This window comes from Ischnura elegans, chromosome 2, assembly GCF_921293095.1.
Source record: "Ischnura elegans chromosome 2, ioIscEleg1.1, whole genome shotgun sequence".
Lineage (NCBI taxonomy): Eukaryota > Metazoa > Arthropoda > Insecta > Odonata > Coenagrionidae > Ischnura > Ischnura elegans.
In genome coordinates, this window is record NC_060247.1 from 121432973 (window position 1) to 121505061 (window position 72089).

General features: G+C 37.2%; 2 protein-coding genes across 2 annotated transcripts; both read left to right on the forward strand.

The window, feature by feature from the left end:
• The first annotated feature begins 2511 nt into the window (after positions 1-2511).
• LOC124174133 lies at positions 2512-18862 on the forward strand. Its single transcript, XM_046553254.1, has 6 exons — positions 2512-2639; positions 4606-4697; positions 11960-12075; positions 13925-14076; positions 16176-16326; positions 18583-18862. Exons 1-6 carry the CDS (start codon positions 2609-2611, stop codon positions 18704-18706), a joined length of 666 nt encoding a protein of 221 aa, XP_046409210.1. The 5' UTR covers positions 2512-2608; the 3' UTR covers positions 18707-18862.
• Positions 18863-24086: 5224 nt separating this feature from the next.
• LOC124174132 lies at positions 24087-57944 on the forward strand. Its single transcript, XM_046553253.1, has 6 exons — positions 24087-24233; positions 31066-31157; positions 43407-43522; positions 44702-44853; positions 49943-50093; positions 57668-57944. Exons 1-6 carry the CDS (start codon positions 24203-24205, stop codon positions 57789-57791), a joined length of 666 nt encoding a protein of 221 aa, XP_046409209.1. The 5' UTR covers positions 24087-24202; the 3' UTR covers positions 57792-57944.
• The last annotated feature ends 14145 nt before the right edge of the window (positions 57945-72089 follow it).

Sequence of the window (72089 nt, forward strand, 5' to 3'; positions counted from 1 at the left end):
TAAATAATATACTTAGCTTTAATTGAGTGAAATTTCTCAATAGTGATAATGGAAGTGAGCATAAACTTTTGCTATTTTCCGCTGTTTTATCCACCTGACTTTGACCTATGTTTCAACGGATAACGGATACCTTGAGAATAATAATATAATTAATTGTTCTTGCACATTATTTATTAAGAACATATATTGGTTACACATACAAAAGGGTTCATAAAACACAAAATTACAAAAATGTTAATTGTAAAATATAGGCGTAGGTGGAAACATTACTTGCAGTGAAAAATGATATAGGAATATAAAAGAGAAGTATCAAAGAAGTTATACTCTTTCAAGGGTTTGTATTTGTCGAAAAAATCTTTGCTTGAAAACAGACAAAGAGACAGAATCTTTAACGTCCTTTGAAACACTGTTCCATAACCGTGCTCCGACAGTAGTGAAGAATTTAGGAAGGAAGCAATGGTAGTTCTGTGTTAGTGGATGATGAGAAAATCAGAAGCCATTCTAATCAAAATGTTGGACTTATTATTTCTGACAGATAAAACTGCTTCAGGTAGCGAGGCTGTTCATTTTTGACAAGAGGGTATAGGTATATACTCTTTACTATAGCTCAGTAACTGAGGAGTTGCGGCTCCATAGTTATGAGCAAAAAATGCTTAGAAATGTCTCCCCCACAATCTCCTGAAGTATTGCTGATTCCTCCGCAAGCACCCTGTGTAACACATTTAGGAAGATAGATCGTCATGAGAAATAATCACTCGAATGCACAGAAATACAAAACGGGATATTTGCAGGTCAAGTCGGCTACTTGCCACAAGATCAACAATTTCAAAATATTGTGATTGAAATTTTAATTTGTCATTATTATTCTGGGACTGTAGATTCCACGAAAGATAAAAAATAATCCCAAATATAATGAATCAATAAAAATAATTGAAATTGCATTATAAAAAATACGATCATAATTGATAAATAAGAATCGAATCCGTACAATCAATATATTTCAAAAACCTATGCAATTTTACATAGTTAATCATGAGGTGAAGTTTTTGGATTTCAGGTCTTCGAACAAGCAAAGAGCCTTACATCCACCAGTAAATACATCGTAACTAGTACTTGAAACTATAAATATCTTTGTCAATCAAATACTTTTTCATTACCTTTCAACGATAATTTGGATCTCAACTCCGGCCGATTGAGGAAAATTATCTAAGTTCCGCATGGTCAGTTACTAAGTAAATACATAAGATAGATTTTCAGCTAGTAAATGATCTATTAAGTCCTAACGGACAATAAATAATTATTTTGAAATGCTCGTTATATATAAATTTTTATTCATCGCAAGATTGTTGACCTGCTTGCTTCTACTTCACGCTTAGCGCTACTGACGAAGCAATCATTGCTTTTCTGGAAATCAGCCGCCATTAAGGAGACGACCAAAAGTAAACTGTTGTATTGTGTCAATTTGTGCTTAGAGGAACTTCTACAAATCTCGACGATTATTTCTAATTTCATTTCTTGCACTCAAGTCTTTACTCTCATGGCGAATGAATGGTGTACCGCGCAATGACGTCATAAGGGGTTTCAGGTCACGTGACCCCAAGCGATATTCCAGAACTTTTAATTAGCTTTTAATGAAGTTTATGGAGCACTAGGAGAGTTTTGTCTTATAAATATATTTGGACTTGAGAGAATATTGTCTATTCAACGACACTTAGCTTCATGATGAACAAATTTCATGCTCGTTCCCGAGTGTTTCATAGTCTTAGACACATCGGAACAACACCAAAGATGTAACTTATAAAGCCGGGCTCGAATCCCAGGAGATTGTAATGGTACTTTTTGAAATCATTTCCCACGGGAGTAATTCATTACGTTCAGTTGTTCTTCAACACCGTGTAAAATAAATCGTGATTCATTTACGGAGAATTAACGAAATATCTACTTATATCACTCGTCAAATTTGTTTGAATATGTGTATACCGCACTTTCCATTTTTTTAATGTTTCTTGAGTTTGCATTAGAACTTGTGCAGCCCTGTTAAAGCTCCAATAAACGAGCAGAAATTTGGTCGAAAGGTAACAAGTAAATATTCGTATTTGATAAGCACTTAATAAATTAATAATCCTCTTTTGCTTCCGCCTCTTCAAATTCACCAGTAGTTTTCTTTGGCTCATTGATCACGGTCATTTTTCGTATGCACATTTGACCCCCAAAAGTCTAATTTTTTCTACTTCGTCCTTCTATTATCCACTAACCTTGTCAATGGACGTTCCCATAACAATTAATAGTGGCCACGAAAGCCAGAATCAATGTTATTTTACGAATTAATTTTCTTCTATTTTAATACCATTTTTAATTTTTTTTAATAAGCGAGCCTTTAATGGCTGTCGAACCATAATCTTTTGACTTTCAATGGCAAAGGTCTTCGCGTCACGTTCCAGAGAATGATACGAGCAAATAAAATCGAAAGTCCCCATCGCGGATCATTTTTGTGGACTTCCTGGTCGCGAAAAGAGCTAATCTATAGACTGTGCCACATAAAAAGTGCGATAGTTTCCCCAAGTTGAAACTGCACGGGCCCCAAGAAAAGGCGATACGCGCCGGGAAAATGGCTTCACATAGACTACTCATAATAATCGGTAAGTGTTTGGATGCATAAAATATTTAAAAGTGCAGAAGTAATTATACCTATCCACACAATATCAGTTTTTCTTCCGTTTTCTATCGCGCATTACTTGGTCGATTACATAATTTTCATTCATTTTTAGTAAAGATTCCTACATAAACATTTAATATTAAATTAATCGCATGCTATAAAAATAATCTACTAGTCGTCATTTTATACTATAAATTTGGCTGTACAATCTTTAAAAAAAAACTAGTTTAACAGGGTAAGATCATGTAACCTTACACGATAAAATAATATCGAAGTACACCCAATCCAATAGAGACGAGTAAGTGCATAGAAAATCACTGCACTCGGATTAATCAATCATCTTCGTTGTGCGTATTTTGGGACCTGATTTTGTCATTTTATTGATGAATGGTGGATGCATTAAAGCACGTATGGCACCTCCCAATTTATTGGCCAATCTATTGGATATTGGATTGTGGTGCGACTGACGAACACCAATTTCTAATCCAATATCCTTTTCACAATATTGGATACAATGTCTTGCCCAATTTGGAATTTAGAACAGGCTCTATTTTTTCTTGAGGTCAATCACCAATCAGAAGTCAGTTTTGTTGACTCCTAGTGGCCAAAACAAGAAGCCCTTTGCAGAACATCAGTTTTGGCTGATCAGTCTGACATTTTTTTTTTCGAAAATTCGCTGGAAGTTTCTGAAATTTGGACGAAAGAAGTTGTTTCGCCATTGATTGAAGCGTGCAAATCACACATCTAGTGGTCATCGCCGAGTTTTAAAAAATTAGCATCGATTTTCCAATAATGTCCATGAATCGTTCCGAATGGAGTGATGGCTAACATGTGGATGTAAATCTAACTTCAAGATGGCCGCAGGCAAAATATCATTGAAGGCGAATATTTAGCTTAACAGTAGGCATAAGCATAGCATAACCTTTAAGCATAAGAAAAATCTACGATGAAAATTTCAAACCACATATTTCCAGTTTACATTAATTTAAGATAACATTGTGTTTAAAACCGCAAATCGGCGTAGACGTTGTCTTAATTACGTTTAGGAAAACATTATTGCGGAAATTTTCCGAGTAAACAATGATTTTAACTTCAATACACCTTTGCTTACAATTTTGATGAACATATCGGGCAATTCTCTCTTTTGCGAATCATAAAACGGTAATGAAATTTTATTATTAAAAATGGCAGTTGCAAGAATCCACATTTATTTCATGCGAACGAAGCTTTTCGTTTCACAGTGCCATCATCTAGTGTAAGACACTATAGCATAGAAGAATATCACATTTACTCTCCTTTGATTGAGAGGTTGGAGAGGATTTGATAAGCTTGAGGACATTAAATAAATGTAGAAAAGTGCAACTAGGTATCTTTTATTTGAATACGCCGAACTTTCACAGAACCTGCCTTATACCTCGCCTGAATCGGTTAAAACCTTATTATGTTTTTAGTGGCATATTACCATAGTACTGAAGTCATAAACGAGGCGATGACTGCTAAGTGGCTACTCCATAAGAGGTAGTCCTTGATTGTCTTATAAGATTGTTGTCCAACATCATCAAGTTAACTTGATTATTGGCTCTTCCGGGCACGCCCTTAGCAATTATTTGTTTTTAAAACCTTGCCCAGGAAAAGTTGGTTGGCTGACTGAAGTGGGAAATGATTTCTTTTAAAGATAATAAAATATTTTTTCTATGACTGGTATTGAATGCATTGTTTTAATTATAATTGATTATATCTGAGCAGAAAAAATAGGTAGTTTTTTTATCTTAAAGTTTACTGTAGAGCATTATAAATATACATTCATTCATTCTTCCTCCGAAAATTACAAAATCAAGTGCATTAAAACTTTGTTCTTAGGTGGCTCCGTCATAGAACATTTATAAATGTATCATTTATATTGGATATTGGAGTCGAGATAAAGTATAATTATAATTTTGTGTTCACAGGTACACTCCTAGCAGTCTCTATTCTTGCCTTTTCTGATCCAATACATTCTTCGTACGAAAGCAGATTTTTGGAATGCAAAAGTAAGGCTACTGTAAGTATTGACTCAGCAGTCGGTCACCTGCTTGCACCTATTGGGGTGAAATAACAATGCTATGGCCAGTCACCATGGTGCGGTTGGTGAATGCATTAAAACAGAAAAAAAACATTTTTCAAATCGAAAGATATGTTCCAATAGCGAAAAGCGTCGGATTATTCGAAAAATGGCGACATTCACGGATATTTCGAAAATTTGAAAGTTGTTCGCCGGAATTTTTTTCAAACAATCATTGCTACCTGTACAAGTTAAAAAAAACTATTCCGACTACGGTGGTGTCTTGATGACGACAAATACCTCCAACATATATGGAAGAGGAAATATTTCTAAATTTTATATACAACCCTAAAACAAGCGTGTAAGAAAGTATCGAATTTGAAACTTGAAGGAAAAAATTCTCGAGTTTTCCACCGGGTGGGGTTTTGGGCAAATCCTGAAGGCGGTGGCAGACTCAGCCATTGAAACGTCGGGAGCAATTACCAAAACCACACCCTGTGGGAAACCCGGGAAATTTTCCTCCAAATTATACGTCGGGAAAAACTAAAATTCTTCAATTTGAAAATGTTATATAGGTTTTTAATTCAATAATCCACGGCAGTTCTTCAAACTATAGCGAATTCGAACACACAATTTTGATGTTTTTTCGCACCATCCTAGAGGGAATTAACAATTAAAATTTCCAAGTGTGGTAACAGCTACCTTTTTAAGTTTAATCGAAATGATTAAACTACCATAGTTGGGAATGGAAACAAAAAAATTAACTGATAAATCAAAAGCTAATCCCGGGAAAAAGCAACTAAGGTTTAAAGTTACCTTTCTAAAATAAAGTGACTGATTAAACTCAAATCAAAAAATGTAGATTTTACGTTAAAAGTTAATACTAAAAATTAAATTTCAGCAGTAGTGGGGGTCGGAAAAAATTACCATTTCACCTAGCGTAAATTGGATACCCAAGGATGACCCATAGCCTCCTTAACCCCCCATAAATCCGCCACTGCTATTGATTACATTAAACAATAATCATATGGTAAACTTAAATTTTTTTGTTTTCTAAATTAACTCAAGTTTAGCTGGGCTTAATAGTATATAGATAGCGAGAAGTGTCGTATTATTAAAAAATGGGGAATTTCACAATATGTATTTCGAAAATGTTTAAAGTTATCTTCCGAAATTTTTTCATAAAATCGTTGCTACTTGTACTAGATAAAAAAATAAAATAACAATTCCGACTACGATGGTGTCTTTCGATGGCGCCAATCACCTCCAAAATAAATGGAAGAGGAAATATTTTTTTAATTTTCTATACCACCCTATAAGAAGCGCGAGAGAAATTACCCAATTTGAAACTTGAAGGAAATTTTCCCGGGTTAGCCACCGGGTGCGGTTTTGAGTAATTGTTCCCAACGTTTCAACGTCTGAGTCTGCCGTCGTCTTCAGGGGGATATTCTTTGCGGTATTCAACCCCTGAAGACGTTGGCAGACTCAGCCGTTGAAACTTTGGAAGCAATTACCAAAACCACACCCGGTGGCTAACCCGGGAAATTTTCCTTCAAACAATAAGTCAGGAAAATATAAAATTCTACAATTTAAAACTGTTTTATAGGCTTTTAATTCAATCGTCCATAGCAGCTTTTCCAAAGTACAGCGAATCCGAAACGCAATTTTGATATTTTTCCACGTCATCCCAGAGGCTATTAACAGTTCAACTTTCCAAGTGTAGTGACAGCTACCTTTTTAAGTTCAATCAAAATGAGTAAACTACCATAGTTGGGAATGGAAACAAAAAAATTACTGAGAAATCAAAAGCTAATCCCGGGAAAAACCAACTAAGGTTTAAAGTTACCTTTCAAAAATAAAGTGACTGATTAAACTCAAATCGAAAAATGTGACTTTTACGTTAAAAGTTAATACTCTTGTTCATTTTAATTAATTATCATAAAGTAAACTTTAATTTTAATGTTTTTCAAAGCCACTCAAGTTTAAAGTTACTTCTTTAAAAAATAGTGAATGATTAAAGTTAAATCGAAAAATGTATCTTACACGTTGAGAATTATTTTATTGATTACTAGAAATAATAACCATAGAACTTCAAAACTTTTTTTTGTTCTTGCAATCACGATAAATTAAATACAAACAACAAAAAAAGAGTAGATTAAGTGTCGTTTTTCTTCGTGTTCCTAAACATTTACTGTCATTCAAGTTAACTTCGCTGACAACGCGACGAGACATCTCCGAGTGCGCGAACTCGTGCGTTCAACAAAACATCACTCTTGAATACATTGATTGCCGTTTCCTCATTACCAAGTTTCCGGTGACCTATTTCTCATGCACAACGCTTTGATATGGATTACACGATGTCGCCTGGGAGGTAGTCTTGCCAACGCGGACACCTTATTTGAGTAATCTCGTGTATTCTCGTCTGAGGGTGCTCTCCGAAACTTCGGCGGCCAATCCACTGAACGACATTGAGAGCAGTCAGAGCACAGTGAGTCCCGTCTCACTCATTGAGAATGGTGGGTACCCCACAGAAACGTCCGTCAAACATTTTTTGAGTGTCTTTTTTTCTGAGTTCCTATCTGTACGGAGTGTAAGGAGAGGAGGAGGAACGATGAAGTGCTGGACATGGTGGGTGAGGAGAGGCAGCTTTTAGATGAGATACGGAGGAGACAGAAGGTATGGATGGAGCGAGTACTTAGCGAGGATAGGATGCTGAAAACAGTGTTAGAGGGTAGAATGTAAGGTAAAAGAGGGAGAGGAAGGAAAACAACAGGATTTTTAGATAGAATGAAGGGTAGTAGTTCTTATTGTGAATTGAGGAGGGAAGTGCAAAATGGAAGGGGAGGCTCCCGGAATTCTACTTATAGCACTCCATGGAAACCTACCTTAATCGGTAGAAAACTTAAATAATAATGATGCGTAGTCGTCTTGTTATTTATTTATTTTAACTAAGTGTCACCGAAAGAAGCGTTTTCTTCAAGACCATACTCTTTCATACATTCACACGACGGCTTAAGCGCAAACATGCAAATAAAATCATAGAGTAGGAAAGAAAGGAACAGGAGCATATAATAGAAAAAGGACGAGGATAACGGTGCTGTGGTAAACGGTAAATGGCAGGAATAAGGGGGTATATGCGGCCTAACTGGGACTCGCGAACCCAGAACCTCCCGGTCGCCAGCTGGGTGCTCTACCAGTTGCGCTTACAGGACGCTTAGATTTACCATTATTTCGGCGGGGGTGCCATTTCCAAAAGCTTATGATGATGTTCAAGTCTCGAATCCACGACATTAGTCTGAAGCTTTGTTTGATCAGACATTGGGATTTTTTTTGTTGCAATTTTGTCGAATTTTGCGAAATAACTTCAATAGTTTTGACTGTGGTGCTGGGTGTAAGTTTAAAGAAGAGGTGTCGAATCTTGATCTTGACTCAAGGTCATCTAATACACTAATCGGGGTAAAAAAGAAGCTGACCTATACATAAGAAAATGCGCTCTATGTCAATCACTGCGGTGAGCGGTGATATATTTTTTCGATTCTGATTCTAACTCCAATTCTTTCGAATTGACAATAACCCCGACTCTTGTTCATGCTAACTGGAGGGATATTGATTTCGCAGTAGCATCGATGCCAATAAAATGTAGTCATTTAATGCAATAAAATAACAACGACAATTAAGTGACCTAAAAATTATATTTATAAAAATAGAGAATTAGTCTTGTAGTAATATATATCCTCCGCTTTAACATAATAATAAACACTTTGACTGCTTCAGACAAAAAATTGTTGACTTAATAACGCACAATGGCTCAGGTGTGTGGCGGCCATTATGCCCCAAGCTTATGTAATGGTGCGGCCCGCCACCTCGAAAGTCGCGGGTCGCACGTTTTGAATTGCGTGTGGGTTCTTGCCCTTGGTGTCGGGAAGCGAATAATCACACACAAGTATTTTCAGTTTTTAACCCAAAGTTTATTTCCATTATAAATCCCAGTTACCCAATCAATTCAATGAATATGCATAAAGTAATGATGAATTTGTGCGTCTAGAATAGCCAAAATTTAAGATATTACCGAAAGTCTCGGGAAGGAGAGGAGCTGCTGGTGATGGCACCTGTGGATAGCGAGGCGCTTAGGTCTCACGGGCCTTAAGGCCCGCGCTTCAGCTCCAACTGACGGCTACATTGCTGACTGACCACTGACAAGTGACCAGTGACTGAGTATGAGTTACTGAGTGCATGAGAGCCAATGGCATCTCCACCGTGCCATTATATAGGGAAGTGGAACCAGGATGTTTTCATCAAAGAGGAAGGAGAAAGGTAGGGGAAGAGGAAGGTTAGGCGTTCTTGAAAGTGAAAAGGTGAAAATCCCGAGGCATAGTTTGTCAATGACGTCATACAACAACATATTTATGCAGATTTCGGAAATGGAAATCTTCCATTTCCGGATCACTACAATTATTCTCTTTTTTTAATATTTATCTTCCTGGAATCGATGGAATCGTATTCGATTTTAGGCGATCGATTCATCCCTACTCTAGGCTTATTCGTTACATTTTTGCACAATTACCCTACCATGTTGCACTCTTAGGTAACATTTTATTTTCTCCTTTGTCTGTCAGACGATTTTCGTGCCCATAATCAAACAGGTCAGCATTATCAAAAAATCAACTGTTTTAATTAACTAAATTTCGTTTCTCCGATATTTTTCAGTGCTAACATCAAGTTTCACTGTCAGTCCAAAACTTGTTTTTGGAATGCTGTGATTTTACTTCTTATCACACCCATGCCAGAAGAAGAGAAGGATTTGAAGAAGATTATGATAAATATAGATAGGACAAGAGACTGATACGAGCAAATAATAAATACGAAGAAAATTGAGATACCGATATCCAGTGGAGGGGATGAGGTCAAGAGCGACGTCAAACTAGGGAAATAAAAACGCATAGAGATAATAGAATCATGCTATCTAGAACGCTTAATAGCTCACGATGGAAGAAGAAAAAAACAATCGTCAGCAGAGAAACTTACGCGAAAGACATTCTAAAATTAGAAGACAGATCTTCATCATCATCTCTATTCAACAATCCAAAGATTGGTTTAACGCAGCTCTCCACTCAATGGTCCTGTCAGCTAATCCTCTTACACCTACGTATTTCTTCTCGTCCACATCCTTATTTACTTCTTCCAAATATTTTATTCAAGGTCTTCTTTCACCGCTCTTACCATGTACTAGTCCCTCGACGATTGTAACGACGATATATACGTTGAAATGAGGAAAGTATTCACTAGAACTCACATCGATATTCATTTTACTGAATTAATATATTAAATTCATAGGTATAGTTAGAAATAGGCTGCAGCCTAGTGTCAACATGAGATTCAATGTAAGTAAATTAAAATCCTACCTAGCTAAGAGCAAAGTGAAGGAAAAGAAAATAAACCAACAAAACATTTAAAAAAATACTCTAATACGTGTACCATATTCTTACCATAAGAAAGTTGAACTAAATTTCAACGCTACCTAATGAACCACCAATGGCATCAACCAAGACTCCAGGAAGACTTACTTTAAAAAAATTTAATATTTGCGGGGAAGATCTTCAAAAAATCTTCAGATAGGTGATTCCTTTCTTTTATTCCCCTATGCAGGAGGGATTCCTTCATAATGTTCGCTTTCTGCTGTTTGAACTTAATTTGAATTTGTGATCGTCCCTTCCGACATGGCAGGGTTACTTCACCTTTTGACCAATTTCCTTCCAAGACCTCTCTTTTATAAACGCTTTGTTGACCCAACATATCTATACTATGAAAGCCACTTCTGACCACTGACTGAATAATGTGAATGTTTCGGGTGAATAACAAGAGGACGGAACAACCTTATAGGCCACATCTTGAGACATGATGGCCTGATGAAGACAATCGTCGAAGGACAAGTGAAAGCCAAGAACGGAAAAGGAAGACCTCGAACAATATATATGGAACAAGTGAAGAAGGATGTGAAAGAGAATAAATACGTAGGTGTGAAAAGATTAGCTGATAGGAGAAGTGAGTGGAGAGCTGCGTAAGACCAATCCCAGGATTGTTGACCAGTGACGATGATGATGAAGAGATACGACATAACTTCATAGAATCCTTTTATTTGCGCAAGTTAACTAATTAATTGCGTAATAGGGTAGTTTCCTTCACCAAAGAAAACGAAAGGCATTGATTGCGATTCGTTATCCACCATTAGTGTATTCATAATATACATATTATTTAGTTTTAGAAATCCCGCTTCAGACGAATGGCAATGGTCAATTTTAACCGCATTTGAAAAAGGCCAGATTGGCGCCCATGCGATTCCACTCCACGTGACGTCACATGGACCTAGTTTCTATACGAGTAGATAAGAGTTTTACATTGTATGAGATTACCAATGCATGCAAGAGGCACATAGCGAAACATCTCATAATAATCACCCATTAAAATTATCTAAGTTCGGAAAGTTTCCTTCGTTTGATAGGGTAAAAATAACCCTCATATGTATAAGCAAGCGCTGCCAGCTAGCAGGGTACTCTGCTACCTGCTGGCAGCATGCGTCGTATCAGCGCTCAAAAGCCTTGCCCTAAGATCACCTCACAGGGCGACAGCTGGAACCAGAAATACATCACACGAACTTTTCCCATTATTCCTACTTAGCCGTCGCGTTTACGCGCGCTTGAAAATTTTCACTTTTCATTCGATAAATGCGATATAGATGCGATGTGCGCAAATAAATACGACATAGATGCGATGACTGGATTTTTATGATATTTTTGCGCAAATTTGCCTTTTCGACGGCAAAATTCGTACATTTTGTGCCGAGCGCAGTTTAAGTGCTCCGCCGACACTCACCGCTTAGAGCATGTGAGCGACTGTCCAGCTGCTAGTTGGCTGGGACTCTACGTGGCCGCAAATTACAAGTGGGAGCGGGCCAGCTACACCTCCGCCACTATACGTCTTATTCCCTAATTTATTATTGTTCTACGACATAGTTATTTAAAATATTCTGTATTTTGTCATATAACCGTGTTTCATTACATTTTATCGTCATCTACCTCAATATGAAAATAAAAAAATAGACGCTGCAAAATGCGATAAACTGTTATTGAAAATGCGATGAAATAAAAATGAAAGTGCAATTTTCACGTATCTCTGGACATGAGTCATAATTTTAAGTAGTGCTATTTACTTCGTTTACTTCCTATTACTTGTGATACGGGTTGAATAATTTTTGTTTGTTTCAGGAAGTGAAAAACAATTTTGAAAGCTGCTATGAAAGAGACTTTGACGATGAGGCAGTCAATGAAACCATCAGAATATTTGGCAATAGCAATTGCAACAGTTGCACGCATTTATGCAGGTAGGATGCATGCTTTATTTTATTGGAATGCTATTTTTAACCCTCCGTCATACCGCGTTACATTTTAGAACGCAATTCGTCGTCTTTGCGGCGTCTCACACACAACATTTTGGAATGGTTATATAAAATACATGCCAGTTGAAATAACTGGTTTAGCTAAAATAAATCATTCATATAATATTTAATTTCATGCATGGGCATCAAAAATATATGCATAATAATAATGGGGATATTCATATTTTAAAAAAATACTTAATGCTCGTTTTTTTACGGCAATGAATGCTTAATTCATGTGATGCATTGATTACAATCATAAATGTGTCGAAAAAAGTTGCGTACCACAAATTTAAAGCTTTAAATAGTTGTAAATGATGTTTGTTTAAATTATTAAACGCTTTTAAAAACTTTGCAATGAATAATGCGAAGGAATAAGCATGAAACGCATTATACCTCAAGTTGTCGCGTGGCTTCTACCAGACGCCAAAAGCAGGAAATATTTGTATTAATTCCAGAAATTCGACTAAACATAAAATGATATTGATGACTAATTCAAACGCATAAAATAATAAGACACAACGAAGGACAGTTTCCTAACTTAGAAAAAAAAAACGATGCGGGTAAAGAAAAATAAATAAATTGGCGTCTGGTAGACGTCACGCGACTAACGAATGGTCAAAATTGTTGCCACAAACCTTCAAATACTTATATGGAATGAATAGATTGATCCTGTGTTTAAAAATAGCATAAGTTTATTCTTAACCATTTTAAATAGTCTTTCCATGAGCATTCATTCCCCTGCTTTCTTATGAGGAACTATGATAAAGTTATTGACCACAGTTGTACTTCATTAATGATGGTGTTGAGTTATTGACGGTCGGTAATAAATTAGATGTATATAGAATATAATTCCTTAGATAATAAATTAGTTGTACTTAGTCCAGAGGATTCTCAAATAAAACAGCAAAGAGTTTTCCGTAAAAGTTGATGATTTTTTATCTAAATGACAAAACCGCAATAACTCATCCCCAGCATTTCTCGGGAGGCTATATTGCATTGAAAAACCATAATATTTAATTTAAATAGATATGATGACATTTTCATTGTAGCATGCATAAATATTGTTCTAAGTTTCAAATTTGCCATAAGATTTAATTTCCTGACTATGGACTGCATGGTACCAAGCTAATCTCACTTGCTATCCGTTAATTTCCCCTGACATAATATAAGATAAGATAATTAGTAGTCTCCCGCTAACAAATATTACATTAGCACATTAACATATACAATTCTTTGAAACCCCCCATGAGGGCTTCATAACTAGTAAAAGAGATTATTTTAAAAGAAAAACATTATGCTTAAAGAAAATAAATAGATTTTTCCCTTCCTAGAAGAGAGACAGTTTTCGACTGCTTTGTTTAATTTAAAATATTCAGCTCTTAAAGAAGATGCATTCGAAATAAAATTTCTAACTCGGGCTCATTTCCCGGCTCATGTGAGTCAATTGTTTCGAATTGATTTACCTACATCCGTTTGTTATATTCATAATTGTGCAAAACTCTCTATCATCATCCCCTAAATAAATAATTATTCCTTCTTGAATCCCATCCACATTAACTACGTCTTAAGTTCAAATAATATATATCTAAGCCCGCTTTCGCGATATTTTTTATAATTTATCTCTTGAAAAACTTTCGACTGTGTAACCGAATTAGACTAAATAATTTCACACGCCTAATTAACAAAGGTTCAGCTGTCTTGAAGAAAATGTTTTGTTTGAGATTCAGTTCAGTAAAAATGCAACTTCTAATTTATGAATGCATTTGTAATAATAATTCCTTATTATTTTTAGAAAGAAGGCTGAGGTGAGCAAATGCTTTGGAAAAATGACGGAGGAAATGGCAACATTATCAAATAAAGCTGCGGTGATGATGCCTTTCGTGAGAAACATCTTTGATGGAACTTATTCAGCAGTTTGCGAAAATGACGCAGAAATAATGCGAGGTAATGTATTTATTTGTTCCTCTTAACTTTATTTTGATTTATAAGTTGACTCTGTGTTTCAATCTATTGTAAGCAAGTACGTCTTCATAATGAATCAACATCCTAAAATCATAATGCTACAAGAGCACACAAACGTTTTCCCTATAATCAAACACTGTGAGTAATCAGCATTATCAACGTTTAGGGCATAAACAAAATGACGAAATAAATGACTGCTATTGTTGGGATGAGGGAAGCGAATGTGGGTGGGGACAAGGGTGATGATGAGGAATAAGGAATGAGGACTGCACTTGGCAAACACACACGCTAGCCAATTACCAATTAGTCCACATGTACGAACACAAGAGCACGGTGAAAGACCAACAAGGTCACAAAAGAGGACATTTTCGGAAGGGAAAGAAATGGCGTATCACTCATGGTTGAAGGAACCTTTGAAGGTTAACCCGGTAACGCCTGAGTTGATAATTTTATCCGATTATTATCCAAATCTTATATTTTAAAATCAATTGAATTCTGAGTAATTTGGTGCAAATATTTTAAGTACAAATATTTATAGACATACTTTAGCACAAATAAATAAGCACAAATACAAATAGTTTAAGCACAAATAGTTTTGGAGATACAGTTTGGCACCGCTACCGATACCGCAATGGGACAACAAATAGAATTTCAATAAATATTTTGAAATTCACATTTTAATGCCAAAAGCGTTGGTAAATATTTAGTATTTTCACAAAATGCATACATTTTCATACAATATTAAGCTAAAATAACAAGGAAAACGTTTTGTGTCATTATAAATATGACTGCCAATTAAAAACTGTCAAAAACCCAATTAAACTATGATAAACAACAAAAAAGGTCCGTTTACTATTGCACTACCAGAATGTAGCATACGGTACCGCTAGGTGCTAGAATTTTTTATCTGGGGATTACAAATTTCAAACATTTCCATCTAATCCAAATTCACTCCTAAATTTTAGAAATGCAAAATAAACGGCTTATGGTCATTGCGATGACCGTATTCTGAGAGTTTCTAAGCAAAAATGGAGGTACACTCTATGTTTTATACAAAATAGTAATGCTTGTTTGAGAAATCTGCAAGCCTGAAGTCCGTATTTGTATACCCAGTCCAAGGAAATGTTTTCCCACGCCAATTAATATGAATTTCATCGACGATCGCGCGGCTATCATTGAAATGTACGACAGGACCGAAAGGGGTAAATATACTAATTGAGTGGGCAGAGGGGTCTCAGCCCCCCTCCTAAATGAAGATCCACAAAGGTTCGTCACTGATTCACACCATTACCCCCGGAGGGCGGCAGTTAATCTAACTTCCCATCCCGTCGGCCTGGGTTCCATTGCCGGCGTTGGCACTGGAATTGCAGAAGTTGAAGTCGTTGACTGATGTCTGCCTTTAAGAAGGAAGTTTTCCATCTTGTTTCTGATTAAGTATTATTAAAATTGATCAGCTTGAATATCCCGTCGTATTAATAAACCGAAGAAAATCAAGAAGTATACCGGGACTAGCCACTGTGATAACTTTAAGGGAGACCCCCGCAATGCACAAATTTTGCGAAATTTCCACAGAGAAAAAGCACTTGACCGGAAATCGGGGGATCCGGGTTTAAATCCCGGGCAAGGGTTATTTTTTTCTCTGTGGATTTGAAGTCTAGTTGGAGTGGAGACTTGGGATTTTAACCTCCTATCCTGTTGGCTATGGTTCGAATGCCGGCGTTGGCACTGAAATTTCAGAGACAATGCAATACCTGCTTGAGTGTTGTGTAGGGGGCACTTCATGAACATCGCTCCCGTCCGTCGGATCGGACGTTATGCCATTGTCCCCTTGGCGCCTTTCGCAAAGGGCAGGCTAATGCCGACACCGAGTTTCTCTGCGCACTTACTTTCCTAACCTTCCCTCATTGCGCAAATGGCCATAGTTTTTGGCACTCCTCCTCCAAATACCACATCAACTGAGTATTTTTTGCCATGAATATCATAAACAGTCACAGGGCAAGCAGGATGTGTATTGCATAATATGCAATACACATCCTGATAATTTATTCATCTTTCTCTCATTCTATGTCTACTGCCTCCAGCTATTATGAACCCTGAAAGCCGAATCTGCATGGAAGATCAAGTCCAGGAATGTCTGCGGAACATGGAGGCATTACATGATATTGACAAGCTATTCTTTTGCGATCATACGAATCCTGACAATGACAAGTTGACTTCGGAATTATTTTGCCAGTAAGTACCAACTAATAGGGTGGTTTCCTATTATTTTTTTGCCTAAATCGAAAGATTATTACTCCTGGAGTACGCATTTCACGGTTTTAGATTTTTAAATGACGATATCTATTTTTCGCGATTAAATGAGAAGTGAAAATTTTCAAGCACACGAAAACGCGATGGCTAAGTATAAGTGATGGGAAAAGCCCGAGTGACGCCATTCTGGTCCCCGCTTCCGCCGTGTGAGATGACCTTGGGGCGAGGCTTTGAGTGCTGATACGATGCAGGCTGCTAGCAGGTAGCGCTTGGCTTAAATAAGGATTATTAATACCTTATCAAACGAAGGAAACTTTCCGACCATTGACAGTTTTAATAGGTGATTATTAAGGAACGTTTCCATGAGCTTTGTGCCTCATGCATACATTGGTAATCTCAGACGATGTAATACACCTATCTACTCTAATAGAAACTAGGTCCCTGTGACGTCACGTGGATAATCATCGTATGGGCGCCAATCTGGCCTTTTTCAAATGCAGTTAAAATTGACTATTAACATTCATCTAAACTGGTAATTCTAAACCCAAATAATTTGTATATTATGAATATACAAATGGTGGGTAACGAATCGCAATTAATGCCTTTCGTTTTCTTTGATGAAGGAAACTACCCTATTGAAATAATTTTTATATTCTAATACAACTCCATCATTAGTTACAAAGATGGTTGCAAGGGTACAAATAATACATCTAGAAATTTACTATTACACACCTTACGTTGAGTACACGTTGAGCTATGATGTATATAACCACTTAACTTTCCCCATTTTCCATTTCCAAGGACTAGAAGTTTGATACAGATTTGATATAGAAGAAGAGAATGCTACGACTATCGACAGAGTTACAAACATTTCTAATGATCTTTGGTTATCAAATTTCAAAAACTAGTGCATCTAGTATTTTATTGAAAATCGTCGATGCTATGATTACACATTTTACTACACGTAATTACCCGAAAGGACACGAAGATACAGCGTCGCCACTTTCCCTGCCTATTATTGCCTCTAAGTGAATGAGTTTATCTAGAAATATATATGTTAATTTAGATAGCGTCATGATTTTATTCAATTTATGTATTAAAAATGCAGTACCTTATCTTGAGTCAAATGTATCGATTTTTTATGCATAAATGCATCTTTTACAAAATGAAAAAGTATGGTTACTGGTTACTTCCGATTCGAACCTTCCCAGAACTTCGCCGACACTTCTTCTATAATTAAAATCACCGGGTTAAGAGCAGTGCAGCCATAATATGGCAATTAGTTTGAGAATGTGCCTTAAAAACTGAAGAATAGGGTAGTTTCCTTCATCAAAGAAAACGAAAGGCATTGATTGCGATTCGTTACCCACCATTACTGTATCCATAATATACAAATTATTTCGTTTTAGAAAAACCTGTTTACACGAATGGCAATGGTCCATTTTTATCCTCATTTGAAAAGGGCCAGATTGGCGCTCATGCGATGCCACTCCACGTGACGTCACAAGGACCTATTTTTTACGAGAAGATAGGAGTTATACATCGTCTGAGGTTACCAATGCATGCATGAGTCACAGAGCTCAGGGAAACATGTCTTAATAATCACTTATTAAAACTGGCTAAGGTCGGAAAGTTTTCTTCATTTGATAAGGTAGTAATAATCCTTATTTAAGCCAAGCGCTACCAGCCAGCAGGGTACTCAGCTACCCGCTAGCAGCCTGCGTCATATCAGCGCTCAACTCGCCTCAAGGTCACCTCACAGGGCGGCAGCGGGAATCAGAAATACAGCACACGGAGAGATTTCCCGGCATTCATACTCACGCGTCGCGTTTTCGCGCGCTTGAAATTTTTCACTTTTCATTTGATCGCGAAAAATACATATCGTCATTTAAAAATCTAAAAGCGTGAAATACGTACTCCAGGAGTAATAATCTTTCGATTTAGGCAATAAAAAAATTATAGGAAACCACCCTATTGCTCATAATTGCATAACATAATTCGCAACACAATTAGAATGGTCAATTGCTGATAAATATTTACCTTAAGCTCCTCCCTTCCTCTATCCTTCGGTTTAATTTTAATCAATAAGTATGCATTAAATAAAATGCGTCATTTAAAAAAATTTCGTTTGCAGTATAAGCCTCCCTTCAGCCGTGATGTAGTCCTTGTTTTAATAAATTTATTATTACATTAAAAGAAATGAGAAACATTAAAATCGTTTTTTTTTTTCTATTCCAGGACTACTCTCAGCACTTTGGAATGCATTAAAGCAAGAAGTGGGAACTGCCCAGATTTTCACAGAACTACAATCAGCCTTGAGAACAAATTGAGAAATTCTTATTCCTGTTCAAAATATTATTGAGTGGCTACAATAGATTATAGTAGTATAGCTGATATGTTAACTAATCTTTCTATATGTATTTTAAACAATTGAACACGTAAGTGGGTTCTCTCAGAAGACAAGGATTGATCACTACGGGAATTGATTAAAATATATCAAGTAATCGCGTTGAATACATGTTTCCTCTACCACTTATTGTACAGTATAAGAATTTCATTGGAGAACAATTGTTATTTCGCCTATAGCTTTGGCTAGAGATGTGTACCAACTTAAGAACATGATGACGGTGGTGCGCCAAACATTAGGTTTCAAGCGGAGAAAAAGGATTACAAGGAAAGGGTGGAATGAGATAGCTGTCACAGCAGAGATAGAGAAAGATTTTTTAAAAAGGCTAGATTGGCGCCCATGCGATGCCACTCTACATGACGTCACAGGGATCTACATGGTCTAGATGAGTAGTCAGGAGTTTTAAATCGTCCAAGATCACCATTGCATGCACGAGGCACTGAACTCAGGCAAACATCTCTTAATAATCACTTCTAAAATTGCCCACGGTCGGAAAGTGTCCTTCGTGTGATAGGGTATTAATATTCCTTAATTATGGCAATCGCTACCTGCTAGCAGCCCGCATCGCATCGGTGCTCTTAGCCTCGCACCCAGGTTGCCTCATACGGCGGCAGCTGGAATAGGGTGGTTTCCTATTATTTTTTTGCCTAAATCGAAAGACTATAACTCCTAGAGTACGAATTTCACACTTTTAGATTTTTAATTGACGATATCTATTTTTCGCGATTAAACGAAAAGTGAAAATTTTCAAGCGCGCGAAAACGCGACGGCTAAGTAGGAATGATGGGAAAAGACCGTGTGAAGTCGTTCTGGTTCCCGCTTCCGCCCTGTGAGGTGACCTTGGGGCAAGGCATTGAGCGCTGACACGAGGCAGGCTGCTAGCAGGTAGCAGAGTACCCTGCTAGAAGGTAGTGCTTGGCTTAAATAAGTATTATTAATACCCTATTAAACTAAGAAAAATTTCCGAACTGAGGTATTTTTAATGTGTGATTATTAAGAGATGCTTCCCTGAGCTCTGTGCCTCATGCATGCATTATTAATCTCAGACGATGTAAAACTCCTATCTACTTGCATTGAAACTAGGTCCCTGTGACGTCACGTGGAGCGGAATCGTTTTGGCGCCAATCTGGCCTTTTTCAAATGAGGTTAAAATTGACTGTTGTCATTCGTCTAAACTGGGATTTATAAAACCAAATAATTTGTATATTATGAATAGACTAATGGTGGGTAAGGAATCCCAATCATTGCATTTCCTTTTCTTTGATGAAGGAAACTACCCTATTGCATATTGTGACGGTATGTGGCTTACATGAGTACCGCCGTCTCGGTTGCTTCCACATCCAGACCTTCCGGCTGGGATGCACCGCACACTTACTTCCCCGCTCTCCTCCTCCCGATACTTCGAAAATGCCGATTCTCTGTTCCCTAGATCTGCCATAGCGGCATGTGAAAATTACTCCTAAGAACAAAATACCCCTAAAAAAAAACAATGATAACCTTTACGAAAGCGTTCGTTGCCGTGCGTTGGGCGCCATTTATCTGTGACGGTACGCGTTGAGTGCGACTTATATGGGAAATGAAAATACACAACCCAGGTAACTTTTCATCGGAAAATTATTTATTGGTACGACGCGTTTCAACGCTGAGGCGTCATTCTCAAGTACACTGTTTATTATATCGACAATCCAATAAATACCCAAATTCTGGCAAGGGGGGGGGAGGGAGAAGGGAACCACTGCACTTAACCTTCACAATTTAGTTTAGTCAAACATTTTGCCGGTCGCGGGTCGCGGGTTCCAGTCCCGCCTGGGTAGGCCCTGTCCAGGGCATGGTTGTTCGTGTACGTTTAATTGTTAAATCTGTTGAATGCCCCGATGTAAAATGGCCAATATGAGCTGTATTCGGTGGTTTGAAAATAAAATTAAAAAAATAAAAATTAAAAAAAAAACCCTCTCCAAGCTGACCCTTTAGGCCTGCTTACACGATACATTAACACGTACGAGTTAATGTGCGTTTGCGTGAATGATTTTTGTGGACCGGAACGGAACATGCACGAATGCATGAACCAAATTAGAACAGGTTCTATTTTCTGTGCATGCATTCGCACAAGTTGGGTGGTTACACGGTGCATTTTGGCGTTCATTCTCGCGTTCATACATTTAGACATTAACCCGTACGTGTTAATGTACCGTGTAAACAGGCCTTTTTACCCGGCCGAGGAACCTTACCTGCCTCTCGTAGCGTCACGCATCCCAACCATTCCCTCACCAACCCTCCCACTCCACCCCAAATTTCCCCCCTGTATAACCCTTCTCCACCCCCCCCTTGCCAGAATTAGGGTATTTATTGGATTGTCGGTATAATAAACAGTGTACTTGAGAATGACGCCTCAGCGTCGAAACGCGTCGTACCAATAAATAATTTTCCAGTGAAAAGTTAGCTGGGTTGTGTATTTTCATTTCAACATGGATTTTCACAAAGTAAAAGCCGAATCGATTGAATTCGACATGAAAGATAAGTGGTAGTTCTGTGTTGGGGGGCAACAGAAATTCAGAAGACATTCTAATCAAAATGTTGGGCTTATTATTTCTGACAGAAAAAATTGCTTCAGGTTGCGAGACTGTTCATTTTTGAAAAGAGAGTAGAGGTATATACCAAGCAAGTATTTTTTCTTGGTTTCTGCCTTCAACCATGCAATCCAGGTGAATTTTGATCATCCTTGTTTATGTTAAAAATAAACCTAACGCATTATAACGGTTATCAGTTGAAACATTGGTTTATGGGATTAAAGTTTGCCGAATTACGGTTGTATTTATTGTTTGAAAATTATAAAAATAAGTGTGTTATTCTATTGTATCATCATCATCACTGGTCCTAAGATTGGTTTGACACAGTCTCCACTCAATTCTCCTATAAGCTTATCTTTTCACACCAACGTGTTTCTTCTCTTTCACATCCTTCTTTACCTGTTCCATAAATTTCACTCGAGATCTCCGAACGCAGGTTTTCGCAGCGAGGGGCATCGTTGATAATGGCTTCCGGGTGCAGCTGCGTGTTGCGATTTGTCGTGCAAGCTTTCGCGACCGTTACAGGGCGCATCATCAGGCGATGAATGAAAATACGGAATAGGTTTTCAATTAATATACTCGTCCACTCGTATAGGAGGGCGGCGCTAATACTCCACCACTACTCCGGTGGATGGGGGAGGTGGACGAGTATATTAATTGAAAACCTAATCCGTATTTTCATTCATCGTCTGATGATGCGCCCTGTAGCTTGCACGACAAAGCGCAACACGCAGCTGCACCCGGAAGCCATTATCAACGATTCGAGATCTTCCTTTTCCGTTTTTGTCATCTACTTGTTCCCCGATGAATGTCTTTGTCAGGCCATCATGTCTCAAGATGTAGCCTATTAGGTTGTTCCACCTTCTTATTGAGGTTTTTACGAAGCTTCTATATAAAATATTATACATCTTCTTCTGATAAACAGAGGTATATCAAAATATTAAGTGTGGTTCTCGAGCATATCGAACTATCATCATCATCATCATCACTGGTCAACAATCCTAGGATTGGTTTGACGCAGCTCTCCACTCAATTCTCCTATCAGCTAATATTTTCACACCTACGTATTTCTTCTCTTTCACATCCTTCTTTACTTGTTCCATATCTTTTGTTCGAGGTCTTCCTTTTCCGTTCTTGCCTTCCACTTGTCCCTCGACGATTGTCTTCATCAGGCCTTCATGTCTCAATATGTGGCCTATAAGGTTGTTCCGTCTTCTTGTTAAGGTTTTTACGAAGCTTCTCCTCTCTCCTACTCTTCTTAGGACTTCCTCGTTACTAACTCGGTCGATCCATTTGATCCTCATCATTCTTCTATAGAACCACATTTCGAAGGCCTCAATCCTTGCTTTCTCCGCTGCTGGCATTTTCCATACCTCACTTCCATACAGGAGTACACTTTCATGCTTCAATCTTCTACTTGGCTGCAGGAAAATCTGCGATCATAATTGTCTGAAACAATCTCATATTGTGTGAGATCGCGCAATCGTATTATTGATGCTAGCTTATAGCTCTCATTGAATTAAGCTCAAAAATTGTTTAAGACAGATAAAACCGTACATTTTCGTCCAAATTTCATTGCTTAATGTCCTTACAAATCCATAGTATTAAGAATACTGTGGAAAAGGCTGGGTGCAAAAGAAAAAAACCATTGCTTTGGTGACTGCAAAGTGCATAAAATGTGTGCGTTGCCATAGTTCAGTAACTAAGGAGTTGCGGCTCCATAGTTATGAACAAAAAAGGCTTAGAAATGTCTCCCCCAAAATTTCCTGAAGTATTGCCGATTCCTCCGCCAGCACCATGTGTAACACTCTTGGGAAGAGTGTTACACATGGTGCTGGCCGCCGTAAGGAAATCGACCAAAAGTAAATTGCCGTAATAAGGTCGACGATTATTTTTACTTTGATATCTTGCACCCAAGACTTTACTATCTTGGCGAATGAATGGTGTACCGTGCGATGACGTCAAAAGGCGTTTCAGGTCACGTGACCCCAAGCGATATTCCAGAACTTTTAATTAGCATTTAATCACGTTTGTGGACCACTAGGAGAGTTTTGTCTTATATATATTTGGACTCGAGAGAAAATTGCCTATTCAACGAGACTTAGCAGCATGATGAACAAATTTCATGCTTGTTTCCCTATGGTGAATAGTCTTAAAAATATCAGAACAACACCGAAGATGTAACAGATAAAATCCGGGTTCGAATCCCAGGACACTGTAATGGTACTTTTTGAAATCATTTCCTACGGGAGTAATTCATTACGCTCAGTTGTTCTTCACCACTGTGTTTCATTAATCGTTATTTATTTACGGATAATTGACAAAATATTTACTCATATCACTCGTTAAATATCTTTGAATATAGGTATTCAACATTTATGCATTGATAATCCTCTTTTTCCTTGCGACTCTTCAAATTCACCAGTAGTTTTCTTTGACTCATTGATCACGGTCATTTCTCGTATATACGTTTGACCCCCAAAGTCCAATTTATTTCTACTTCGTCCTTCTATTATCCACTAACCTTGTCAATGGACGTTCCAATACCAATTAATAGTGTCCACTAAAGCCAGAATCAATGTTATTTTACAAATTAATTTTCTTCCATTTTAATACCATTTTTAACTTTATTTTTTTTAACAAGCGAACTTTTTTATGGCTGCCTAACCATACTCTTTTGACTTTAAATGGCAAAGGTCTTCGCGTCACGTTCTAGGGGAATGATAAGAGGAAATAAAATCGAAATTTCCCATTGAACAACATTTCTGTGGACTTCCTCGTCGCGAGAGGAGCTCATCTTTAGACTGTGCCGCTTAAAAATTCCCACAGTTTCCCCAAGTTAAAATTGCACGGATCCCGTGAAAAGGTGATAATCGCCGGGAAAATGGCTTCACATAGGCTACTCATAATATCTGGTAAGTTTTTGGATGCATAAAATATTTAAAAGTGCAGAAGATAGAATTAATTTTCTTAACACGACTTACAGTTTATTCACTTTCTTTGTTCGTCCTCTTAATCTTCTCACTTCCGTGTTCTTTGTCTTTCCTCCAAAATCAAGAGCAACCCATTATTATTTATTTCCATGACAACTTTTATATTTGATATTATTGAGGGTTTTCTATTCCATTCATAACATACGTACCATCATTTGCAAAAGTCTTGCAACAAATCGAGCGGCGCCACTTTCGCTCCATTGTCGATTTCTGGCCACAATTAAATTTGAATGCTCACTATCTGGGTATGAATCTTCATGGTAGCTCGGGAACGACTCACGAACGGGTCATCGTGGCACGGGCGGGAGACGTAGGAAATCATTACGATCCTCGGTTGAGTAAACGAGCGTTGATCATGCGTCGATGTTGTTGCGTCGTCGCGGCGTTTGAGATTATTTTTATTCTCGTAGTTGACTACTTACCCGTTAAAAGAGTGGGTACCTATGAGGAATGGTTTCCAATGGTAAACCACATAAGGCCGGCTGGGGGCACGATTTCGCCATTAGGAACACGGAAATCAACTCGCTCGGGATTCAACGTCATTCAGGAGACTTTATATTAAGTTATTGAAATATTTATTCAATATAGTAGAATTGTTAAATGAAAAAAAGTTAACTGGCAATTTTCCGGAAAAAAACACGGTTCCTTCGACTCCATTATCATTACCTACTTGATTGACATAAAATAGTACTTTACGTAGGTTGAAGCTGATAAAGACAGTTTCATAAGCTTTTTTCTTCATTAATCATCTATTTATGTTAATTCGATAAATTTATTTACACCAATGGAAATGTTTCCTCGGAAAAAAATAGAATTTTGATAGCCAAAAAAAATTGCTAGGCCTCATCGTTGCTGGCAGAATGTGTCTTTATTTTTACTGTTTATATATCTAGGAGAGGCTTAAATTTTAAGATAGCACTAACATATTTAGTGATCACATCGCATTAATCTTCTATTTTGTTATAATAAATTAGTTATTGTTCCGATTTTAATATTTAGGTCATTATTTTATTATTAAGGACAGACAACTTAAAGAGTGACTTAATAGTACGACTTTTCCCTATCCATGTATGCCTCCATTGGTAAGCTTTCCTATAACAACGACGGGCAGAAATTAAATTGAAAGTCAATCTCAATCAATATCGTCGCCAACCAATATAATATACTCCCCTTTTTTAATTCCAGACTATCAATTAGGGAGGTAAAATATTTTGCGCAGAATTTAGCCGCTCCCTCAGCTCTTAACGCTGAATCGGGTGCTCCCGGGCAGTAGTTTTGGTCAGCTAATAGGTCCTGCACTTCGTCTTGCCCTACATCTTTATCGCGACTTTAACAGCCAGGGACGAGGAAGCAATTTACTTGGGGTAAAACTTGCAGGCCGTAAGTGATTCTCACAAACTTCCAAAAAAAAGTGTAAATAGGGCCAATTTGTAGCTCTATCATATACATGTTGATGCCATAATTTGCTTGAAGAAAGTACGCACTAGAAGAATAGTTGATAAATTCCTCAAGATAAGCCTTTCCTATATTTAAAAATAAGCGCCGGGTTGCGTGCAGGATTAAGGATTACAATTACATAGGTTATTCCAAGGATTGTACCTAGTAGATCAGCTGGACTTACATTCTGTCCCTTTCCATCAAAAGTCCTGCATTAAAAAAGCACTGATTATAGAATATTGAGACCTAAAGTTTAAAAGTAAAATTCTTCACTTAATTTATATCTTTTTCTATCGAGGGATTTTTTTCCTGGAAATTTTCGAAGAAAAGTTTCCGTCACTGCTCATTTACGAAACGGAAAAGGGTGAAGTTATTCTGAAAAACTTTACCGGAAAAATTAACTTTGTAGGAAATGGCGACAAGTTGATGACAATTAGTCAGCATACTACATAGACGGACGGCATAATCGCTGCAAAATTTACAAAATATCACTCAAAATTTTCTTTTTAATCAGCTAAAATTGATCTATTTAAAACATTACGTATATGGAACCTTATATTACTACGATAGTTCTCATCCCAAAGGTTAATTAATAATGATGAGCAGTTACGGACCTGTAAAGGAAACCTTATAACACTGGGAATCACATTCGCCAGTGATTCTGATTGGAGTTCCCTTAAGGGAAACGCAATGATTCGTCCTATCGCGCTAACAACGCAGGATTCCCGTCGCACGATCGTTTAAATTAGAAACTGTTGTAAAAAATGCTCAAATTCAACATTTGGTACCCTCTTAACATATATTTAAAAAAATAAAATAAAATACGGCTGTGAGGAGGATAAAAAAAATTTAGGCATGGGAGGGATTCGAACGCTGCTCTTCCCGTTACAAGCCATGTATTCTTCCAGTGCGCTATTCAGACTTCAATTATTGAAGGAGATAATTTTGATAATTTACTGTGATTGTAACCCTGAGCTGCTTTCATGTGCTTCTCAATTGAACGAGTTTTGATCAAAATAATCACTTTCTCAGTATTTTAGTCTTTTATTCGTTTATATGATTATGACTTGAGCACGGAGGCTTTCGCATACTTTATCTACATCTACATCTACATCTACACAATACCCCGCGAGCCGCCTAAAAGGTGTGTGGCAGGGGGTGTTAGGACACCAGCCGTTTACAACTAAAAAAAATGAAGTGTTCTAACGAGGTTGGGACTAGCGTTTATTAAAGTCCTTTATGGTTCGGGGGAAAAACGAATTTACATATCTATCCGTTCGGCAAAGCATCTCTCTTAATTTATCTATCGGTTCTATCGGACCTGGAAATACAGTGTGCCTCTAATATTATGTTCTCTGTGTCGCTCTTAAAGATATCCATTCTCAATTGTTCAAGCAATCTAAGCCTAGCGTGCAGTCTCTATTCTCCAGCGGCTCCCAGCCCAATTCGCTTAACATCTGGGTAACACTGTCAGTACGCCTGTAGCAGTTTTTGACGAAACGCGCAGCCTTCCTTTGTATTTTTTTCAGTTCGTGGATTAAGTCTTTCTGCACCGGATCCCATATGCTCGCTGCATATTCAAGATGCGGTCGGACGAGAGCGAAATAGCATCTTTCTTTTACTTTCTCATCCGAAAATCTTCCCACAATACGCTTGACGAATCCTAATTTCTTAATGGCTATGCCGCAAATATTCTTTATATGTGTTCCCCACGTGAGATTCGAGGTTATCGTAACTCCCAGGTACTTCACTTCGTCTGTTGCCTTTATGTTAATACCATCCACTGCATAAACATGGTTAGAGTTGGACGAATTCCGCAAGAAATGTACCGCCATGCATTTGCTCAGATTAAGTTCAAGTCCTCACCCTTGGCTCCACAAATGAACGTTGTTTAAGTCAGATGATAGATAGAATAGAAGATAGAATTTCATAGTCAGAGTGATCACTAATTTCGCGATAAATGACAGCGTCGTCAGCAAATAAATGTATTTTACTACTAATGCGGGAGCAGAGATCATTAATGTATATAATGAACAACAGGGGGCCGATTACGCTTCCTTGTGGAACACCTGATGTAACTTTTAGAACATCAGAGCTAATTCCGTCAAGAACTACTTTTTGTTTACGATCTCTGAGAAAGACGCGTATCCAGTTTAAAACTGTTTCGTTTAATCCGCATGACTGTAATTTGTATAAAAGTTTAAAAAGTTTTATGTTTCGGCTGGTTAGTATAGGAATATTATGATGTTTTTTTCTCAAGTCGCCTGCGACTCCGGTATCATGGTATCGTCCTTATAAGTTATTATTATTTGTTATTATGTTTCTAACTCAGTATTTGTATTTCTAATGAAGCAAGCGTATGAATTCATTTCAAACAGACATTCTGTTAGGACTTGCTTACGTCAATCTTTCTCCACTTGAAAGGTTTTATGAAATGAGCTGCTGTTCCACTGATTTCAATGTTGCCTTAAACATAAAACGTATTGCCAACAAACACATTTCCTAATACCATATAACCTACTTAATTCAAGTAGAGAAGTTAATTAATGATGCTAAGTAAGTATCCTAATTTATCCCCAATTCATCAGAGCATTATTTAAAAGATTGCAGCTAAATATGATAACTTAATCATCAACGATATAGCAGCTTAGAATAAGGATACGCATTCACACTTATTTAGCAGCGAAACATATTATCAAGCAATACCTGTTGAAATCCGAAAATCATTGAAAAAGAGACTTTTAGCAGGAATTAAGCTTTCCTCGTCATACCTTGAATACGTGAAAAGGAATACATCTTTACCGATTGACGGACGTCGGAGAACTCTGTTGTTATTTACGCAACGATTAATGCCCATCAGCTTCACTAATTTCATATTTTTCGGGTTTGCTCAGATATTTATATGATGAAACATTTGGAATATCAAAGCTGCCTTGTATCTTCTGTCGTATATATTGTATTAAGAACATCATCTCGAGTCAATAGATGTAAACAAAAGTCCGCCATGTTCACAGTGAGCGACTCGTGATTTCCAGCTCTCTGGAAAGAGCTAAGATTACTCCAAAAGAGCCAAGCTACAAACTTAAAATCTCTCCGAGGAATTACCCTCGATCTTTTCTCCTACATAAAATGCTACAAGGTGTTTGGGGGAATATCATGGACATTAATTTCACCTAAATGGAAGCGATCAAATCTCGAGACTGGATAGGATGAAAAAATACCTCACCCACCCAATGACCCGTTCTCCATACATTGAACCATGAAGACTAGTGTTGAATTGCTGTATACACCCTAAAACCATACAGTTTCCGAGCACAATCTTTGTGGAGCGAAAGTGGCGCCGCTTGATTTTTTGCAAGACTTTTGCAAATGATAGTACATACGTCACTATCCACACAATATCAGTTTTTCTTCCGTTTTCTATCGCGCATTACTTGGTAGATTACATAATTTGCATTCATTTTTAGTAAAGATTCCTACATAAATAGATAATATTAAATTAATCGCATGCAATAAAAATAATCTAACAGTCATCATCAAAATTTGGCTATACAATCTTAAAATAAAACTAGTTTAACAGGGTAAGATTATCTAACCTTGTACGATAAAATAATATCGAAGTACACCAAATCCAATAGGGACAAATAAGTGCACAGAAAATCAGTGCATACGGATTAATCAATCAGCTTCGTTGTGGGTATTTTGGGACCTGATTTTGTCATTTTATGAATGAATGGTGGATGCATTAAAGCACGTATGGCACTTCCCAATTTAATGGCCAATCTATTGGATATTGAATTGCGGTCCGGGTGACACGCAACAATTTCTAGTCCAATATCCTTTTCACAATATCGGACACAATGTCTTGCCCAATTTTTAATTTAAAACATACTCTACTTTCTCTCGGTCAATCTCCAAAAAAGAAGTCAGTTATGTTGACTCCTAGTGGCCAATAATAGAAGCTCTTTGCAAAAAAATCAGGTTTGACTGTAAAAAATTGTTTTTTTTTCGAAAATTCGGATGGAGTTTCTAAAATGTGGACGAAAGAAGTCGTTTCACTATTGATTGTAGCGTAAAAATCACACGAATGCTTATACAACGTAAAATCATCAAAATACAACGGCGGCAACAAATATTTACACGTGTCGCACGGTATGTAACGACCAATATTTTTAAAAATATTGCACGCCGATTTATTGGAAAATAAATTGGAAAGTGTCATCATACGGGCTTCAGTGGTAGGATCGCCAGACTTCATCTCCTTCTCCAAGTCTTGAAGGTGAGCTGGTGTTTCTTTAAGCCAGCCCACCCTGATCATCCTCCATTCGAGCTGTCATTTAAGTGCTGCTGGTAATCTTCTTATTTTTCTTTCAAGCGAGCATATTGTCATAATTTCATCTCAGGTTTTTTCGACAGTAAATTGAGTATGTGAAGACACTTACAAAAATTAGCATCGTTAAGCTGTGTGAACCACTTAGACGTGGATGACTGGATAGATATTTAGTGATGTTGGTAACATATGTCTTTTCCGAAGGCGCCAACTACAATGCTGACTTGATTTCGACTTCCAATGATGACGAAGGACAACGATCCCATGTGATAAGATGCGAACAACCTCCGAAAGAAGAGACATCTATCGGCTATCGCCGTGGCCGCATGAAAAATATTATTGAAAATGTAAACAAAGGGGAATATTTAACTGGAGGAATATAAAAAAAACATATATTTTTTAAAATATTAACCGAAAATGCATTCAAAAATACTTGCTACGGTAGTAGTAATACGTTTGCGCATAGGCAAAATCTTCGATGGAAATTCCTCGGCACATATTTCCAGTTTACATTAATTTAATATAACATTATGTTTTAAACCACAATTCGACGTAGATTTTCTCTTAATTACGTTTAGGGAAACATTTTTGCCGAACTTTTCCGAATAAAAATGATTTTAACTTCACTACACCTTTGGGCTTACAATTTTGATGTACATATCCTGTTTCTCATGGCAGTTCTTGTATATTTCACCGCCGTTCACGCGGCAGGGTTAGAAATATTACAAATTGAGAACAATTTTGTATGACTGATATTGAATACTTTGTTTTAACTACAATTGATTAGATCTGAGAAAAGAAATTGGTCATTTCTTTTTTTTTTTTTTTGACTTGACAGGTTGCCTTAGAACATTTATAAATATTCATTTATACATTCTTCCTCCGAAAATTAAAAAATCCTCCGCTCCGCCACAGAGCATTAATAAATATTATTTATATTGGATGTAGAAGGCGAGATAAAGTATAATTATAATTTTATGTTCACAGGTACACTCCTAGCAGTCTCCATTCTTTCCTTTTCTGATCCAATACCTTCGCCGTACGAAAGTAGATTTTTGGAATGCGAGAGAAAGGCTCGGGTAAGTATAGACTCTGCAGTCGGTCATCTGCCTGCGCCTATAAGGGCGGTGCAACAATGTCATTCCCAGTCACCATGGCGTGGTTGATGAATGCATTTAAACAGAAAAACACTTTTTTCGAATAGAATGATATGTTCCGACTCGCTTTTGCACGCTTGGGTGGCTGTGTCCCCCAACTTCCCACTGTCCCTATCTGGGATTTTTCTTCCTCATAGAAAAATCTCCCCGGGATGGTGGTAGAAAAATTGCGCACGCATGGTTTCGCTAGGTAGGGCCTCCTCTGCTTCCATAGCATTGGAGTGTTTTAACCCTATTCCACTCCCTTCCAACACTTTCCTTTCCCTGGAGGCGTCGGCGGGCTCCGATCGCGACGGCGCCTCCCTCCTTTTTCCTTCCTCTCCTGCCCCTCCCCGGGTGTCCTGGCGTATAAGCCTCGGGCTTGGTTCCGGGCCCCGGTGCACCACCGCGGTGGTTGTAACCTAGAAGAGCTCCCCTTGAACTCTCATTAGATTCTGTGTCCCCCAACCCCCCCCCCCCCACCCAGAAAAAAGTCTGCGGCTTATTATGGTCCCTATGGAAGGTATTATACTTTTTGTCTGCCATATATGTTACTTAAGAATCGTTTACTTTTAAGTTGGCTAAATTAAATATAAGCAATCTTTCCACTTTCACGTAAAACGAGCCCATGATACGTGGGCTAAGATATGAAAATAAATATTTAAAGAAGATAAACGTTTTTCTGAGGGACTAAAAAAAATAAAATAAATTTCTTCGAGTCTGAGAGAGTCTCTATATTAGCCAATTCTAATACTAAAAAACGTTTAGAGCATGTTCCATTGTAACACTCAATTCATACTTAATATCTTAACATAACGAATTTACGAAATACAATGAACTACAGTTAACTACATTTAAATTGATAATGCATTACATGAAGCGAGTAAACACTGCAAAAACTATAGTTAGAAACACCAGTTTCTGATCAAACTCATCGTAATTTGGATTCATATGGAGCAATGAATATTCCTGTTACTTTACCAAATAAGTTTGATAAATGTAGTTTGATAAATACTATCAACATTGCACCCATTAGTTCGATGAAACAGCATCAAGATCAAACGCATAATAAACCCGATGTAGCGTGAGCCGATGATATATTTTCCACCCAGAAAACCATTTTTCTGATTGAAAATCATAATATTAGGAGCAAAATGTAGGTTTCCTCGAAATAAATACAAAAATATTGGAGAAGAAATGTGCCTTCATAGGGTATTGAACACGGCCCCCCCACGCATAATAACAGACTCTACCGACCAGGCCAATCGGTTGCCAAAATAAATATTAAAAACACGTTAATTAATTATTTTTCAGATTACTCAACCAAATTCTTGAAATATGAATAAGGGGTAACAGCAGTTTCCCTACTTAAGCTTAATAGAGGATAAATTAATATAATTGCGTAGGAACTGATTATTAACATCTACTGTGAATGCGCAAAGTGGAGATCCTTAGCAGGAATTGGGGCTAGTATGACGAATTTTATTGAAAGATTATTTATCATCATCGCGAATGATACCACTTTAGGAATACCTCTCTTTAAAAGTTTAATGAGTAGGGATACACAAACATCTCCTAACATCTTTAAAATCCAATATAATGCGCAATCAAATCATCTGGTGAGTAGCAGATGACAACTTTAGATGAAAAAGACGTTTTAAATGATTTCGATCATTTTTACAGCTAAATAACTCAGTCACTCAATGAAAAGTGATTTTCGTAAGACAAATAATTAAATAAGAAAACCTATAATTGCACTTATCCTCCATAATCTATTATTCACTGCCCTTCATTTTTTACTTAGTAAATTTCCTACCTTATCTTCATTATATTTTCGTTTCAATTCCTTTACCTTCTATTTATTTTTTTTTACTTAGCTTAATTTTAAATGAATTGACGGATATATAATGGAAAATTCAGTGTTTTCATAATTTTCCTGGGGTTTTAGACAATTTTAGAGGAGGACTCTTTGTCGTATCTCGTCTCGTTCACCTCATACATTTGTATGAGTGAGTGAGTGAATGAGTGGTCGTAGCTGGGCTTAATAGCATATAGATAGCGAGAAGTGTCGTGTTATTAAAAAATGGCGAATTCACGGATATTTCGAAAAATTTGAAAGTTTTCCTCCCAATTTTTTTCCTAAAATCGTTGCTACTTGTACTAGTTAAAAAATATAAAATAACAATTCCGACTTCGATGGTGTCTTTCGATGGTGCCAATCACCTCCAAAATAAATGGAAGAGGAAATATTTCTTAATTTTCTATACAACCCTAAAACAAGCGTGTAATAAATTACCCAATTTGAAACCTGAAGGAAATTTTCCCGGGTTTGCCACCGGGTGTGGTTTTGGGTAATTGTTCCCAACGCTTCAACGGCTGAGTCTTGCCATCGTCCGCAGGGGTTGAATACCGCAAAGAATATTCCCCTGTTGAAACGCTGGAAGCAAATACCAAAACTACACCCGGTGGCTAACCCGGGAAAATTTCCTTCAAACTATAAGTCGGAAAAAAATAAAATTCTACAATTCAAAACTGTTTTATAGGCTTTTAATTCAATCGTCCATAGCAGCTTTTCCAAAGTACAGCGAATCCGAAACGCAATTTTGATATTTTTCCGCGTCATCCCAGAGGCTATTAACAGTTCAACTTTCCAAGTGTAGTGACAGCTACCTTTTTAAGTTTAATCAAAATGAGTAAACCACCATAGTTGGGAATAGAAACAAAAATTAACTGATAAATCAAAAGCTAATCCCGGGAAAAAGCAACTTAAGTTTAAAATTACCTTACTAAAATAAAGTGACTGACTAAACTCAAATCGAAAAATGTAAATTTTACGTTAAAAGTTAATACTAAAAATTAAATTTCAGCTGTAGTGGGGGTCGGAAAAAATTACCATTCTACCCAGCGTAAATTGGATACCCAAGGATGGCCTAGAGTCTCCTTAACCCCCCGCCATAAATCCGCCATTGCTATTGATTATTTGAAGCAATAATCATATAGTAAACTTAAATTTTTTTGTTTTCAAAATTAACTCAAGTTTAGAGTTACTTCTCTAAAAAAAATAGGTACTGATTAAAGTTAAATCGAAAAATGTAACTTACACGCCGAAAGTTATTTTATTGATTACTTTAAATAATAATCATAGCTTAAACTTTTAAAAATTTTGTTTTCGCTATTACGATAAATTAGATGCAAACTTCATGGCAGATTGGGTGCCGGGTTTCTTCGTGTTTCGAAATTTTTACTGTCACTCAAGTCAACCTCGCTGATAGCGCGACGTGACTTCTCCGAGTGCATGAACTCGTACGTTCAATAAAAACATCACTATGAATACATTGATTGCCGTTTCGTCATTACCAAGTTTTCGGTGACCGATTTCTTATGTCATAACGCTTTAATATGGATGTAGTGATGTCGCCGGGGAGGTAGTCTTTCCCAGTGGCGCAGCGAGGGGGGGGTTTTGGGGGATAAACACCCCCCCCAGAGCTCACAGAAATTTTTAAGTTAAATCTATTTTACTTAATTGTATTATTATTGCTTATAGAATAGTGTGTGGATTAATAAAAATATCCCTAATAAGACCGTAAAAAAAAGCGGGAGGTGCGGAGGCCTTCCCGGCGGAATAGAATGGTGGGTCACCCCACCGAAACGTCTGCCAAACATTTTTTTAGTGTCTCTTTTTCTGAGTTCCTATGTGTAGTCGTCTTGTTATTTATTTATTCCATCCAAGTGTCACCGCGAGAAGCGTTTTCCTCAAGGACATACTCATTCATTCATTACACGACGACAAATATACAAATTAATTCATAGAGTAGAAAGAAAGGGAAGAATGTAAATTAAAAGAGGAAGAGGAAGGAAAAGAATAGGATTTTTAATAGAATGAAGGGGAGTAGTTCTTCTTGTGAATTGTAGAGGGAAGTGCATAATGTAAGGGGTGGCTCCCGGAATTCTTCTTAATAAAATCCATGGAAACCTACCTTAACCGGTGAATAGTTTAATAACAATAATAGTGTGCAGTCGTCTTGTTATTTATTTATTTCATCTAAGTGCTACCGCAAGATGCGTTATCTTCAAGACCATACTCCTTCATACATTCACTCGACGGCTTAAGCGCAAACATTCGAATAAAATCATACAGTTGGAAAGAAAAGAGAAGCATACAATAGAAAACAGACTTAGGACAACGGTGCTTTGGTAGATGGAAAAAGCAAAATATCAGAGGGTAAATTGGGGCCTAACTGGGGATCCAACCCAGAACCTCCCGGTCGCCAGCCGTGTGCTCTACCAGCTGCGATTACAGGACGCTTAGATTTGCCATGGTTTCGGCGGGGGTTCAGACCATGCAATATAACTTGATTTCGATGGTTCTAGGTCCGGTATGAAATGCCATTTCCAAAAACACATGATAATACCCAGGTCTCGAACTCACGACCTTAGTGCGAAAGATCCACAGAGAAAAAATCATTCGCCTTGACCGGGATCCGGATCCCCCGATTTCCGGTCGAGTGCTTTAGCCAGTTAAGCTACCGAGGCGTCATTCTTCCCTGTGGATATTTTCGGACACTACCGGACAAGGTGTTGCTGGACTGCTGAGCATATGATGCCACAAGCAGTCCAAATCGTGCGCACAGCGCCACAGCCGGAGAGCAGGCTCGGACATAGAACACATATAGGTGTTCGCTCTAGACTAGTTTAAAGTATACCGGGACTAGCCGCGGTGATAACTTTTACGGGAGTCACCCGCAATGCACACTCGTGCGAAAGATCCACAGAGAAAATATCCACAGGGAAGAATGACGCCTCGGTAGCTTAACTGGCTAAAGCACTCGACCGGAAATCGGGGGATCCGGGTTCGAATCCCGGTCAAGGCGAATGATTTTTTCTCTGTGGATCTTTCGCACGAGTGTGCATTGCGGGTGACTCCCGTAAAAGTTATCACCGCGGCTAGTCACGACCTTAGCCTGAGGCTTCGTTTGATCAGACAGGATTTCAAAAATTTTGACTGTGGTGTTTGGTATAAGTTTTCAGAAGAGGTCTCGAGTCTTGATCTTGACTCAAGGTCACCTAATATACTAATCGCAGATTAAAAAAGGTGACCTATACAAGAGAATGTACTGATATATTTTTTCGATTCCGATTCTAACTCCATTCTTTCGAATCGACTTCCATCCCAATTCTAATTCATGCTAACAGGTAGGTTATTACTTTCCAGTAGCATCGATGTCATTTAAATTCAGTATTGTAATGGAATAAAATAACAAAGATAATTAAGTGACCCCAAAACTTATAAAAATAGCGAATTTATGTTCTAGTAATTTTCTCACCTCAGCTGAGCTTCAACAAAAAAATAAACACTTCGACTGCTTCAGACAAACAATTTTTGACTTAATAATTTACAATGCACAATGGCTCAGGTGTGGCCTTTATGCCCCAGTGCTTATTCTTTAGTTTCAAAATATTTATCTTCCTGGAATCGTAATTGATTTTAGGTGATCGATTCTCGATTCCGATCTGTGCCCGAGAATCAGTGGAATCGAGAATCGATATTTGGGATCGATTCATCCCTAGTCTGGACTTATTCATTTTATTCTTGCACAACTACCCTACCATGTTGTATTCTTAGCTAACATTTTATTTTCCGCTTTGTCTGTCAGTGCCCAAATTCAAACAGATGAGCATTATCAAAAATTCAACTGTTTCAATTAACTGAATTTCGTTTCTCCAATATTTTTCACCGCTAACATCAAGTTTCGCTGTCATTCGCAAACCTGCTTTTGGAATGCTGTGATTTTCCTTGCTATCGACGCCAAAAAGTAAGTCCGGGTGAGATGCCCCACCGGGAGAGATGCCCCGATCGTGGTAGTTTAAAAAAAAAACCATCAGATTGCTCTGCTGGTGGTGTCCGTCAATTAGTTTGACAACTAATATCAAGCCTCAAACGTTTCGCGGTGATTCGTTTTTTTAACGCTACTTTAGAACATAATTTCAAGTGAGACTCCGAATTTTCCGCTCTGTTGTAAGGTAGAGCATAATGGTTCTGGTCGGCATCAGTTAAAATGTTTGAATACTTTGAATTAACGGGTAAAAACTTGTAGCAGCATGTTTATCAAATGCCCAAAACCAGTGACAAGTCATCTTAGACCATGTGTTGGCCCGCTGGCTGTAAGGGCAACTCTCCCGTACTAAAAGGAGAGACAAGAGAAGAGAAGAAAAGAGAGAAAAGAGAGAAAGGAGAGCCCCAACTGCCCTCGGGATAGATGCCCCAGTGCTATCTTAAGGTATAGATGCCCTACCTGTATTGTTTTCAATTGATTATAACCAATACGATAGAAGCAGTGGCTGATCTGTCGGGGAGATCTATGGGGGGATAAATTGCACTATTTAGAGGGCAATTTATCCCCCCCATTTATTTGGATGACAATTTACACTAATTAGAATGGTAATTTTTTCCGACCCTCACTACTGCTGGAATTTTTAACCCCACTTAGCCCCCCCTTGTCCTTATCCTGGATCCGCCACTGGATAGAAGTAATATTATTAAGTACGTCAATAGAAGAGAGCTAAAGTGAAAAGTGCCTCCTAATTTTTTAATTGCTTTGATACAGTCTGATTCGTGGAGACGGGTATGGAGACAATCTCCACAATTATCGAATCTGTTTATTAGAGCTTTTTATGCCATGCCCCTTGCAATCTTAGCCCATGACTCATTGCCTAAAGCATAGACAAATCAGCAAGGTCCCTTTGGCTACAAAATAAATAATTATAGAACCATTAGCAACAGATTAATCATCATCTTCTAAAGGTAATCACTTGTTGTAGATGGCACATCTCTCTTCTCAGCACTGCCTCCTTCTGACCAGCGTAATATTTAAATCCCATCTCCATTAGTGATTGACTAAGTCGTTCGTTTAGGTGATGTCGATCATTGCTCACTATTCACTTGAGTGGTACAATCGATTGTTTTTTTTTAATTCATTTTAGATCATGCCGAAGAGCAATTTAAAGAACCTCTCACGAGGCTGAAAGCAGGTGATAGCGGAATAAGTGAGGCTGTGAGGTCCTTCTAGTGCCCCCTCGGACTCTTCACCGATGCAGGAGGAGGGTAATGCAAGAAAAAGTTTCTTTAGGTCCATTTGGCATGGAGCAGGAAAAGCGACTCGTCAGTCATAATCAACGCCTGGAAAAATATGGGTTTACACCTGATTGAGAGACTAGTATATCAATAGCCTATCAGTTTGCTGAAAAGATAGTCCTTCAATGTAGAACTGAAGATGTCGGTTATAACAGAAAAGATATTAACATCCAGCGGAGGAGATGAGGCCAAGAGCCACGTCAAACTAGGGACATAAAAATGCATAGAGATGATAGAACCATGCTATCTAGAACGCTTAATAGCTCATGATGGAAGAGGCAAAAACAATCGTCAACAGAGAAAGTTACGCGAAAGACATTCTAAAATTAGAAGACAGATCTTCATCATCATCTCTATTCAACAATCCTAAGATTTGTATGACGCAGTTCTCCACTCAGTTCTCCCATCAGCTAATCTTTCTACACCTACGTATTTCTTCTCTTCCACATCCTTCTTTACTTGTTCCATATATTTCATTCGAGGTCTTCTTTTATCGCTCTTAACATGTACGAGTCCCTTGACGATTGTAACGACGATATATACGTTGACATGAGGAAAATATTCACTAGGACTCACATCGATATTCATTTTATTGAATGCATAGGTATAGCTACAAGTAGGCTGTCGCCTAGTGCCAACATAAGGATTAAAATTTAAGTGAATGAAAAGCCTACCCATAAGCAAAGTGAAGGAACAGAAAATAAACCAAAACAACATTAAAAAATACACTAACACGTGCATTATACTACTAATATATGATAGTTGAACTAAATTCCAACTCCCCCTGATGAATCATCAACCAAGACTCGAGGAAGACTTACTCGAGAAATTTTAATGTTCGCGGAGAAGATCTTCAAAAATTCTTCAGGTACTTAGGTCATTCCATTCTTTTATTCCTCTATACCGGAGGGATTCCTTCATAATTTTTGCTTTCTGTTTCTTGAACTTAATTGAAGGGTGACTTCCGCTTTTGACCAATTTCCTTCCATTCCCGCTCTTTTATAAACGCTTTGTAGACCCAACATCTCAATACCATAAAAGTCACTTATGACCACTGACTGATTCATATGAATGTTTCGGGTGAAAGAGACGAAATGTATACCAATACTCATATAATCGACGCTTTCTAAAATCGTCTGAAACCCTCGAAATACTAGATTTTCCATCTATTGCAGAGGGCAATTTTCTATTTAAACCATTATTGTCTGGGGTGAGCTCTATTCTTACACTTGTAAATAATTCCTGTGGTCAACAATTATATACTTATTATGTATGTACTTATATAGAAATTTTTAAATATTAACAATGCTCATTTAAAGAAATCAGTCGATGTCTTTTGAGATTCTCTTGTGGTGTTATTATTATGTTTTTTTGTCTCATTTCTTTCATCAAAAATAGATTGTTACCTTTTTGAACTGACTCTATACAAGCATGTCATAATTCACTGGATTCGAAGATTAAACAATGTCAACTTTTGAAATATTCTACGAAAAAATGTCAGTGCCTTTCTCTCCAAAATTTCGTGAAAGTTTGTGCTAGGAATTGTTAAGAGTCATGAATAATGTGTTCCTTTCAAATCAACGTTATCTAAAATGTATACTAATTTAAAGGTGGTGTGACAAAGGTTTCCCGTCATTCCGTATTGAGTCTGACAGCGTGCACATATTTCCTCATCTGAATTCAGTCAAAACATCTCTCTGTTAGAGAGGTTCCTAGATTCTCACTTATAGAGGATTTCGAGGGTTAAAATGAGTGCGCCATGCAATTAGTTTCACTTATAGTGGTCTCCCACGTATCAAGTTCTCGCTTATCCAGGTTTGACTGTAAATACTAAGATACTCGCGAGATGGAGTGGAATTCGTCCAAAATGAAAATGTAATCTCAACGTCCAAAATGAAAATGTAATGAGACATGTCAAGGTACTATTTTCTACAAAAGTTACTACTATATTCGAGCACGGTTTCTATGTTCACAAGTGGTAAGAGCCTCCCCTGGCGAGTGTTTAGAGTAATCAATTATTGGTTCTCCTTAATTTCAATGGTTTTCATAACAAACACCTTAACTTACTACAGCCAACGCTACTACATCTACAGTGTGGTTTTTAAGTAATAACACAGAAATCCTGATCGAATAAATGGTTTTATTTGTAGAAAATTAAGTAAAGTAAGTAAACAAGAGTAGAAGAAAAGCCTCGTGAAAACCATGATGACAAAACGAAACAGCCTAAAGGCCTTATCTTGTGACATGACGGCCTGATGAAGACAGTCGTCGAGGGATAAATAGATAACAAAAACGGCAAAGGAAGACCTCGAATGAAAAATATGGAACAGATAAAGAAGGGCGTGAAAGAGATGAAATATGAAAAGATAAGCTGATATGAGAATTGAGTGGAGAGCTGCATCAAACTAACCTTAGGATTGTTGAACAGTGATGATACCTTTGTTGCCTCCATACTATGTAGGCACCTCTTAACCACCTTGATTGCCAAAAGGGTCCATACTGTCGTTCTATAGAGAAAATTTTGTTATACAGTTAAAGATTTATGTTATAAATTGTACTATGTTCGCATACGTGATTAAATCACTACAAAAAGCAGCAAAATCGTAAATGACAACACAAAGACTAGGGCGTTGTAAATTCCTAATTTCGCCAATTAATTTATTCTTAAACTTTTCCCTTGATTGCCGCAAAACCTTTCAACCCTAGAGCGAAGGACGTGCAATTCATGGGGAATACATGTTCTTTAGAGAAATTTAATTTTACTTGAAAGATATGTCTTCGGAGTAATCATTCATGGCACCAGATGACAGGGGCGCAGCTAGGAATTAAGGCTATGGGGTGTTTCAGTCGCAACTAATACTGGGGGGAGCAGAGGTGTGGCATACCTGCTAGGGTATGCGGGAAGCCCTCTGCCAGAAATAAATTAAGATAAATGGTTCAAAATGGTGATTTTTACAGCCTTCTGAGGGATATTTTAATTATCCTCACACTATTCTATGCGTAATATTAATTCAATTAAGTAAAACGAGCGTACTGCGCCCGCTCCCAGCGGGCTTCCCCCGCTCTCTTCAATAAAGGTCCACAGAGGGATAGGCGCGTTTCTTATTTTAAAATGTAGAAAAAAGGCAAGATCTTATGTACAAATATAATTGGAATGTTCATGTACAAATTGAGGTCAGAGGACCTCTTTGAACACAGCATTGGATGTAATTACACTATTCCTCTGCTAAACCCACATGATAACTCATACTTACGTATCAACAGGAGACTTGAATGTGGAATCAGCCGCATTTTGATAAAAGTTATTTAAAGAATACGAGATATTGTCTCCATGTCTCTGGGTTTCACCGCGTGGGTTTTCTTTGTGACGACAGTTTCTCCGGTATTCCAACCTGCGTCTGCATCGACCTGAAGACGCCGGTTGGAATACCGGAGAAACTGTCATCACAAAGAAAATCCACGCGGTGAAACCCAGAAACATGTAGACATCATCTAGACAACGCCGCGGAAAACTACGAATCAATTTAATGCGAGATATTGTTGCAAATGAACAAATGTATCAGTTTGTGCGCCGTTAACGTCAGGAATATTCACAGGTTTTTTTATTATTATTATTTAAAAACCAATTTTAGGAAACAATAGCAATATTTAGGAAGTAAAATATGCCGTCGCATGTTCTCTGATAAATTCTGTGCATTTTGGTACCTCATCTGTAGAGTTTGGTTGCGTATAAGTTGAGAAAAGGGTATCTATACAGTAGAAATAACATAGAAGATAGATTAAACTTCAAAATTTCTGTGAGCTCTGGGGGGAGGGTCCCCCCCCCCCCCCAGAAATCCTCCACCCTCGCCGCGCAACTGCAAGATGATGCTTGTTGCAAATCTCGCTTTGATAGGAGAGAACGAAATGAGGTATGGAGAAGGATCAAAAAATTTCGCTGACGTGCTGGTAGTTAGGAAGATTTTTTTTCATCGACTATCGTCTCGTCATGTCTAAAGGCCGTTTTACGTGAGGTGCGGAATTGCGCAGGTTAGAGCTGCATTAATTTCTAAAATGGCGTGGAACTGTGCGAATGCATGAACGAAATTAGAACAGGGGCTATTTTGCCGTCTCGCATCCACGCATTCTCGCATGTGTTCTAGCAATTCACCGCTTTACACGATGCAATTTTGATTGCGCCTTCGCACGTACGTCAGATTACGCAATTCCCTGTACCGTGTAATTTGCAGTCCATGGACATGACAGACAGATACCTACACTATGACTAGTTACAGAATGTCCAATGGCCAAATAAGAAAAATTCTCGTGAGTAAACACAATATTCCTCTTCTGCTATGTCCGTGGACATATACATATCATGTCCGTACACAGCACAGAAGTAAAAATAAAAAAATGTAAATATCAATAACGATCTCTCCCACTTACGTCATTAGATTGTATGATTGATAAACTGTAGTTTCACAATTTTAGTTCTTAATAAACAAAAATTATTTTTTTCCTGTATAAAATGTACGTTTTTGGAAATTGACCCATTTACAGCTTGAAAGAATGAAGTTTGAATTAAATACTCATTTAGAGCAGGTATCTGCTAAAGTTCCCTTCCGGCCCAGTGTTTGCTTTGAAGCAACATGTTATCGAATCTACATGTATGAGGGAAATTTGAAAAAAATCGACATATCGTAGGTATCGAAGTTTTCTTGGGATTATATTTACGCAAACCAATTACAAAAATTTTAATAAAATTCACGGTTCGGTCTTAAAGGGTTAATTGCGTAAGTGCATCATAAAAATGGCAATGAAGCCGGTGGTAGAGCTCAGACTAGGACCTCTTTTTTTCTCCTAGCCTCCAAATGTCTCCAAATTGGAGTTCCTGGAGTCCAACCTATACTCGCATGCACTTTCAGCTTACGGTCAAACTATATGAGTGTCAATGGTACGCTGAAAGCTTAGTGGACGGATTAACTTAGACCCAAAGCTGTGACATACGCCATAACTTTAAGTAGTGCTATTCACTTCTTTCCTATTACTTGTGATATGGGATGAAGAATTTTATGTTTCAGGAAGCGAAAAGGAATTTTGAAATTTGCTGTGAAAGAGACATAAACAATGAGGCAATCAATGAAACCATCAGAATATTTGGCAATAGCAATTGCAGCACTTGCACCCATTTATGCAGGTAGGATGCATGCTTTATTTTATTGGAATGCTATTTTTTAAATTGTAACTAAAAACTTCCAAATACTCATATACACAATAATTAAATTAATCTTGTGTATAAAAATAGCATACCTTTGATCTTAACCATTTTTTATCGTCTTTCCATTAGCATTTTTTCCTTTGCTTTCTCATGAGGAACTATGATATAGTTATTGACTACTTTTATATTTCATTGATCATGGTGTTGAGCCATTGACTTTCAGTCATTTAGCTGATACATAAGTTTTACTTAGTCCTGAGAATGTTCAAATAAAGGAGCAAAAAGTTGGCCGTAAAAGTTGATGAATTTTTATCTAAATGACAAAACCTCTATAACTCATCCCCAACCTTTTTCCGGAGACTATTTCGCTATGATAAACCTTATTATTTACTTTAAATAGATATGATGACATTTTAATATGGGTAAATATTGTTCTAAATTTTAAAAATATGCGATAAATTTTAATTTCACTATAATGAGCTGTATGGCACCAAGCTACTCACACTTGCTATCTGTTCATTTCCAGTGGGAAATACCAATATAAGTTAACCAGTAGTGTCTTGCCAACAAATATTACATCAACACATTAAAATATTTAATTCTTAAAACCCTTTCATGAAGAAATGAACACGCAGATGATATTATTTATAAGAAAAACAGCTATTCTTATCAAAAATAAATAATATTCCTCTTCCAAGGAGAGATAAAGTTTTCGACTACTTTGTTTAAATTTAAATAATTCTGGTCTCTATGAAGAAGTTATCGAAATAAACTTTCTAACTTGGGCTCATTCCCCAGCTGATGTGAGTCAATCGATTAGAATTAATCTACCCACATTCGTTTATTATATTTATAATTGTGTAAAACTCTCAATCATTATCCCCTCAATAAATAATTATCCCTTCTTGAATCTCATCCTCGTTGACTACCTCTGGATCTCAAATAATGTTCATCTAAGCCGGCTTTCGCAATGTTTTTCCAATTTATCTCTTGAAAAAATTTCAACTGTGCAACCGAATTAGACTAAATAATCTCACACGTCGAATCAACAAAGGCTCAGCTATCTTGAATAAAATGTCCGGTTTGAGATTCAGTTCATTAAAATGCAACTTCTATTTGATGAATGTAAGTGTAATAATAAATCCTTATTATTTTTAGAAAGAAGGATGAGGTGAGCAAATGCTATTGGAAAATGACAGAAGAAATCGCAACATTGTCAAATAAATCTGTGGTCATGATGCCTTTCTTGAGAAACATCTTTGATGAAACCTACTCAGCTGTTTGCGAAAATGACGCAGAAATAATGCGAGGTAACGTATTAATTTGTGCCTTCTCAGAGTATTTTGATTTTAAGTTGACTCTTCACTTCAATCCAATGTGAGCAAGTACGTCTTCGAAATTAATCAACATCCCAAAACCATGATGCTAGAGGAACAAACCGACTTTTGTTATATTCAAACCCTTTAATCAAACTCTGCGGGGAATCGGCAATATCGACGAGTAGGACACAAACAAAATGAAGAAATATATTTCTGTTATTGTTGGGGTGGGGGAAGCAAATGTGGATGGGGCAAAGGTGATGATGAGGAATAGAAATAGGAAATAAAATTTATTATCCCGGGATAATTGTGATCATTAAGAACATACATAATAATAGATATAGTAGAGTAAGAAGTATTACAAAAAAGATGAAGATTTACATGAAATATCGATGTCACATAATTCGACTTAATATATGACAAAATAGAACAAAAAATTAATAGTTATATATAATTATTACTAAGAAAAACGTATGAATACTCCTAAAAATATCTGATTTTATTGACTTTAGCATAATATTAGGTTAACATACAGTATTCAGTCCAATAGTAACAATATTTCATAGTATTTCTTTTTGAATTGACTTGCATTTTTAAGAGTAAGAATAAGGAATGAGTTCATACTCTGTACTTAACAAACAAACACGCTAGCCAAATACCAATTAGTCCACATGTACGAACACAAGAGCACGGTAAAAGACCAACAAGGTCACAAAAGAGGACATTTTCAGAGGAGAAAGAAATGGCGTATCACTCATGGATGAAGGGACCTTTGAAGAAGGCTGATCCAGCAACGCCTGAATTAAAAATGTTCTCCTAATTTCACCGAAATTTCATATTTTAAAATCAATGCTGAGCAATTTGGTTCAAATTTTATACTTTTAGCACCAATAATTTTGGAGATTCAGCTTGCCACTACTACCGGAACCTCTAAGCGTCAACAATTCAATAAATATTTTTAAATTCACATTTTAATGCCAAAAAAGTTAGTAAATATATACCTACGATTTTCGCAAAATACACACGTTTTCATACAAAATCACGCTAGGATATCAAAGAAAACATTTTTGAAAAAATGTCATTAGAAACATGATTGTCAATTAAAAACAGCCAAAAAATAAATTATAATAAATAACAAAAAGGGTACGTTTACTATTGCACTTACAGCTGGTACCATACTTCACTGCTAGGTGCTAGCTCATACAACAGCGGTGAGAAAAAATCCAACACATGGTCGTTCAACAAGAATTTTTTGTCTGGGGATTACAAATTTCAATTATTTCTAGCCTATCCAATTTCCCCCCATAATTTAGAAATGCAAAATAAACGGCTTAGGATCATTGTGATGACCATATTCTAATAGCTGCTAAGCGAAAATGGTGTACACTACCTTTTCTATACACTTACATTTTTTTTTATTCAAATGTCCGTGTTTCTATTCCCGGTCCAAGGAAATGATTTCCCACGCCAGTTAATAGGAATTTTACCGACGATCAAGTTGCCATCATTGAATTATACAACAGGACCGTAAGGGGTAAATATAATAGAGTGGGCAGAGGGGGCTCAGCCCCCATCCGGAATAAGGATCCATAAAGGTACGTCACTAATCCACACATTGGTTACATTGCGTCACGGAGGGCGACAGTCAGCGGATTAGCCGATTATTAGAAATCGTATTTGACACGCCGGCGACTGCAGCTCCTCAGATGACCTTTCAAATTTCCTCACAGAGCCTTAAGGCTTTTTTTTCCAGATCTTTCTGTTAATTCAAGACATATTTATCGAATAGAAGGTCCTTACTCTACGCTAGTTAGTTCTACGCGCGTTGGTTGTCGCTTGTAGGATCTATTAAAAAATTTACGTCGTGGAAGCATTACAAAACCGACACATGTTTCAGAAGCTAAAAGCAAAGGCACAATCGACGTGAAATTCACACATGGAAGATAATCACATGGGACATAATCTACATAGCGACGTGCCTTCTGGGATAAATGACTATCGTTGAGCGCAAAACTGAATCCAAGCAACAGCGAATGTAAACAAAATCATCATATGTATTGTAACATAATGTAAACAAGCCACCATGTTGTTTGTTTGAATAATTTAAAATTAACAATGGTAGTGAGGAGGCAAGAATGGTAGTGAGGGACGCGGAAAGGAAATACACAAGCGGGAGTCTTGGGTTGAGAGAGGTACGCATAAGACGTGTCTTATAAGATCGGCAGAATAAGAAAAAAAGAGAGAACGCAAAGAATAAGGAGGCGCCCACAAGAGAGAGAACCGATAGAAGGAAGGACGCGTGAATAAAAAAAAAGGTGGAGAAAGATCGAGAGAGGGATCGTCGAGGAAGATATCAGGCAGAGAGTGGAGTTGAGGAGTACTGTACCAGCCGGCAGTGTTTGAGTGGAGACGCGAGCAGTGAACCCGATAAGTAGACTTGAATGATTATTATAAATACACAAGGGGAAGAGTTAAAAGCCCATTGGAATATAAATGGAAGTTATACAATCTGTTTGTTATGATGATCGATTGTAAATTGGGCCCAATTAGTCTTATTTCATGATATTCTGAATATAAAAGTGTAAAAGTGATATTTTGTGCATTTTATTTTAATAATTAAGTGTGTTTCTATACCCTAAGATAACACGAAACCAAACAAATAGTAGGTGAGTAGTGCTACATAAATTGGTAGTGTTACAGTATCGGTAATTAAATGTTATGCTCGGATAAAAGGACTGAGACGTAGCGATGCATTTTGGACTTCTATAAGTTTTTTTGGATTACATTCCATTCTTTATATTTATAAGTCTCTAAGCCCCGAAAATGTTATATATAAAGCGCACACAGAAAAATAAAATATTTATCTTTAAAATCTAATAAATCTTCTCCAGCGGATGAAGATTTTTTCAGAAATATTCTCTCCATGTGTCCATTATAGTTGCCGATAGGTGTCTACCATTGTCTGTAATATCCTGATTGATCCGTGAACGGGAAATGTGAGGAGGTGAATGTTGGCTGTGTTTCACGCAAGCGTTCATGTTCACATTGGTAGTATCCGTATTCATGCTAGCGTATCAGCCCACATGCTCACGTTGATTGGTTTCCAGCCTTAAAACATAAATTTCATGCTATGAATAATAATAATATTAATAATTAAACGTCTTTATTGGGCAAAATTGGGACTAGAAAGTCCCATATTCCATCTAACCTCTCGTCAAACATGAAATATATGCAGTTAAATACATTCATGTTGCTCATGAAATTACATGCAGAGAAATTACATTAAGAGACATTCGATTTTCAATCAACAAATAACATTATAAGTTTAAAAAGTTACCGTTTACCATGTGTAAAAAGATGTTAGCAAACGTGGGAAAAACCTAAGGATATTGACTGTCATCCTAATTGGAAAAAACCCACTGCAGGAAAACGTCCACAAAAATAAGGGGGACGTGAAAAACCTGCGAAAACCCGAAAAAAATAAACGGTTTATTCTGAGACAAGTAATAGGTATCACTGCTGAAAACGGGGTTGGTTCCTTATCAATGAATTTTGTACTCTTGAACAAAATTATGGAATGTTGTTCAAGTATGCCGGGACTACTGTCGGCGTCAAAATGATGTGCCGCTGTATTTTGCAAATTTATATATCGACTTCAGTTCATGACATAATAATGAATACTGCGTCATTTAGAAGGAAATTTTATTCTTAATCCTGATTTATTTTTTTGTTTTATGAAAAATTCAAAAATCAAGACAAGATCAATTTCAGATCAATTGAAACACTATCTTGTCCTACAGTTAAACCCAAAGAAAAAATAAAATTGACAGTAACACTTCTTAATTTATTTGAAATTTTTCTATGATCCGAGAATACTTGATTTTTATGTAATATAGATAATAGTATATGGGTACTAAAAAATACGTCGGAGCTAACGAATGCAGCGTTGTCACGTCTTGCACGCAAAACTTTGCTTGCTGGTAACCGTCGCTGGCCCGGCGCGGCCACGTTTGACAACATGGCATTAATAGTAGTTATTAATATTCACAAATATCAATATTTTTATTGATTATGGATCATAGAAATTTTTCAAATAAATTAAGAAGTGTTTATATTAATTTTATTTTTTCTTTCGGGGTAAATGGTAGGACTAGATAGTGTTTAAACATTTTCGCTATTTTACAACAAAATGTGTGTTCTTAAAATACTAAAAAGCCATACTATTAATCTACATTAATGTTTGCAACTTGTTGTGGTAGATATGTGGTAGGCGAAGTAGTTTTCCCTATATTGAGAGTCAAACTTCATGAAGTTGACAAAACGGCTTATTTTATGGTGAACGGAGTCATTTATTGTCCTCGCGTGTCTTAATTTCTGAAATTTTCATAAAACAAAAAATAAATCAGAATTAAGAATAAAATTTTCTTTGAAATGACGTGTTATTTATTATTATGGCATGGACTGAAACCCATGCATAAATTTGGAAAGTACGGAGGCACATCATTTTGACGCCGAAGTAGATAACTTTAACGAAGTCACCCGCAATGCACAAATTGTGCGAAATTTCCACAGAGAAAAAGCTCTCGACCGGAAATCGGGGGATCCGGGTTTGAGTCCCGGTCAAGGATTATTTTTTCCTCTGTGGATTTGAGGTCTAGTTGGAGTGGAGACTTGGGGTTTTAACTTTCCGTTGGCCTGGGTTCGATTACCGGCGTTGGCACTGAAATTTCAGAGACAGTCCAATATCAATGCCTGACTGTTGTGTGGAGGGCACTTCATGAACATCACTTCCGTCAGTCGGATGGGACGTTAAACAGTAGTCCTCTTGGCGCCCTTCTCTAAGGGCAGGCTAATGCTTTTTTGCTAAGGTTTTTCTCCACCCTTACCTCCCTAACATTCCCTCAGCGCGCAAATGGCCGTAGTTGTCCTCCGCCTCCTCGAAATACCATATCAACAAAGTATATTTCGCCATGAATATGCTAGACTGTCACAAATCAAGCAGGTGGTGCATTTCATTTGTCATTTCATGGACATGAATAATTTGTTCATATTTCTCTCACTCTATGTCTATTGCCTCCAGTTATTGCGGCACCTGATAGCCGAATGTGCATGAGAGATCAACTCAAGGCATGTTCGCCGCAGTTGGCGGCATTGGATGATATAGACAAACTATTCTTTTGCAACTATAAGGATCCTGCCGATGACAAGCTGACATCTGAGTTATTTTGCCAGTAAGTACCGACTAAAGGAAATAATTTTTATATTCTAATATAACTCCATCGCTAGTTACAGAGATGGTTGCAAGGGTAAAAAAATACATCGTCCAGGTTGAGTAACTGGCACGACAAAAGAAAATTTATTACTACACGCCTTGCGCTGCGTACACGTTAAGCAGTGATGTATGTACCTGTATATATGACCATATAACTTCCAACATTTTTTCGTGACCAACGCAACGACAAGAAGTTTGAATACTACGATTATCGATAGAATTACAATCATTTCTCATGATCTTTGGCTATCAAAATTATTTACAATACGAATGTATCTATCATTTTATTGAGAATCGTCGATACTATGACTAGGCATTTTTCTCCGCGTAATTAGCCGAAAGGACACGAAGATACAACCGTCGCCACTTCCCCTGCCTATTTACTCTAACTGAATGAATCTACCTGGAAATAAATATGTTAATGTAGATGGAGCCATAGTTTTATTTTATTAAGTCGTTTGAAAAATTCAGTATCATTTCTTCATTCAAATGTACCTATTGTTTTGATACAATTCATCTTTTACAAAAAGAAAAAAGTATGGTTACTTCCGATTCTAACCTTCCCAGAACTTCGCTGAAACTACCGCGAATGTAAGAAACCTAGTCGGCTACGGGAAAATAAACGGCGAGTCCAAATATTAATCTAAAGAGAGGAAAATCTCAACACGGAGCCGTAAATAAAACACTCCGGCGACACGACTGCGTGGACATGAGTTTCCTCTGTGCATTCCATCCACTAAACACGGAAAAAAAGTTTAGTTAGAACTATCGATTTCTGATGAAATTTATCAAACTTCTGGGTTAATATGGCACATTGAAAAATTCAGTAATAATTACCAAACCAGTTTGATAAATTCTATCAAACTGATTTGGTAATTGTTACCGAAATGGACACAGCAGTTCAATAAAAACTATCAAAATCGAAAGGATAATAAAACCGACGTAGCTTGCACATGTGAAAGATTTTCAACCCAGAAAACGCTATTTTGATTGAAAATCATAAAATTAGAAGTCTAACGTAAGATTCTGCAAAATAAATACAAACAAAAAGTGGAACAAATAAGCCTGCAGGAAGCATTAAACGTGTGTTCCCCGCGTGGTGGCGACGGACTCTAACAACTAGTCTAAATTGGTTGTCATAACAATTCCTTACTCAAAGGCCATAATATATTATTATTGTAAGTAATCAACCTTTGCTTTGAAATGTGAATAAAGTGTGACTACAGTTTCACTTTGTAAGCTTTAGAGGAATACTTGATGCACACCATTGCATTACGTAGTTACTCCATATGAATATCTAGTGCAGATGTGCAAGAAAACTTTGTTTGTAGGCTTTTTACATCGAAGTAGAGATGACTTTAACGTGCTGAGTGATATCCTTGGCATGGATTGGGTCTAGTATGACGACTTTTACCACATGTTATTAAACATAATCGCGAATAGTTATACCTCAGGAATACCTCTAATTAAAATTTTAATGTGTCGAAATACACAAAAATTACCTTACGGTTTTAATATCCATGATAACACGCTATTCAATCACTGTCTTTGATGCACAAGCTTACGATAACATTGCAATTTAAAGCAGGAACAAACAGAAAAATGAACGTAAACAAAATTAAAACGTCATCGCCATCACAAATAATGAAAAAAAAATCATTTTTACCAACCTATCTTTGATGTAAGGCCTGTTTAAGATTCTTTCAACTGCAAACGTGTATTGGTATAAACAAAAGGGGAACGACAGACCGTTCGATAGATTACGAAATGATTAGCAAATTCTATCAAACCAAATTTGCATAACAATGTAGAGTTTGATAATTTTTAACAATCAAGCAATCACCTTCGTAAAATTAATCATAACTTCGATGAAAGTTACCAAACTCAGAATCGTATTAAATTAGTTCAGTTATATTTACCAAACTCTTTCGTACAATTGACCAAATTATGAAATACTTACCAAAATGTGTGATGAAATATATCAAGAACGTTTGGTAAAATAAATCAAGTGCTTAATAATTTACATCAAAGTTCAAGTATATTTAACAAAAATACTCCCTATCACACCAGTTTGATAGTTTTCATCAATTTTTTTTTTTCCGTGAAGCTTTTGTCCCTTGAATTCGACTCGTTAGCCCAGTCGCATTCGAGCCCGTCCTCGTCGACTCTTGATGACGTCAAGGCAAAGGATGCAGGTTGCCTCATGTGCCAATCTTCCAATTTTTCATTAATTGAGAGTACTCATATATTCACATATTTTCCCGTATCTAAATGTCTGTTATCACCGAATATGAGGCGCTTAGGTGTAACTAGAGAAATCCCAACAATTGGTAATGAAGAAACAATTGGTAATTAATGGAACAGTTGGGAATGGATAATAAACTGAGAGTTCACCAAATTATAGTGCTGCTCCTAAATAGCCTTCGATCAAGCGGTGAATGGCAAATAATGAACTTCATTTCCCGGAAATAAGGCTGTTTAAGTTAGGCAATCAAAGAGACTTATCCCAAAGGTCACTCATTAAAATCACCTGGTTGTGAGCAGTGCAGCCATAATTTGTCAAATATTTTGAGAATGTGCCTTCAAAACTGAGTAATTACTCATTATTGCGGAAAATAATTCGCAACACAGTTGCATTGGTGAATTGTTGATAACTTTTTACCTTAATCTCTTTCCTTCTTCTATAATTTAGTTTAATTGTCATCATTAATTATGTTATGAATATGAATACATGTTGCTATGCATATTGCTATTATGCTTGTGAATGATCTACGTTGCTGGTTATGCTCCAATTGTAAAAAAGGCGTCCTTTGATTTGTCTTCCAATTAATTAAGAAATACTACGTGGCGCAGTCGGTCGAACGATAAATTAACAACCGCAGTAATAATTAAGAACTTCAAGGTGCATCAAGAGTGGCAAGGAATCCAAGTATGACATTTAAACCGCCGAAATCTTCAATCGTCTCGGATAATATCACGACTGGCTGGAAAGTTTTCAAACATCGATTTGAAATATTTGAACGGCGAAAGAGTCCAACCAGAAGAGTGAAGGTGTAAAAGTAGCTCAATTCCTGAATGCTATTGGAGCTGAAACACTGTAGATATACCTCACGTTTAAACTGGGAGATAATTAAACCTTGAAAGACGTGATTAAGGCATTCGATGAACATTTTTCGCCTCAGAAGAACGTCGTCTACCAGAGGTACTTGTTTTTCAAAAGCGAACAAAAAGAATCCGAAAGTGTTAACGATTACATAACAGATTTAAAAAGATTGGTATCGTCTTTTGAGTTTGGCGACCAGGGGCGGAATTCTGTACACCGTACCGACGATTGTCGGTGTCGGTAAGCCGGTCCTACCGATAAGTCTCGGTACGAGCGATTCAGGTGACACGTTTTACCGACGATTGTCGTTATCCCACCGACAGTTGTCGGTAAACCCGTCGGTACATACCGACGATTTCAAAACGCTCGGTAGGACCTACCGACAAATTTTTAGCAACATGGCGGACTTTTGTTTACACTTTTCGGCCTAAGCTGACGATTTTAAATCCTAATCTACGACGCTAGATCCGTGGAAGCGCTCTAATTGTATGTTATTTATAATAAAAATGATTGATTAAACACTTGAAACGTAAAATTTACATAGTAGGAGCAGTATTTAACTTTACCAATGTTACACGTATATTACATTATGCGTTCCAATAGCGTAAGGTATTTTACATTATAAATATTCCGTAATTTTAAGTATGTAACGTATTTCTTTGCTTTTAAATTACTCACAACAAGACACGATAGGTATCTATTGTTGATTCGTAAAGTTTGGATCCGAAATTAATTTATATTTTCAATAAAAACGAATGCCTATTGATGCACTTTCAATGAAATATATACGTGGACATTTCGTTCACTTTCATATTAACTTCAATGCCCTATGTGAGCATCTGAGAATGGGGTTTATAATGAAAATAACTCTCCTACCTTCGTAAGTACTCTTGGGAGCATCAGACAGCAACGACGAAATAGAAAAAGCATATTGCTACTATATTTTAGAAGAATATAAATGGCATCACTTAACTCCTCTCACTCTTTGACGTCGTTACCGGTGCACAAAACTTCCCGTAAAATTACTCCTGAATTTACTTCACCATACTAACCAAACACCGTACGGGACTTCAAGATAGATTTTCATTATTACTTAAGAGCACTGATTGTGAGTAGGTACGTACCGTGTATTCCATCGGTAGAAAGGGGCAAATAAAAAGAATGATTGCACGAAACAAGGAAACATTTAATGAATTATTCATCATAAAACTACAAAAATTTCATTTCAACACGAGAAAACCTTCATACTTTCAACGGTATATCACAAATTAACACTGATCAAGCATATTTAGTCAAAGTCATATCAACGCAAAGTTTGAAATAACACACAAATGGTATCAAAATGCAAAAGTTAACACTTCCAAATAGATAGCGTAAAGTATGTCACTCAAGTTCACAATCACAACACTTGACGCGATGATACTGATGATACCTTCCGTGACATCCGCGGAATCTCGATGTTTTTCTCAACGAATCTATTTTAAATAGCCCAAAATGTGAATTCAAGCGACAAAAATGTTTTCTAATTAAAGAATTACCCTTGTGGAAGTATAGGACTTACGGCGAACAATGAGGCAAACGATTTAAACAAGCCGTGGCTCAAGATGAAGCTACATTGTTACAATACTAATAAAAATAATTTCGTCACTGCTAATCCCAAGAATACAATTATAATAAGCGTAGGTGAACAATTATGTAGCAGACAAAGTCCTCTTCAAGACAATTATACTTGAAAATTCCAATACATTGAGCACCAAATGTTGCCGGTGTTCTTCTATCAACGACCGTTGAATCCTTGAATATAAAGGCTTTTTTACTTGGGCTAGAAAAAATCCGATAGTAAATACAGCAAAATCTCGGAATACAAGCCACATCGCACCAACGGGAGTAAGAAATTGTGTTCGCAGAGTGATTAAACATCGTAAGTATCTCACAAAGCAGTGATCAACTCTTTTTAACTTCTTCGCGGGCTGACGAATAACGGATGGCGTTTTCGGAGCCTCATTTGTTTAATGCAAAGAAAGGAGAAATATGATTGGTCGAGGCGCCTAGCCTCGCGTGCGGGTGCCACTTTCGTACCGACAAAAGCAATACGTCACGAATTTGTCGGTTGCACCGACAATCTGTCGGTAGCGGCGTTTTGTGAATCACATTTCTATCGGTGCTACCGACGATCGTCGGTAGCTACCGACACCGACGATCGTCGGTATCCGTGTACAGAATTCCGCCCCAGGAAGAGTCCCTGATTCGAGACAGAATCGTCTTCGGGATTGCTGACGAACAGCTACTAGAGAGACTTCTGCGGATTGCTGAATTTAAGCTGGCTGACGCTATAAAACATTGCCGCCTAGTGGAAGACAGTCGAGACCAGGCGAGAGAAGTTTCCACAGCGAAGTATCGGGTTCATTCTGTACGGCGCATATTGAAAGAAGAAGACGATCGGAAGGAAGACGAGCAGACGAGCGGGAAGGAGACGAGCAGAATCGGTAGCAGACCGGAGGACATGAGCAGAATGAGTAGGATCAAAGAAGTAAAATCCGGTGAAGTAAGGTTTCTTTCTTTACTTGTTCCGTATATTTTGTTCGAGGTCTTCCTTTTCCGTTCTTGCCTTCCACTTGTCCTTCGACGATTGTCTTCATCAGGCCATCATGTCTCAAGATGTGGCCTATAAGGTTGTTCCGTCTTCTTGTTAATGTTTTCATGAGGTTTCTCTTCTCTCCTACTCTTCTTAGGACTTTCTCGTTACTAACTCGGTCGATCCATTTGATTTTCATCATTCTTCTGTAGCACCACACCAAGTGAAGTATAATAAGAAAAAAAATTAAATATCTGGGAAAAGGTTATAATAACATTGATGAAAATGTGTATTTGTCTACGAAATGTAATTCCGAAGCACGAACGAGAGGGGTGTCCAGCCTATGGAAACCTGTAATAATTGTGGATGACATAATCATTATATCGTGGGTTGCTTTAAGAAAATGGAAAGGAAACGTCTCAACGAGTTTTCTTTTAACACGGGAAATATAAGAACGCATGAATAACAACATTGGTTACAAAGTTTAATGATTAATGATATTGTAGCTAATTTTAAAATAGATACGGGAGCAGAAATAAATGTAATGCCCTAGCATATTCTAAGAAAGGTAGTAAAAAATCCTAAAATTGAAAGAGTCATTTTTAAGTTTGAATCATATGGGGGAAACAAGTTAGAAAATACCGTAAAAGTGACATTACCTTGTATTATTAACGATAAAAGGTACGATATTGAATTTATTGTGGTTGGTAATAAGAAATGCATCTCTTTATTAGGCCTCAACAGTGGCATGAAGTTAGAACTGATAAAAAGAATTCAATAAATATGTGATAACGATGATAAAGCTAAAATTGTCACTAAATTTAATGATTTATTTAATGGAGTTGGTTGTTCCTAAAAAGAATATGCCATAAGGGTTAAAGAGGGTTCCATACCATGTGCAAATCCTGCAGGAAGAGTGCCATTTTCACCATCGCAATTGCTCATGAAAAGGAGGTTTCGAACTAAAATTCTCATCTCAAAACAGTTGCTGATACCTCAAGTACCACAAAGTGTAAGATAATAGGTTGATAAAAGTAAATTAAAATACAAAATCAACCATGATAAACACCTAGGTCCTGGGATTGTGAAAAAGTCAAATGGTTATAGACTTTTTGATAAAGTATATAATGTGTACAAGGCACTAAAAAATAAGTGGGAGCTAGGTCAAGTAGTGGGCCATGCACTCACACCAAGATCATATCTGGTAAAAATGGAAAATTTCAAAAAGTGCTAAGATAAAATAGTCTTCTGTTACGGGAGTGCAAGATGGATTTTGATGTGATAACCTGAGCAGTGAAAGAATAGAGGAGAATGAAAAAGAAATGCATAAAGAAACCCGGTCAGGAAGAGTAACAAAAATACCTGAAAAATGTAAATTCTGTTATGTAAATTACGAGAAATAATGTTTTTTGTGTAATTAAAGAAGAGTGTTGTTTCATTTTCAAGTGTTTGTTTAGCTCATGAGGCTATGATAAATAATATTTTTATAGAATTGTGCAATTTAAAAGATTATTCTGTAATATTCAAGTGTATTTACATAACTCTGGAGGGGGGGAGTGTAATGAATATGTACCCATGTTGCTATTGATGTTGCTATGTATGTTGCTATGATGCTCGTGAATAAACTTCGCTATTCATTACGCTCCATTTTTAAAGAAAGATGTCCTTTAATTTGGCTCCCAATTCATTAAGAAATACTGCAATTGTGCATTAAACAGAATGTGCTATTAAAAGCATTTTCTCCTCGATTTGCTGTACAAATCTACCTTCAGCTGTAACTTAATCCTTTTTAAATAAATTTATTATTACATTAAAAGAAACATTGAGAAACATAAAAATAATTTTTTTATTCCAGGAAAATTCTCAGCGCTTTGGAATGCATAAAAGGAATAAGTGGGAACTGCCCAGATTTTCACAGAACTGCAATCAGCCTAGAGAACAAATTAAGAAATTCTAATTCCTGTTCAAAATATTACTGAGTGGTGAAAAAATTATAGTAGTATACTACCTGAAATGTTAACATATCTGTGCATATGTATTTTGCACAATTAAACCCATAAATGGGTTCTCTCAGCAGACAAGGGTTGGTCACTACGGGAATTGATTAAAATATATCAAGCAATCACATTGAATACATGTTTCCTCTACCACTTATTTTAAGTTCTACTTTTAAAGAATATAATGAGCTATAGACCTTTTTTCCTCCTCGTAGTAGAGTGAATGTCAAATAGGTACAGTATAAGAATTTTATTGTACAGGGAAACAATAAGGCAGTTTCCTTCATCAAAGAAAACGAAAGGCATTGATTGCGATTCGTTACCCAACATTAGTGCATTCATAATATACAAATTATTTTGTTTTAGAAATCCCACTGTAGACGAATGTTAATGGTCAATTATAACCTCATTTGAAATAAGGCCAGATTGGCGCCAATGCGATGCCACTCCACGTGACGTCACAGGAGTTATATATCGCCTAAGATTACCAATGCATGCATGAGGCAAAGAGCTCAGGTAAACATATCTTAATAATCACCTATTAAAATTGCCTAAGATCGGAAAGTCTCCTTCCTGTGATATGGTATTAATAATCCTTATTTAATCCAAGCGCTAGCTGCTAGAAGCCTGCGTAGCATCGCCGCTCATAGCCTCGCACCAAGGTGGCCACACACGGCGGCAGCTGTAACCAGAATGACGTGACCTTTCCCAGCGTTCATACTTACTTAGCTGTCGAGTTTTCGCGCGCTTGAAAATGTTCACTTTTCATTTAATCGCGAAAAATGGATATCGTCATTTAATAATCTGAAATCCTGAAATACGAACTCTAGAAGAAATAATCTCTCGATTTAAGCAATAAAAAAATAATAGAAAACCAGATAGAAATGAGTTGCCAAAAACCTACAAAACGTTATTTTTTTAGTTCGACAACTAAATTTTTTTAGTTTCTCTAAAAAATTGTGTAATATTAGTAATCCGTCGCATATTCGTCGTAAAATATTGTAATCTTGGTAGTCCTCAATCTCACTTCGCCAGAAGCTGGTTCAAACTCTGGTATTGCCATATTTTGAGTATTGTTCAATCATTTTCTTAGGCGTGAAGTTAGAATTAAGCTTTAGCGTCTTCAAAACTTTTGCCTGCGTTTTTTTTTAACATCCACTCATATGAACTTGTAACGCCTTATCATGAAATAATCTATAAACAAAATAAATGACTGCAATTGGATAAACGCCGAAAACTGAAAAAGGCTCTATGCGTGTTCTTGGTGCTGAAATTTAGAAACCTACTCGTATTTGCACGAAAATATTACATTAAATGTAGATAGATACAGGAAAAGATATACTCGTATCACTATGTTTTTCCTTCAATTCTATACTCAATTATTTGAGCACTGAACCCTGATTTCCTCCTGCTACATATAGAGTTGTATTCTTGAAATTGATAGAACCTCTTTCAGAATTTGCTCCTGAGTAACATGCGTAAAATTGATTATTTTTCGTAATATGTTGGTTGCACATAATTGACTCCTATTGATTACCATTAACATTTTGCGACTATAATTTATTTTATTAAAAATTTTATTAATAATTAAGTTTTATTATTTTCATAACGTTCCAGGGTACTTAAGAGTCCTAGAACAATAAAGAAAATTTCCTATTTCAGTTGTGGTACTATTTTGATAACGTTACATGTTGTGGCAAGTAGCGTACTTGACGGACAATCAGGGGTTTCAGTTATTGTATCCTGTTTCATTCAAGTGATTATTTTTCATGACGAATTCTCTTTCTAGGAGTGCTATAGATGTATAGTTGCATCTGAGCTTGTGACGCTACTGATTATTAACTAAAGTTTAATTGATGAGAACTTGATTGATATTGAGATTGAGAAATTGATATTCAGCTACGGTGTTTTGCGTTAATCCGCGTCATGATTATATCGGTGGGTAATAGATACCATAACAACATCTTCTGAAGCGGAGACTGAACTGCTGGTGTGTATGCTAACCCCTTTGCCGAGGCCCTGATGTCTCATTACCGGTTAAGGTTTTTTCACATACTGGGCTTGAAGCGTATAGAATATACACAAGTTCACCTGGTTTTCCTTTCTTCAATATGTCAAAAATGATTTATTTTCTAATTAAAATGAAAGGCATATATCCCTTAAAAATTATTTTAATCTTAAAAAAAAAACACTTGTTTAATTCTCCGATTGTCTCAGTCCCAGTTTTTAAATCTTGAAATTACGCCAAGGTTCATTCTCCAATTATAATCAACTAACAGAACTAACATTGTCAGTACCTATGTTAGTTATGAATGAAATCTCTCTATTATCTTTAGGTACAATAGGTACTTATACCTGTTTTCACAAAAATAAATATACTTGCTCAATTTTTGTAAAAATAACCCAGGCAAGTTCTTCACCAATTATCTCATAAAAGCTCATTAAATTAACGCCCGAACTAAACTAGATTGTACATTTTGATAACAGTTTGCACTCCTCTAAGGGTTCGTGCACCTTACAAAATGGCCTCTAAAATTTATAAACAAGTATGTATTGAATAACATACAGAGTCTATAATTGCAGCAAGGCGTGTAACGCTACTGCTTATAAACTCAAGTTTGAGTGATTAGGAATTAATTTGATATTCAGCTAGGGATTTTTAGCGTTAACCTGCGTCATGGTTATTTAAATTCACTGGCAGTTTTTTCTTCGCTGTATTTTTCATCGGGGCGTGGATCGTTGTGTAGGGGTTACTCTGCGAATGTCTCCTGTAGCGGAGACTAAACTGTCGGTATATGCGCTAACACATACGCCGGGGACCTAATCACGTGTTTACTGGCGAAGTTTTATTCCTATACTGGGCTAAAATGTATAAAATACGATCCTCTGATTATGAAAGTGCACTCAATTTTTGATCCTTAAAAAATAAAAAAATGCCTTTTTTCTGATTAAAATCAAAGACGTACTTCCCATAAATATATTTATCCGCAAAAAATTCGTTGAATGGTCGTATTTTGGAGTATAATTGCATATTTTCTTCTAAATTCCATTTTATACCACGTAATGAAATTGGTGTTGATCTAAACACAGATATCTATACCTAGGTTGCCAAAAACTCCCCTGCTTATCTCAATGTTTTATTCTTTTTCTTTCCTCTAGTTTATTTGGAGCGCTAAATATTTTATTTTAATAACGTGTCATATTATATTGATTTTAAACTGTAAGGGGGCTTTTCGAAAATGGCATTGGTGGATATCAGGAACAACGATAGTTTTATTCAAAACAAATATGAGTTTCTGCCCTTTCAAACATCAAAATACATTTAGTTATGCCTGCAAAATCCACTTTTTGAATGACTACCTCACGGAATACCTGCCCTATGAGAATATTGACTTGAATTTGTACCTCTCTTCACTGTTTTGGATCGGTATCACATCCTTCATAACAATTTAAGAGTAAGTTGCCAGAGCAGCTATAGCCTACGAAATTCTCACCCGGCTGACATTCCATAAATAATTATGCATGAATGAAGTTCATTTGAGCTCTTGGTTTCCTAATTAGAGCAAATACATAACAATATCTGCCCAAACGATAAAAATAAAAACATACGTGAAACAACTCATAAAATATACCTCGAACTTTTCATAGGTATACACGGAGTTCCACAGATTAAGACTTCAAGGGATAAGATAGCCATTAGTTCGAGGGATTAAGTCCAAATTATAATTATACCAACTCTCCTTCCCCAGGGAAAAAATTCCACATCGGAAATGCCAACGCTCCAAAGGATACTATTTGGCATATACGATATTTGGCATATGGTTTACGCTTGGGTCTCCTCTATTCATTATATTCGCAAGTGACCTCTCATTATTTTCCCCAAACCAAACCTGAACTCTGTGCTGATGATACACCTAGAAAGGTAACATCCAACTCCATTCCAAATCTTCTTAAAGGAGCCAGTGTAACTGCCACACAGATGACTGAGTGGTGCTATGGTGACAAGTTTACGGTAAATAATGGTAAAACTACATTTGTACACTTCCATACAAACTTACCATCTCACAAAGGCTTGAGAGAGCAATTATTTGTATTGCGATATTACACATTATTTAGATACGAAGGTTCTAGCATTATTGATTCAAAGTAATTTGCATTGGCCAATGCACAGTTTGCCAAAAAATCTCTTTTGGCATATTTATGATCAGGAGGTTGGCTCCGTTTATCTAAATCCTAATTTTAAAATCGTTAAATTATGCCAAGGTTCATTATTCATTTACATTTTCCGTCCTATTTTAGAGTGACCATCGGGAGTCAGCTAATGGGATCAGCAATTGCATTGTCTATGCAGAAGCAGGCTATTAAAGCAATCTTACGTTAAGCTATATTTACACAAGGTAAACCTCTTTTCTCCAAAGTAAATGTACTTACTCTCCTCTCTAACTATGTAATTACATGCGCAACGTCCGTACAAATAACGCAGGAAATTCTTCATGAATTCCTCATCAGTCCGTCCGAATTAAACTAGATGTTCATTATGACCGTAGTTTTCACCTCTCTCACCCCTCTTATCAGGATGCACCGTTCAAAATGGCCACAATTTTTTTCATCAAGCTGCCCAATCAGCTGAAAAAATTCCGTCTTCCTAATAGCATCAAAAATTAAATTCTTTACAGCTAAGAAATTCTATTTCAGCGTAAATGAATAACTATGATAGAAGACTCACAATATTTTAGAAAATTTGCACAATTTAATCCAACGAACACCGTCCAAGGTGTCTACAGATAATTTCCATCCTCATGGCACCCGTTATTAATGAAACCTAGGTCAGTGTGAGTAGGATTGTGATGCGTGGGGGATACGTTAAAAAATTTTTCGTCTACTTTGATCATAAAGATTGAAAAATGCTGCCAAACTAAAGCTTTAGTGAATTTTACATTAACAAATACATTTTCAAGGACAAACTTTTCTCGGGTTGAAAGACCTTAAGGTATTTTAGATCATTTGTAGCGTGTGATAATGTCATCGCTTATTCTTTAGGCCGTTTTACACGGGGCACGTATTTGCACAATCTGACGTGTGTACGAAGGCACAGTCAAAATTGCGTCGTGTAAAGCGGTGAATTGCTAGGGCACATGCGACAATGCGTAGACGTGAGATGGTAAAATAGCCCCTGTCCTAATTTCGTTCATGAATTCGCGCAATTCCATGCCATTTTAGAAATTCATCCAGTTCTAAACTGCGCTTTTCCGTGACCCGGTTAAAACGATAATCAAAGATAAAACATTCCGCAATATTCATCGACTTTGAGGAGAACACTTCAAGGTGTCAATCTAATATCTTACTACTGTCGCACTCAGTGTAAAGGTGGTGGTGTTTTTATGTATGCAAGACCTAACTTAAGTGTTACCAGTCTGAATCAAATTCATAGTACTGATAAAACTTTTGAATGCTGTGGTGCCATTCTGAAAATCGGTAACTACAAATATGTTATCCTTGGTGTGTATCGATCACCAATTAGCTGTGTATTTGAATTTTTTGAAGCCCTTGATGATGCTCTTACGTTGGCATCTACTCTCAATATACAGGGTATCTTATTTTATGGTGATGTCAATGTTGATCTATTAAGTGTCTCCCATGACTTGACAAATCTATTTCAAAGCTTTGGGCTTTCTGTGCTGAATAATGATCCTACTAGAGTTACTACTCAATCTGCCATCCTAATTGATGTTCTTGCAACTACTCTACTGCCCTCAAGCATGTCAACTACAACTTTTAATATTGGGTTTTCTGATCATATGGCATTAACTTGATTGGTCAATTTTCCGTTTATTGTTCTCAAAAATGTAACATAACATAAACAAGCCACCATGTTGTTTGTATGTAATTTCAAACTAACAATGGTAGTGAGGGACGGGGAGATTGTTGAGAACGGAAAAGGGGGAGTCGTGTATGGAGAGAAGGAGGAGGTAGACGTGTTATAAAGAGAGATCGGGAGAAAGACTAAAGTAGCGGTGTATTGAGAGAGCAGAGGAAGAGATACGGCAGAATTCAAGATCGGCAGGGAGAAGAAGGGAACGCAGAGAAAAGGAGGCACCTACGAGAGGAAAAGAGAACGGGAGGAAAGGAATACGAAGAACTCAAGATCCACAATGGTGCAGTACATGGCGGTGGTTCAGTGAGTGGTAGTACAAAATATATAATGATAATCATGGTGGCTTTTTGATGTTGTTTTTTTGGCTCCAAAGTTTTAAAATATAGAGCTGGTTTTTGAATTGTACTGAAATTATTTGTTTGGTTAGTAGTGGATTTTCTCAAAACGTTACAAAAATAAGCCTAAATTTGCAAGCAAAAGAATTTTCAACATTGCTTCCAGACACACTGTCTTGCAACTAATATTTGATGAATCTTGGACGGATATTATACAGCTTCTGGTGGAAACGAAAAGTTTAATCTCTTCTTAAATACCTTTGTCAACCATTTCAATGCTGCATTTCCAGTCAGACATATCAAACAATATAATGGGCCTTTTAACTTTAATTTCTACTCTTAGGAAATAATGGGTGAAAGTAAATCGCTGCAGGATACTTATTACCACTGTAAATCAACTGATCCAGACCAGATGGAATCATATAATATGGCTCTAAAAAGATTTAAACTCAAGATGGTTGAGCACAAAAGGGTATTCAATGAAAATTACATTTCTGCTTCGATAAATCGTTCCAAAGCAACTTGGGAAGTTATTAAGAGTAATACTAAGTCTACCTCACATAGCGTCAACAACACAACTATTAATTTCAATCACCAGTCTACATCAGATCCCCATGTTATTGCTAATTGTTTTAATGAACTTTTTTGTAATTCTCCTCAAAGCCCCACCATAAATTCTGCGGCCTTCACATATCGCACCCCTTTTTCCTGCTCAATGTACTTACAGCCTACTGATGCACATGAAGTCATTAAGCTTGTTAACTCCTTCCCCAACAATTGGTCCTCTGGAATTGATGACATCCCTATGCCGATCATTAAAACTGTAATCCATTATATAGCGAGTCCTCTAGTTGATATTATTAACACCTCTTTCCTAAGTGGTGAATTTCCCTCTCGCATGAAACTAGCCATCGTATCTCCTATCCCAAAAAAAGGCTCATCATCAGACCCCAATCTCTGTCCTTACCGCTTTTTCCAAAATTTTTGAAAAAGTGTTCTATTCCCGTATCATTTCTTATCTTGAATCAAAAGATATCTTACATGATTCACAGCATGGCTTCAGAAAAGCAAGATCGACAATTACTGCCGCATATCAATTGTTGAATTCCATTTATAATGCCCGAGACAAAAATTTACACTCACTTGGAGTGTTTTATGACTTGTCAAAAGCTTTTGATAGAGTCAATCATGATATTCTCTTACTTAAGCTGGCCAACATTTGAATGAGAGGAAAAACCTTGGACTGGATGAGATCATATTTAACTGGTAGCAAACAAATACTACTTGAATATAATGTGAGCAGGTCGATCTTCGGAATGAAACAACGTCCTTAAATCATGATGGTAGAAAAATATACCAAATTTTGTATTTTTACACCCTTCAATCGAACTCACAACGAACTAAGTTTCAACGGGTAACCGCATTCCCCAGGTTTTTAACAACAGCGAAGAACCGAGACATACATTATGTAACTGTTGAGGTGAAAGAAGCAAATTTCAGGGGACAAGGGGAATGATAAACATTACAACACACTTTATGATTTTGCTCTTTCCCGGCGCATGATATTGGTGATATCTTCTCGGGTTTTCCACCGGGTGAGTCGCTTGTGAGCCGACGTTTCGATAGCTACTTCTGCTATCGTCTTCAGGGCATGCTATGCTGCTTCCCAATTCGCCAGTTAGGTACCGAAATCCCAGTAGTTGAGCCGGACGTCGTCTTAGAAAGGTGTCCCAACGCGTTAGGCAGCACCAGGGAAAGAATTCTGGCACCTATCTTGCCCACCAAATTCGGACATCGACGAGAGCATCCTCTGCCCATGATTCAGAGCGTGAAAAGCCTATTTGGGAAGAAGTCAGAGGGTCAGATAAACATGGCTCCCAATGAGGGAAAGTATTTTATCAGTAGAGTAGATATTTTTATACTTGTTCAAGAGTGTGGTATTTTTTGCTTAGTTCACAGCAATGAAATGTTGTTACAGGGATCGTTAGCATGACGGAGAAAAATTCGTTAGAATTTTAAGAGGGAAAAAATAACCCTAGCCTAAAAAATTCCGAACTAGAAAGTAAAGTGCTAAAAAATGAGAAAATTAAAAAAAGTGTACAAAGTAAAAAGAACGATTGAAATACTATCTCCTACACAAAAAGGAATACACTATAACACTTAGCAACAAAATGAGCTAATATCTACTAAAGAAAAGTGAAAACTAAATGATGACCCGCTGGTAAGAATAAGAAAAACCTACTTTACCTGATACTAAAACGAAAAGGTAGGCTAATCTAGTTAAAGAATGTGAAAACGTTTTTCCCCGATATCGAAAACTCAATATCGCTTCGGTCAAAACAACGTTAGCAATGGTGACAACGTTAACAATGTGGCATTTGAAGGGTTTCATACATTATTAGTTAAAATTTCTCTTGTTGTTTGTTGGTATTGTAACCAAAGGATGGCAACACCTGCGTTACAATGTCTAAATACATACTTCCTTTTGGATTGGATATCCAAAATTTAACCGCCCAAATTCATACTCCCTTATGCTTAACGAGTTGGAACACGACTTAACTATCGGGCATTTTCTCTAAAAACCATACCAAAAACGTTTTTTGTCATGAATAGCACTACAAAAGAAAGCCGGAGATGATCATTAGGATGGTGCGAAAGAAATCAAGTTACAAATGATATTGCGTGATCGAAAATAACTGTTTAAAACCACGTATATGACATATATTAAAAATAATCTGTACTATTTGTAATCAGTTTTTGCTATAGCGTTAAAAATACATATTTTCTTTTTTTTACTTCTAAAAAATTATTTCTTTCTATTTTTATATTTTTTTAGATACTTTGCGGAATCGAAATATGACGCCCGATTTTAATAATTCTTTGTTTGTTTTTCTTGCACTGTCGTATCGCAACTTTTCCGCTCTATAGCGATACAAAATTTTTAACTAGGGTTTTTTCGAACCACCCTAGTGATTGGTGATCTCATTTCCCGTCAATCAATCACTGTTCAATTTTTCTCCCACTTCATGTCCTCTGCTTCCAGTTATTTGGAGGAAAGAGAGCAGATCTTGTCTAGAGGTTCACGGCGAAACATGTGCACGGCAATTGGAGGAATTGGATGATATCGACAAACTATTCTTTTGTGACTACACAGATCCAGCCAATTGACAAGTTGACGCCTGAGTTCCTCTGCCAGTAAGTACCAATCGGTTGAATTCATTTGCCTCCTCTTACATACGCCCATCATTAGTTAAAAAGATGGTTGCAAGGGGACAAAGACTTAGCGTCCAGGTTGAGTCGTATGAAAAAAGAAAATTGATGATTTCACCTCTCAGGTTAGCGTAAGCATGTGAATCATTTTACGGACAAAAAGCGGAGAATTAAATTCAGCACTTGATAAAAATTATCTCAATTGCTCTGGAGCGTTTCATCATCGGAAGTCAAAAATCCTGAGATGGGTTTGACGCAGCTCTCCCTTCCTCTCTCCTACTCGCAAGCCTTTTCATGCCGACGTGTTTTTTTCTCTTTTACATCCTTCATTACACACCTGTCCTATGCAGTGGCGCAGCGAGGGTTTTGGAGGAGAACCCCCCCCCCCAGAGCTCAGAGAAATTTTTAAGTTTAATCCATTGGATCAGTATTACTTACAGAATAGTGTTAGTAGGATTAATCAAATATCCCTCAGAAAGCCGTAAAACTCGCCATTTTGAACCATTATTCTTAAAAATTTTCTAGAGGAGGGCCCCCGCAACGCCTGCTTACCCCGGAGGGTATGCAATACCCCCACACAGCTAAGTATTAGTTGCGCCTAACCCCCCCCCCCTAGCCTTAATTCTTAGCTGCTCCCCTGGTCCTATGTAACTCATTCGGGCCGTCTTTAATCCTTCTTCCATCCAGCCTGTCCGTCTACGATTATCGGACCAGCATGCCTCATAATGTTGCCAACTAACAATGTCTCGCCTTCTGCTTGAAGTTTATAAGACAGTCGTTTTTACTCTCACTCCTCTTAGCACTGCCTCATTACTTTCACGGTCGATCCATTTTTTATTCGTTCTTCGGCAGCATCACATTTTGATGCTTTCACTCTCGACCTCTCCGCAACTGTCAACGGTCAGGACTCGCTCCCATTGAGTTACATGCCCAACATCTGGTGAATTGTCTCCTTACTTCTATGCCTTTATTCTCAGCTATAAGGAGATTCTTTTTCTGGAACGTTAATGGAACAAAATAATGCGTAAAGGACGACACATGTCACTCCTCTGTACAACCAACCGCAAATTTTCCCAGACATTATATCGAAACGAGCGTGATGCGCCCGCTCCCAGCGGGCTTGCCCCACTCTTTTCAATGCAGGTCCACAGAGGGATAGGCGCGTTTCTAATTTTAAAATGTAGAAAAAAAGGCAGGGTCTTATGTACAAATTTAATTGGAATGTTCAAGTACAAATTGAGCGCAGAGGACCTCTTTAAACACAACATTGGAAGTAATTACACTATCCTCCGTCAAACGCACATGATGACTCATACTTACGTATCAACAGGAGACTTGAATGTGGAATCAGCCGCATTTTGATAAAAGTTATTTAAAGAATGCGAGATATTGTTGCAAATTAACAAATTTATCAGTTTGTGCGCCGTTAACATCAGGAATATTTACCGGTTTTTGGTTTTATATATTTTTTATTTTTATTTATTTTTTTTATTTAAAAACCAATTTTAGGAAACAATAGCAATATTTAGGAAGTTTTGCCGTCGCATGTTCTCTGATAAATTCTGTACGTTCTGGTACCTCATTTGTAGAGTTTGGTTGCGTATAAGTTGAGTAGTAAATTACTCTATCTTCTACAGTAGAAATAATATAGAAGATAGAGTTGTTATTTTAGCTGCCTCAGTGTCTTTTCCGGAGAAATATTCTCCATTCTTGTAGAATTTGAGTCTTCCTCGGCGTGTTTTCCGAAGGAATAATTCTCGATTAAATTATTAGAACTTTCGTGATCCATCTTTGTCAATATTAATGGACTTTTGAGGGTTGCCCGCGCCAAGACTTTAAATGACCAACGTTTCTTCTCCTATGCCGGAGACCTCATCAGGCCAAATGACCGTGTCGCCATTTGTTGAGCATCACTTTATTGGTGGTGGATGCTGGCAGAGAGCTTCTTACTTTCTAAAAATTGCCGGAAGCCAAGTTTCGCTAATTTTCTGTCCGTTGCCTCTTTTAAATGTGTGCTTTTTAATTTCCAAGGCCTCCCGGAAGATTCTCGTTTTCAAATGTTTTCAACCAGAAAATTCTCGCTGGAGAAAAATAAATCTCATCATGTGTGCTGCCTGCGAATTAGTTACCGATTATTGTTCCTTAGTCTAAAATAGTATTTGATATAATAATATCAATCACTAACTGAGTGATTCATCCCTAATGTTGGCTTGGAAAGGTGAGTTTACAGCTCTCCCTGGCATAGGCAATGGAATTTTAAACCTCACACATTCAGGGTAGAGAGGCCACTAACCTCCCCACTTCCAAGACACATTTCGAGGATTTTTTTGGGAACGTTCAAAGGGTTTACCCGGAATTCGAACCCGAACGATTCGATCAGCAGCCAAGCGGTCAATCCAATAGACCACAACGAACATCGATTTATTCTTACGATCGGTGACTCGGATCACTAATTAAAAGGAGTCGTTAAAAAAAAACGTTATTATATATTGCAGTTCAGAAAAATTGCACGAAAAAAAATTACCGGGAAGAGCTAGGTACTCACTCATCAGCCCAGTGCAACTCCCGAACCCTGATAATGCCAAGCGATGTCGTCCTTAATGTCGCCCGGCGATGGTTTCAAACATAGATGGCAGCACCAAAGCTCGCCCGTGTGCTCCTATTCATTTACCCTGTTAGGACTTAGCGGAAAAGGCTCTCAACATGAATTTATATCTTTTAAATACTGACCTAAGCACTGAAACGTATTTTCACAATCAAAAATCTTTGATCTGTGAAATAAATGCGTGGAGAACCATGAAATAAACCCCCGTACATGACATTCTCTGCCTCATTGCGTTCCGTCCGCTAGGCTTCAAACAGATCAATCAACGGCGTCAATCCATTACAAACTCTACAGAATGGGATTATAGCTAATACTCACCTCAACCGCTTATCGATGGAATTCAACTTCCTGAGTTATAAGCACGTAATTCCGATTCAGGGATATATATCATGCTATGAAACAGTCACAGACTAGAGGTGATGGTATTTTATCAACGTATGTTATAAAAGAGGTTCTAAACAATAAATTTAAATCCTTTAAACATCGATTCAAGGCCTGAATAGCATTTTAACACACTATATTTCTTTCCTGCGATAGAAACGTGGAAAAACCTAAGTGTAGGCCCCCGAACTTCGCATTTAGTGTAACATTAAATATCATCTGCTAGGATTTCATTATGTCAATCAACAATGTAAAATTAAGTACAAACTGCATGGATAAACAGTTAATACTAATCGCAAAAGTTTATCAGTGAAATTCAGCTTCTAAGTGGTGAACAGGTAACTCCGTTTCATAGAGTATGTGACGCTATGAAAGTGAATGCTGGACTGGAAATAAATGCACGTCGTAGTTGTTTTACTAATCGAGGCGGAAGGAACAGGATGAAATGATAAGGCCCTATCTAATATACTAGCTTAAAGTGCCCTATTTCAACAGGAATAGCGGCTTCCAATAAAGATTCCCAGTGCGGTGGTCGAAAAGTTTGAGGCAGAAAATCTTAAGGGATAGATATGGAAATTTCAACGAAGTCAATTCTACTGCAAGGAATTCGTCCTTTCCCTCGAAAAAGTAAAAAAAAACTTCATCGAGAAATTTTTCCCCATACATCGCACTTGGTATCTCAAGAAAATTGATCGTTCTTAAGTAGCTTCTATATTCGAAAGTTTGCTGAAAAAAAGATCACTCCCGATCAATCACCATAAAACTCCCTAGATGTTTCGGGCTAGCAACATTGCTGCCATCAATGAGAATAATTTCTCGTCAGCGACGATAGCGTCGACAGATGAAGCTTTAAGTGCCCAGTCCTAGCCAAGTCCGTGCTCGGAAGTCAAGAAGTGCACAGCTCCTAACTAGCCTTCGATCAAGCGGTGAACAATGAACTATATTTCTTAGAAAGAAATATCTAAGAAAAAAAGGCAATAAACGAGTCTTTTCCAAAACGTTACTTATTGAAATCACACGGGAAAGAGTAATGCTCCCCTCTTCCATGTCTCATTCCAAATTTTAACCATTAATTACGTATGAAAAAGTTCCGATGAAAAACTTTTCACCCAATCCGCTGTACCGATCTCCTCTGCTTTAATTTAACCCATTTTCTTCCCATCAATCATTCCTTTAAAATACGAGTGAAACATTTTTAAAAATTGAACTTTATTTTATCATTACAGGAGAGTTCTCGCCACATTGGAATGCGGAAAGGAAAGGAGTGGGGATTGCCCAGATTTTCAAAAAATTGTTATCAGTCTAGAGACAAAATTAAGAAATTCAAATTCCTGTCCAAAATATTTTTGAATGGATAAAAAAGGGTAATGGCAGTACTTGCAAAAGTAGCATTACTGCCTAAATGTATTTTACACAATTCAACCCATAAACGGATTCTCTATTCTGAAAAGGGTTGATCACCACGGGAAATGATTAAAATATATCCAGCATAGCATTGATTATCCCATTTTTCCTCTGCCATTCACGTTAAGTCATACCGAGGACGAATAACTCATTAAACCCGGTCATTTATTTGGATGAGCTAGCTGTCCATTTCGTCAGAGTTGGAACAGCTTGGAGCGTGAGCTTTTCCAATATGAATCTATACGCAGTATGGGGATTTGAAATTCAGAGATATCGCAAAATTCTGCTCCTAATTACTCCATGGACTGAACTTCTTGAGGTTCAATTGCATTTGCGTGGGGATGAAAGATTCCCTAGATTTAAATTTTTCCAAGGAATAACCAGGATTCTCGTATACTATCAGACATTTTAGGAAAGCCAAAAATTCTTCACTTTATGAAAACAATTTCAACGCATCCGATTGCTTGAGC

Bases quoted from the DNA above. Each gene is read 5' to 3' on its own strand.
- LOC124174132 (XM_046553253.1), top strand. From the start codon at position 24,203: ATGGCTTCACATAGGCTACTCATAATATCTG. The intron at 31,158-43,406 runs GTAAGTATAGAC...TTTATGTTTCAG, and splicing joins AATGCGAGAGAAAGGCTCGG to GAAGCGAAAAGGAATTTTGA. The intron at 50,094-57,667 runs GTAAGTACCGAC...TTTTTATTCCAG, and splicing joins ACATCTGAGTTATTTTGCCA to GAAAATTCTCAGCGCTTTGG.
- LOC124174133 (XM_046553254.1), top strand. From the start codon at position 2,609: ATGGCTTCACATAGACTACTCATAATAATCG. The intron at 4,698-11,959 runs GTAAGTATTGAC...TGTTTGTTTCAG, and splicing joins AATGCAAAAGTAAGGCTACT to GAAGTGAAAAACAATTTTGA. The intron at 16,327-18,582 runs GTAAGTACCAAC...TTTCTATTCCAG, and splicing joins ACTTCGGAATTATTTTGCCA to GACTACTCTCAGCACTTTGG.